Source organism: Pleuronectes platessa, chromosome 9 (genome assembly GCF_947347685.1).
Source record: "Pleuronectes platessa chromosome 9, fPlePla1.1, whole genome shotgun sequence".
In the NCBI taxonomy this organism is placed as follows: domain Eukaryota; kingdom Metazoa; phylum Chordata; class Actinopteri; order Pleuronectiformes; family Pleuronectidae; genus Pleuronectes; species Pleuronectes platessa.
In genome coordinates, this window is record NC_070634.1 from 26,311,523 (window position 1) to 26,383,611 (window position 72,089).

Genomic DNA, 72,089 nt, shown 5'->3' on the forward strand with positions numbered 1-72,089 from the left:
GAGGTGAAGTGACAGTCTGTGATGTTTTGGGTTTTGAAATATCAGAACTGACTTTTACTGTTTTCCTGTGGAGATTCACATCTTCCTGCTTTCTGCTAATTGTTTCCTGTTGTTTCCAATGTGTGTGTGCGTGTGTGTGCGTGTGTGTGTGTTTGCCACCTTTGCTCCTTTTGCAAATGGAGTTTACTCTTCTTAGAGTTTAGGCTGGCCTACACGTGTGTGTGTGTCTGTCTGTGTGAGAGTGTGCAGTGTGTGTGCAGTGTGTGTGTGTTGAGTGTACATACTCATCAGGGTGACAGGGCCACCCTTTAGAGGTCACTTAACACATTGTGTGCTGGCCAAGCTGCATGGGGAGTCAGGGAAGGAAACCTGAGCTATAACTCACACAGCACTCCCTCTCTCTTTCTCTAACACACACACACACACACACACACACACACGCACACACACTGCGCCTGGCCTTTGACCTCTGGTTGTAAATGGCAAATGACTGTCTTGGATTCCTACAGACACAGCAGCTCACAACTCACTGAAATGTACCTAAGTGATGCTCAATGAAAAAAGAGTGACACGAGGGCACGCACACAGTTGACCTTTGACCTCCATCATCGGCCCAAATTAGAATCAAACCCACACGAGTAAAGAAGCAGAAAATATCAGGTTTATTCCCAAATGGTGAAAAATACGTCAAACATTTTCCATAAAAGTTAGTTTCCTAACTTAAAAGTGGTTTAATGAGAAAAAATAATATTAACGTATTCCAGTAACATTCACATAAAAACTACAAATGTCCTTTATTATCAAGCTGAATAAATAAATTGCCAACGCATTGATTTAATAAATACAACTGAAACATGATGAGTAATAAATTGAATTTCACTCATTTTATTATTTAATCCAGATGAGTTGCCAAAAGAATAAGTGACGGGAAATTATAGATCCAAGGGAAAGAAATAATTAATAAAAGAGAAAAGTTACAAAAAGGCCGGAAAATGGAACAATAATAAAGGTAAAATAAAATAAAATCTTTTTTATAACATGAAGCTATTTGTCTTAGTGAAAACTCATCGGGTTTCTTGTGTGTGATTGGTCCAGAGCCGAGGTTTCGATCCTGTCCCTCAGTTTGAGAGACGCTGCGATGCCTCAAATTCAAAATCCCTTCATTGCCACGGTCATATTTATGTCTTATAATAACGCAGAGTATTTGTGATAACAGACAGACCAACGGAATGCACATTACACATAACCACAGAGCTCTGATTCCACCCCCACCTCCTCCGCACGTCCCTCCTGAAGCGGAGCTGTGTGCTCTGAAGGAAGTGATAAGTCGAGGCAGCGCCGGCGGAGGTGCGTTAGAAACTCACCAGTGACAGATCTGTGACTCCGGGGCGAGGAAGCTCTCTCTCTCTCTCTCTCTCCCTCTCTCTCTTTTCTGACTTTTCTTGTTTCTCTTCTTTCACCTCGACGCGCTCACACACCAGGTGTCAGGGACATTTTGTGAATTTGGCCATGAAAGCTTGACATAGTTTGTTTTTCAGAAGATATTAAACATTTTTTACTTCTTGTTGGTGAAAAGGCTTCGTGCTGCTTCCACTCGTTAAGTCTTTATCGTTCTAATTACACAATGTTTTCCTGTGTCAGAGAAAACAAGAGACCACAGTCTGCTGCTCACACATTCGAGCCTCAGCCTCTCCAGTCGTCCTCTGGCCTCTTTAAAGCCTCTAGCCCATAATACTGTAACAGTAATTAACCTTGATCTGTGTCTCAGACTGGAAAGTCCTTGAAAAGTCCTTGAAGTTGAGGTTTCAGACGTTGTGGGAACTCTGATGTTCCTGCTGACGGACAGCAGATCTTTTTTTCTGTCTCCTCCTCACGTCCCCATCGCTCTGGTGATAGTAATTCATCCTGGATATAAAAAGAGCAGGAACAGGGGCGGAGCTCCTCCATCCAAACTTCAGCGAGGTCAAAGGTGGGAACATCTGGGCCTGGTCGGAACATCTGGGTCTGCTGGGGACACAGAGGCCGTGGGCTCCAGGCTCTCGCTGCGTTCTCGGCCGCTTTATCAGATTTTCTTTGAAGTCTCTGCAGCCTCATGTCCACTACTGTACAAATACCAGAGACGCTACTGGACGTCCAAAACCACATCACAGTCTCCCAGCGTGCAGCCCTCAGAGACATGAGAGACAGGACAGGATTGTTTTTGCTTTGGCGAGCGCTTGATCTGTCTCCCGTACGAGGGTTCCCAGAAAGACGGGAAAAACAAATGTAATTAAGGGACATTGAGCTTTTTTATTTTTTGTATGTCCTTCTACGTGTCCTCACATACGACTTGTGCTGGTGTTTACATGCAGCTACATGTTTGTGTGTTTGCCCTTGTGTGTTCGGGGGGGGTCAGCCTCGGTGTGGCATGTGATTTATTGAAAGGCCTCGCAGTGATACCAGAATTCCTTTGCGTTAAATGCCTGCTCTGAGCCTCCTTTTTACTGGCTGTGTGCTCTATGGAGCATGATCGCACTCTATTTGTCTCTCACTCTTACATTTCCAAGGATTATTTTTTATGGCCTCTCGTCTTTATTAGAGTGGAGCGAGTGTCGGGAGAAGGGAGAGACGGGAGATGTGGGAAAGGATATCACACGTACTCGGAGGGCAGGTCTAGAAAACGCTTCTATTCTGTTTCTGTAGTCCTAGATTTTCAAATAGATTTTTTAAAGTGCTAAAAAAAATTGTCCAGCACAGAAATACAATCATAAAATTATTTAAAATACTTATTTCAGAACATTTTCATAAATAAATGTAGATAAACTAACTTTGTATAAACAGAATATTATCGTCAAAATCTCTGAGGTCACAAAAACTAAACTTAAGGTTGAAATACTGAAAGACTTTAATTTATTAAAAGAGAAATTATAAGGTTATTATAATAGAACCTTCAGTTCTTCATCAGACTCATTGCTGATCTGTTTTCTGCTGGATGAGTGATTCTCGTCCTGGTTCCTCTGAAAGACCCGAGACCTTCACCTCAGACCTGGTTTTCTTAGATTGGTTAAACAATGTTTTTGGAAATACCTTGATATCTGATGTCATCAACCCATTGATGCAGCCAGTGTCTTTATTGATGATGTGTTATAGAACCATCTCCGTGCTGTGGAGTGAGTCCTCCTCCTCAGCTGCTTCATTCTGTTTTCCAGCTCCAGTTTTCCATCCTGAAACTCTTCAGACTTTTCTCGTTGAGTTTCTGTTTTTCATTGCGTCCTCGTAGCGTCTCATCATTTTTTAAGGGAATGGAATTATGTTTTTTTTTGATAATACCTGAGATTAGAATACCATAAGAAAACGATAACACTTGTTGATGTGACTGTGGTCGACACCAGGAGCTGGACCCTTTCTTCATCCAGTGCTCCTCTGGATTAATCCAGCTGTTATGGACTGTTGTCTCTCGTTCATCCTGCAACACGCTGTCAGATGCTCACATTGTTCATATCTTCAGTTTGACTTGTTTAATGTTCAGAAGACGTTTTGTCACGGCCAGGTTTTCAGTTTTCCTTCCACCAGTTGTTATTGTCAGCGCTACATATTTTCAGACAGAGGCCGAGCGCTGCTTTAAACAGGATGTACCAAAACGTTCGGTTTGGTTCCAAATCGGATCCATATGAAGATTATATTGTGCCCCCATCTGTTAGTGGTTCACGTTGAATTATTCGCTACATGCTCTGTTTGGGGTGAGTTCACTTGGCCGCAGAACGCTCTTGTTAGCAGTTTGGAGGCGGATTTGATTCCAGCGCTGAGCCGCCCTGCAGACGGATCAGCGAGGGTGAGATTGTCTGTCACCTGCAGAAATCCTGCTGGAGAAAGACCAGGCGCAGGATTAACTTCCTGGAGGCCGGACCGTGTGGTTAGCAGGCGAGCGTCCCATTTCAACAGATGTTCTCCTGCCAGGTTCAGGTGGAGATGGCCAGGCACGACGACGAGGAGGAAGAGGAGGAAGAGGAGGAGGATGATGATGCTGCACGGTGCAGGTTAGAGCTCTGTGTCTGAAGCTGGTGCCAGTAAGATGCCAGTATAGATACCAGAGCTCCTCTGGTTTGGAATACCTTGATATTGGAACGTTCATGCGGTTAAACTTTGTTCCATAGTTCTCAACATTGATTTCTCTGTGTCTTGGCTCAGCTTCTGCTCGACTGGTGATTTCATGCCTTCATTTAAAAAAAGGATAAAGTCCAGTTCGGTTCCTCCGTGTGGCTTTGGCTTGAGGAGTTTGTCGCCCTCTGATTGGTCAGTTAAGAGTCTGGTCTGAGCCTCAGTGACATGTTGTCCTCACTCGTCCCCTCGTCCTTTTACGTCCAGAAGCTCAGAGTTTGTTTGACTTCATACACTTAAAATATGAAACCAGACAGAATCCAAACAAAGGCTCCTTCAGGGCAGCCAACTTTTCATGCATGTCCCCCCCCCCCCCCCCCCCTCCATTTTTGGCCTCTGCCTCCTTCAGGCTCATATCAGGTAAGACACTGAGCCTCTGATCAATACTAGATGTATAGAGAACATGTCACAGCTTCACACGAATCAGAATCAAGATTATTAACTTCAGATCAAACTCTGTGTTCGTGACCAGTTGTTGTTTTTATTCTCAAAACCTGAAACCAAATTGTTCCCAGTGGCTCCAGTGAATATGGTTCTAAAGCAAGTGGATTATTTGATATAATTGTGGGGTTAGTCGCTCCCGTTCATTACATTCAGTCAGATAATAAATTACGTCTCATTGCTGAAGGTAATTAGTCTGAAAATGTTTCCAGTTAGAGCTCCGGAGCCAAAAAGCATGAATATGATTAATGTACAGAGCGGCTCACATGAGAAGGAGCAGTTTGTCCTGCTGCTGCTTTCATCTGTCCGTCTGCAGGGGAGCCGTGTGAGCTTCACCCAGAATCCACCAGGGTTCCAGCTCTGACTCGGCCTCGCACACGGAACCGGCCTGTGCTTGTTTCTGATGTGTGTGTGTGTGCTCAGTGTCTCAGGCCTTTGTGTGTAAGTGTGTGATTAAGCGCCGTGGAGCCTCGGTGAGATGTGGGTCCCTGCTCTCTAACAGGCTGAACCCTGCCAGGGCTGCTGGGAGCGTTCCTCTGTAATAAGATCACCCACTACAGACATTTTCAAGAGGTCCAGCGTCAGATAAAACCACTGCTCCCAGCTCTTTATGGCCCCCAGTGTATTCTCTCCTGGGCTGTTTTTTATAGGTTGGGTCAGACGTCCTAGTTCCAGTTAATGGAAATCTGGTGTGTTTTTAACTTTGTGTCAGGAACCCGGGGAAGAACCTTTTCTCCATTTAACATGACACTGCCCCAGTGTACTGGGTCCATAAAGAAAACGGGACTGGTCTGCAGAGAACCCTGCTCAGCACCTATGGGATGAACTGGAACACAGACTGTGACCCAGTCCTCATCGTGGACCCTGCACAGCTCTTGTTGATGAGTTGGAGCTCGGAGGCTGTTATGGCAGCAGATCCACACAAAGCTCAAGATTCAAGCTTCTCGTTGATTTGGTAAAAACCTCAATCACGTCATCGCTGTATCACAAGTGGAAGTGACAAGTTTATCGAGATGTCTGACTTTCTGCGGGTTGTGTGGACCTGTAGTTGTTTGGACTTGTTTGGCAGGCGCTCACGTTACGAGCCGTGTGCACATGCACGGGATCCTCGTCCTCTGCCAAAGTCTGTCCAAGATGTGCGTGTGTTGTTTCCTGTGAATTCCTTGTGCATGTGCACACCAGTTACATTTCAGTCCAGTTCAGCCCAGTATGTGTTAGTGGGTAAGATCTACAGATACATTTCCTGGACAATAACTCTAAATATACTTTATATATCTTAAATTGTTTAACGATACACAAGTTGTGTGTAGTCGTGGGCAGGGACGGTGGACTCAGCCTCTGATGATGCATCTAGTGGCGTCAGCAGGAAACCTTGTGGACGAACGTGTGAGATATTAGATTTAATATCAGGAATATGCTGGTTCATATGTTCAAGTTTCCACAAACTGAGTGCTGTGTGTCCAGATACCTTTTGGTCACGTGAATGATCTGAGCCTCCGTGCAGAGAGAAGACGTGGCCGGCCCAGCAGGCCCAGTGTTAACGGAGCAGCAGAGAAGAGACATAAACATCAGCTGAAGTCTCTGTTTACCTTCCACAGGAGGATTTCCTCTGGAGGAGGAATTAGCTTCAGGATTAAGAAACACACAGTATCAGCTAATTGAAAAAAGAGGAGACTCTTCAGTATCGTGTTTCACCGCAGAGTTTTATTAGACCTCAGGAGGCCGACACATGTTTCTGACACAAACTGATGCATGAAAGATGAAATCCCCAGAAACACAGAGATGGAAATAGAAGCAGCAGAAGGAGCCGGTGGAGGAAAGATTTTCTCTTTCTCCTCCTCCTCCGGCTCTTTGGTGGTCCGAGGCCGGGTCTCATGGATCTTGAACCCGGTGCAAAACACAACAGGGGGGGAAATGAGTGAGGGGGTTGGAGGGGTGCGGGGGTGGGGTTTGGTGGGGGGTCCTGGGAGGGGGGGTAGGGGGGGGGTTACACCACCAGAGTCCCACAATTCATCATACTCTGGCACCGACGGGGGCCGTCTGGACAGATCGGTGGTGGGGAGCCGAGAGCGGGGATTGATGGCCAGTGAGACTCTGTGACCTCCCAGTTCCCCGAGAGGGGAGATACCGTGTGTGTTTTTATGTGTGTGTGTCTGTGTGTGTGTGTGACAGAGAGTTATCCCCCCCCCCCACCCCCCACCCTTGCCCTGCACCCTGTTGAAGACATCAAGTTCGGACATTGAGTCGAATCCAATGCTTGTTTACATCAGTAACAAATCAGCTGCTGCAGGTTTCTCCTCCAGATCAGACATGACAGATGATTTGTTTTTCTTTCTCCCACCTCTCTCTCGCTCTCTCTCTCTCTCTCTCCCTCCCTCTCTCTCTCTCTCTCTCTCTCTCCCTCCCTCTCTCCCTCCCCCCACCCCTCCTCCCTCCCTCTCTCTCTTTCCTTTCTCTCTAACAGGAATACCTGCAAGGTGACAGCACCAAAGCCTTCGAGAAGTTCGGTTGGAAGCCGAAAATCACTTTCAAGGTGAGCGATGAAAACACACCTGGTGGTTCTGCAGGAAGTTTGATCTCCGTGTTGAACAAGTGAAAAGTTTCACTCACGCGTAGAGAGACGTTGAAACATGAGGAGGACACACAGAGGAGAGAAGTGAAGGTTCACTCAGGAGGACGTGGAGGTGTCGGCTTGTTGTTATGAATTTACAGGACACGTTCAGAGAGCGGCTGTGATAATAACACAGATTTCTAATTATTAAATTCAACACAACAAATAGGGATCACGTTAAAAGAAGCATCAACCACAGAGGACAAATTTAATTCATAGAAAACAATAGAAAACCAACTTTCTACTGATAATAATTATATATTTTTTTTTTTATAAGTTACAGTGAAATTACTCTTTTTATTTAAAGCTCCACACTCGATTTTATTAAATCTAATTAAATAACACAGAATAAACAGATTAGTGTTATACTACATGTTATAATATTGTAAATGTTAAAAATCAAAACTGTTAATTGTGTTCCACTGATATTACAATAATTAATAATAATGTCAGAAACGTGTGTCACCAAATTTCTATCTGATGACTAAAGCTGAAATTTAGTTTCTGTCTCAGATATGAATATTTAATACTTTACTTAATATTCTTCAAACTGAAGCTGTAGTTATGAACATCCTGGATTCCGACACATTGATAAATTAGAGTAAAAGTAATCATGTGATCATTTTGAGAGAAAGATGCAAAACATAGGAAAGTTAAACACTTTTAATATGGTAAATAAAAGAGAAATAAAAAGCATTAAAAACATCAGATAGAGCCCAGAACTTTAAATGTGATGAAACAGGATCAATTGGGTTTGAAACCATTCACCACCCAGTCTCTAACTGACCTTGATGAACTGGTTTGACACCAGTAGACAGAGATAATAGAGAGTTTATGAGTCTGACAGTGAAAGTTTCTCTCATCAGTCGTCAACATAAACACACAAACTGCTGAATTCACCTCCGTGCTGCTGCTGGTTGTTTGTGGCTGAACTTTGACCTGTGACCCCCTCCCCCCCCCCCCCCCCCCCCTGCTGTGTCGCTGCAGGAGCTGGTGACGGAGATGATGGTGTCCGACATCGAGCTGATGAAGACAAACCCCACAGCCTGAGTGTGTGTGTGGGGGGGGGGGGGGGGGGGGGGTGGTGTGCTCCGTCCTGCAGCTGTAGCACTCCAGTGTCCTGAGGGTCACGCTGAGCTTTTACCTTTCCTGGCTTTTTCCAAATGAAATGATCATTTTTTTTTTCTCGTCTTCATGAAGAGGTTTGATTGAACCGCTCGTGGCCTTTGTCCCTGGTTGCTCCTGGTTGGTCCTGGTTGGTCCTGGTTGGTCCCTCGTCTGTCCCTCGTCTGTCCCTCGTCTGTCCCTCGGGATTATGATTGATTTGCTTTTATCGACACGCAGCGTAGAGGCCTTACATTCCACCGTATCATGTATATGTCAGTGTGTGTGGGGGGGGTGTGGGGTGGGGGGGGGATCTGTGGTTATTTATGCTTTTATGATTTATGTCTTTTTTTAAATTGTGGTCTGAGTTGATTTTAATATTCTGTCTTTTTAGAAGGTGAACGTGAAGAACATATTTTATCTTTGATCGGAGAACTTGAATCTGTGCTTTTTTATTACTGAGGCGGTGCAATAAAGAGATTTTTCACACATCTGTCTGTTGTGTGTTTTTTTTTTATTCCACACAAAGCGGTGATGAAGACGAGTTCACATGAGTACGAAGGTGTGTGTTTGTGTGTGTGTGTGTGTGTGTGTTGTTGTTGAGCTGGTGGCTCCTGCTTCTTTGTTTGTTTGTGTGTTTTAGTTTTTTCAGAGCTGCAGAAGAAGAAAGCTGCAAAAAAACATCCTGCAGGTGTGTGTCTTTGTGTGTGTGTGTGTGTGTGTGTCTGTCCAGGTTGTGTAGAGGTCGTCTGGCTTCTCTCTCTCTCTCTCTCTCTCTCTCTCTCTCTCTCTCTCTCTCTCTCTCTCCCTCTCTCTCCCTCCCTCCAGCTTTCCAGGTTTTTTATTTTTTCTCCCCTCGAGCACACTGGCCTCTTTTATTCGACAGGAAGTGCGTGTGTCTCGCGCTCGGGACTCGAACAGACCCGCTTTCAGCCGCGTCTTGTCTCCGCGGCTCCTGGAGCTCGAGGCCGTTAAACAGGGACGCGGCCGCGGACGCGAGCCGCCTCAGGTCCCGGGGACAGTTTCCGTCTCTTACACAAGTTAATTAAACGCGCTCACTTTTATTTCTCTTTAATATAATAACTCTGTCTGCAGTGAAACTTCCACAATAACATCTGTGATAATTAATCACCGAGTTAAATTAAAAACCCAGATAATTAATCTGTTTGCATCTCAATATTCCTCTATTAGATTTATTGAACCTGTTTCTGCAAAGTTATGTTTTTAAATAGTAGTTTAATTTATCTTTATGATGCATTTTTAATTCCCTGCATTCTGTTGGATTATTAAAAATATAATTTCCACCTATAACAAATGTGTAATTATGGGCTCTAGCCTACGAACCTTATTAGATCGAATAATATAATATGCATGATTTATTCTTTTAGCAGTATTCATAAGTATTTTGGTGAAGTTACAGCAGCTGAACGATAATTTAAAAGTAAAAGAACCACAAACTCAAATACTCTGATGTATGATGATTGTATTTGCTCTGCAGCAGAATGTTTCCTGTTCTGTATTTTATATTTGTTTTGATGAATTTTCAGTTTATTTTAATAAAATATGAAGCTTATTTGATCTTATTTAATAAATTGTTATATTTCAAACAATGCATCGTTTTTTCTTTCTGTGTATGAAGCTTCAAATCACAGCGTTTCCACCTGAACATGATGGAACTGGAAAATAAAGAAAAACTAATAAAACTAGAAGTAATCCGCAGTACTCCACAGTACTCCAGTAAATATACTTAGTTACTTACAGGTAGAACCGCGTGATGATATTTTTCTGTCTGAGATTTAGACACGAAACTTTTGGGACCTTTACAAAAAATAAGAAGTTTGTGTGATGGTGTTTGTGGAGATCAGCGTCTGGGCCGCAGAATGAGAACCAGATGTGGCTGGACACACAGACACAAACACACAATAACACACAGACACACACACACACACACACACAGGTGCAGCGTGAAGCCCTCAGCAACAATTACACTGTGATCGGGTTGAGCTGCTGGCGCGCGGAGGAAGAACCGAAACGAGGATCTGCTGCTTGAGGAGGAAAAGTTCGCTTCAGCTAAACAAACACGTTCAGAGGATTAAACTGAGAAACCAGGAGACACCAGAGAGCTCCTGTTCGTTCAGAGACAATGAGAAGGGAGGGGGTTCGAATCCCATCTGCACGAGACAGAAGAGAATCTGAGGATTTAACAGATTAACACGCTTCAGCATCAATACACATTATAATCTTAAATAACCTCATTTATATATTTATCTTTTAATTCCACTGGTGCTGTGGTTTGTTCTGGGAAAACGTGGACGCGGATTAAATCATTCAAAAATACGAAAATAGACAAATTCAGTTACAGATAGAAATAATATTAATAATAATAATTCAGGCTGTGGAGTTTTAGACTGAATTAAAATGAAATACGTACAGTTTAAAAGTGTATTTAAATATGACAATAAGATGATTTCCAGGTTTTAAACTGGTTTAAAAATTAATTGAGGAAGTTACAAAAGTCGGTTTTATTAATAATACAAATAATGATCCAAGCAGATCAAAGTTTACTGAGACGCATTAATCAAATCTGCTTCTGCAATATTTTACTCATCGTTAAATCTTTAATTGGTTTAATGTGGAAACAGGATCAAGGATTTAACGCATCATGGAAGTCGCACACAGACACACACAGACACACACACACAGACAGACACACAGACACACACACACACACACACACACACACACACACACACACACACAGGAGGCACGAAACCCAGACAACAACATGTCGGTGCCAGAATCCAGCGAAATTAAAGAGCAGGCGTTGGGATCTCAGTCATCGCTCCAGTCTGCGGGGATTAAACTCTCGAGACACACACACAGAGACACACACAACCCCACAACACAACACACACAACAAACAGACACACACAACACAGAGTGTGTGAGAAAGTGACAGTTTGTTCTGAAGGTGTTAATTTTAACGAGCCTCAGATTTATTGCTTCTAGCTCTTCAGGCCTTTCGTTTTTTAATTCAATATATTCTGTTTAAATTAGTCTAAAGTCACATATTAATATCTGATACACATTTATTACGAATTTAACTAAGTTTAACAGGATTTTAGAGCAGTTGTGTTATTTGTAAAAATCGCTAATTTGGGCAAATTTATTTCTTCGATTTGGTTCCAGCTCCAGAAATTGGCTAAAATTTAATATAACACAGAATCTGCTTCTGCTTTAATAAAATGTGAAATATCAAATAACAGGTGCTCTTCAACTGCTTCTGTTTTAATGAAGTTAAACTCAGCGGAATCTGTTTGTTGGATTATTTAAAAGAAATAAGAAGAAAATCACTCAGATCCTCTGTGAGGATTCAAAGTCTCTCCTGAAGCTCCCGGATGTTTCCAGGTGTTTCCAGGTGTTTCCAGGTGTTTCCCTGCAGAAGCTCGCTGCCTGTCAATCACTGCGAGCAGCCGCTGGGAGCTCGAGTTTCTTTACAACTCGGAACATCCTCCGGAGTCTGTTCAACATCATGCGGAGGATTCACCGAGTGCCCCGGTCCCTCCAGGCGGAAGCTGCTCTACCTCGGATCTCAATCACGACTGATCACGATTAACTCCTAAACTGTGCGTTGTGATGACGCTCTAGTGGAGTTTTACAGCTGATTGGCAGCAGGAGGAGGTTTGATGGACTCGTTCCGTCTCTTTACGCAGCGCCAGGGCTTCGGTCCCCCGGCTGCAGCTCTGCGCGGCCCCGGTGGTGGAGCTCCAGGCCCGGTGGAGGAGCTCTGGATGAGACAGGCCCGGTGGAGGAGCTCCAGGCCCGGTGGAGGAGCAGCTCTGGATGAGAAGGTGCCAGCCTCTGCTTCAGGCTTTTCCTAAAGTGCATTGTTGACATCCTCTCCTCTGACCTCCTCCTCCACCTCCTCCACCTCCACCACCTCCTCCTGTCTCGTCCTTATGATGAGAAATGATTCGCAGCAGTGAAACTTCCTTCCTGACTCCGAGTGGAGCATCAATCACGAGGACGTTTGTTTAGAAGCAACACTCTTCATTTCTATGATCATATATAATAATATATATATTAAGAAGAAGAAGGATTTAGTCTGACGCGTTGATCCTGTGTGTTTTAATGAGATGATTCCTCAGGAGAAGAGACGCACGCAGCGTTTACGTTGTTATGATTGTTTGCTTATTGAAATCTCAAACCCCTGAAACTGACAGACACACACACACACAGACATACACACACACACACACAGACAGACACACGCACACACAGAGACATACACACACACACAAAGCCCGTGTCAGTGCGCAGGTTGAAGCCAAGACGCTTCCAGAGCTCGAGCGTTAAATTAAGGAAATTTAAATAAATTAGTTTATTGTTAATAAAAACTCCAATTTAGGGGGAAACACAGACTCTTAATATTCTGATTGTTATTATTATTATTAGTTGTTGTTGTTGTATTTACTGTATTCAGGAGAGGTTCAGGTTTAATTCTGATAGTACACGTATTTTTTATGATTATTCACATAGTAAAATATTATATTCAGTGATATTTTAAATCGCAAATTATCATGAAAATCTATATTTTGCTGGCTGATTGTTTTATGTTAAATAATCATAAAAACGTTTGTGTTATAATCACGTTGCATCTGTAAAATGTATTTTCATTAATCAATAAATAATCTGAATATCTGGAACTGATAATCTGCACTTGAACAAAATACTTAAGAATAAAAAAAATACAAAAGCCTGACGATGAAGAGTTTAAAACTTAATAAAAATGTGGATTTTTATTTATTTAGTTTTAGTTTTTCAGTGGAGGGGTCTTACGTCACCAAGGAATAAACAAACATCAGCAGCCATGTTTCATCACACTGCTCCTCATCTTCATCATCTTCACCAGGACCGTCAGTGTCCTTCTGAACACATCCACAACCTCCTCCTGCTTCATCCCTCCATCCAAACCCTCCCTCACGCACACACTCACACACACACACACACACACACACACGCACAAACACACACACACACACACACACACACACACACACACACACACACACACACACACACAAACACACACGCGGTTGTAATGAGTGATTTGTTTTGCTGACTGGCTCCTTCAGTTCCTTCATTCCGCTGCTACACGTGTATTTATTTACTGAGCTGAAAATCAAGTCTCCAGCTTCTCAGTGAAAGTTTGAACCAGAAAAGAAGCATGAATCAGTTACCCCCCCCCCCCCCCTCCCCCTCCTCCTCCTCCTCCTCCTCACTGGGCAGGACGTAAATACCCTGACACCCCAAAATAAAACATCTCTTATTCAACCACATATTCACATGATCCTTTAATTCTTCAGTTATTTGGTTGTTTTTTTTGCTTTTACATTTTGAAAAATCCAAATTATGAGAATTAAAATACCTCATTGAAGAAGTAACGCTTCTCAAACTACACATCTCGTGCGTATTTCCCCCAAAATGTATTATTTTTTTCAGTGGCCATCATTTTAAAAGCAATTTATCAACTGAGAATAATTTCAAAATCAAACATATTTGATTATTCTTCATCATCCGCCTCGGTTTGTACTCACACGCTTCTTCAAAGATCCCCTGTGCTAATAAACCACTCCAATTAGAATCCAATAGACGGCACTTTATTAAAGAAACAGTTGTAATGCCTTCAAAATGGTTTTTTAAAAAACAAATAAGACAAGATGAATAAAATACAGGCTACAAGGTTCCCCTCTATTTTCTATACAAGGACAAACAAAGGCACATTCAGAAAACTGGAAAACGTTAAAGTGTTTGGTCCTCAACATCCAACCACTCCCCCTTTTCTCCTAAAAAATAAATTACTATATTAGATTTAATTTACAGTCACAACGAGCTGCTGCTGTTTGACACTTCTTGAAAAAACTAAATCTCAAAGTGAGAGGGAAGGAAACTTACGTGTCTGTGGAGAAACGACAACAGATCGATCTCTGTCCGCCGAGGCAAAGACCACAGGTACAAAAAATATAGAAAATATATATTAGAGTTATTTTCGTAGTGTTCAGAATTTGCTGCAGTCATAAACAAAAGCTCCCGAGGTGCGGTACAGGGACTGGCCGGACGGGAAGGCCATCTGACAGCTATTATTCCCGTTCACCGGGGAGCCGTTCAGCCCAATCCGCTGGGACTCGAACATCTCCCGCACGGAGTGAAAGTTCTGCTGCTGCGCCGGGTAGCCCGGGCTCAAGTGGCTCAGGTCCCCGTACCAGGACGCGATCCGGCCCTGGTGCGCGTGGTGGCCGTCCTGGCCCGCCTGGTTCACGTTGCTGTGCCCGAGCGGGGACGCGCTGCTCGCGGTGATGCAATAGTCGGGCAGCGCCTCCTCCACGGTGGTGGACGGGGCCAGGTGGCCGCCGCTGGATCGATCCCCCGCGTACAGGCTCATGGCTTGCATGTTGCAGTGATAGGTCGCGTTGGAGTTGGAGGAGAGGCCGTTCTGGTTGCAGGTCGTGGAGCCGTAGGTCTGGTTCGGGGAGTAGTTGAGCGACAGCGAGGGGGTGATACCTGTCCGGGGGGAGGCGATGAGGGGGGGCGACAGCTCGGCCTGCGGAGATCCCCGCAGGGAGGTCATGATGTTGTCCACGCTGAAGCCCTGCGCCGGGGCCTGGCCGTGGTGGTGGTGCTCGGCTCCGTCCATGCTGAGGGAGCGGGTGGAGGGCACGCTGTGCGGGCTGCCGGTGGACATGCTGCTGCTGCTGCTGTCCGGGCTCTCGGTCTTTGGCACGGTGCTCAGGGACGGGGACTCGGCCTGCGGCGGCGAGGAGCTCCCGTTCTCAGTCTTTATATCCTGGATGCGCACCGGCTGAGAGCCCTGCGCCGGCGGCTCCGTGTCGCGGCCCGGGCTGCGGGAGGACGGGTCCTTCCCCGGCCTCTCGTCCTTGTCCTTCTGCACGTCCTTCTTCTTGAATCTCCTCCGGCGCCGCAGGAAGCTGCCGTTCTCAAACATGTTGTAGGAGTCCGGGTCCAGGGTCCAGTAGCTGCCCTTCCCGGGCTTCTTGTCGTCCCGGGGCACTTTGACGAAGCACTCGTTGAGGGACAGGTTGTGCCGTATGCTGTTCTGCCAGCCCTGCTTGTTGTCCCGGTAGAACGGGAACCTCTCCATGATGAACTGATAAATCCCGTTCAGGGTGACCTTCTTCTCCGGTGAGTTCTGGATCGCCATGGTGATGAGGGCGATGTAGCTGTACGGAGGTTTGACCATGTCCTTCGGCTGGTGCTGCGGGGTGTACGGTCCGTACGCGCGGGCCATGCTGGCCGGGTACTGGTCGTGGGCCGCATGGGAGTACATGCTCATGGGCGCAGGCATCCCGGTGTATCCACCACCGGCCCGGTAGTAGCCCTGGTCGCTGCTGATGTACGGCACGACTCCCAAAGAGTTGGGGCTGGAGACGGAGTAGCGCGCCTGCATCCTGCGCGATGCGTAAAACCTCTCCAAACTGCGTCCCCGCGACGAAACTCACAGCCCGTGGCCGCGCGGCGACTCCGGCAAAGTTCTGGTTCGGTTCTTCAGGTCGCGGAGCTCCTTGTTCGAACCACAGCTCGCCACGGTGAACCGGAGAGAGCGCTCGCGGCCGCACGGAGCCTTTGGGAAACGGAGGAGGCTGAAAGTGAAGCTGGAGGAGCGCGAGGGACTCTACACCGCGAGACACTTTTCTTTTTTTTACCCTTCACATGTATTCCTCCCTTTTGGCTGCTGCGGCTGCTCCTCCCAGAAAGTGTGCGCCATCATCCAATTGGAGGACGAAGTGAACCTGTGGAAAAGCTGCGCGTCGATAAAAGTTACTACACCCCCCCCCCCTCCTCCTCCTCCTCCTCTTCTCCTCCTCTTCTCCTCCTCCTCCTCCTCATCAGTTTAAACATGAGTTATTAAGGCGCTGTGGAGGGTGTGCCCAAATGGCTGAAAAATACAGACCTCAACTTAATGACACCACCAAAGACTTTTAAGAAGTTTATCTTATCGAGAGAAACAATATAAGTTAATTTATTTATTGTCATGTGGTTGAAACATCTGATAATAAATAATCCTCTGCGTCTCTGAACCATTAGAGCTCGTGCGTAAAAGTGGAAATCATCCAAAAATGGCGCAAACTAAAAAAAAAAAAAAGATCCTCCTGTGATTTCTGTCACCTTCAGGCCTTCGTGGGAATTTGGGGGATTTTCCTAAATTAAAGTTTCACACCTGCGTGATTCAGACCTCGTCTCCGTCATTAGAGCCAAAGCTTCAACGATCAGGATCCACAGAGAGAGACGAGGCCGCGGGAGTGAGAGGAACCTCTGAATCAACAGATGGACATGAAAGAGCCCCCCCAACTGTGTGTGTGTGTGTCTGTGTCCGTGTGTGTGTGTGTGTGTGTGTCTGTGTGTGTGTCTGTGTGTGTGTCTGTGTGTGTGGACTCATTAAAGGTTAAATGGAGATCGTTTGGCTGCTGGGTGAGAAGAAGCCGGGACCTCGAGGTGACGCTTTTTAATTTGAACTCGTCCAAATGTCTCTCACACGGATCGCGCGGGTGCGAACGAGCATCAAAGCGTCACGTGTTGATTCCAGAGGAGAAAAAACCAACACGAGGAGAAATAACGGTTCTAAAAAAACACCACAGAGGTTTTTAATGTGTTTATTCAAACGGAGGAAAAACAAACTGTTGTTTTATATAATTATTTCTCTCGGGTAGATGATCAGTTTATTATCAATCTGAGAAATGTCCAGTTGAATAAAATCAAACCACAGGAAACATTAAAAACTACTTTGAAGTATTTTACTCTTATTTCGGGGGATTTGTTTTAAAGATAAAAAGGTTCAATGCTTCATTTCAGCTGCTTTTTATTAATTTAACTTGTCGCTCCACTTTAAATTAAATTATAATTGTGTCTAAAAAACGTTTGAACAGAATGTTTGAATAATTTAATTTAATTTAAGAATAATGAATAAGTGTTTTTCTTAAGGGAATTATATGTGTGTGTGTGTTTTTCATGCCACGGATTAAAGGACACATACATCTAATAAAGGTTTTTAAAATTTAAATAATGTGGAATTTAAATTAAGCGTTAAAACAGTTATTGTTTAACAGATTTAATAAAATACCTCAAGTTTTCATTTTCCTTCAAATCCACAAATCGAGTCAAAAACGAACAAACATGTTTGATGAAACTCTTTTTTGAACAAAAGTGAAAAACTTTCCAGTTAAAATCTTGAAAAGTTGTAAAGTGAAACAAACTGTGTTTTGACCGAGTCAATGTCTAAATGTTTATTTGTATTAAGTCGCTTTAATAAGAACTCATTGAATTGTTAGAAATAAATCAGGTTTAAATTAGTAAAATGTATAAATCCAGGCTTGTTGAAATAAAGTTAATATCACGAGAAGAGAGAAGATGAGAATTAAAGATCTGATAAGAAAGTGATGAACTGTGACGAGCTGATCTCTCACCTGAGTGTTTCCACTCCGCTCTTTGTTGTGTGATTTACATGTGTTACCACTGAGGAGGAGGAGGAGCAGGAGGAGCAGGGGGAGCAGGAGGAAGAGCAGGAGGCCGGGCCGAGTCACCTGTGAGGTCCGGGCTGTTCTGCTGCGGTCGTGACTGACCAGCGCCCCCTGCTGACTGGAGCAGCTGCAGCATCCCTGTCGTGACTGACCCGCAGGCTCAGAAAATAAATAAAACTTATTGAATATTTCAATAATATTTATTTTGTACTTTATACTGAAACTCTCAGAGAAAAGCTGGAATATTTTAAACTAAATTCAAAAAACTTCCTCCAAACTTCTTTATGTTTAAATGTTAAATAAATGTCCCGGTGACGTTTCATCGTTATAAATTAACTTGATCTAAAACAGAGACACGTGAACAACGCGCTGTTTCAACACACGACACGCTCCTGCCCCCTAGTGGCCTGTGCGTAAAAGCGCACGATGGATCCATGGATGGAGACTTTTAAATAAATAGATGAAAGATTGAATACATATAAAATGTAATGAATAATACTAAAGTAAGAATGAAATAAGGACATTGTGAAAATCACAGAATGATGTTTGGATTCACTTCTTCATGTTCGTGAGACTCCAGATGCAAAGTGCTTCTTCTTTATTTGATCTTTATACGTCATGAAAACTTAATTCAGTTTATATAAAAGTATGACAACTTTAATGTTAGGGTGCGGTTTGTCAAACAATTAGACAAAAGCTCCAAAAACCAGGAAACACGTTCAAACTAATAAGATATGAAGTGGTAATAGAATAAAGCAGTTCAAAGGGAATTCAGTGTGTGTTGTATTTTCTTTCAAATGATATTTTGATTGTATAAAAGAGCAATGACACAAAGAAACATTAAGAATATCCATAAATATTAAAGTAATAATCACAAACATATATTGAGTTGAGCAGATATGAATGCATGACATAACAACACATTAGAAGACATGACAACACACCAGAAAACACAGAAACACAACACAACAACTTTAAATGTTTTCTGATTGGTTGAGTTTGACCTTTCAGGCCACCGTAGAAAACTGTCCAGTCTTTGTTTTAAAGGATTTTACACAAACATGTTGAGAAGAATCAGAAGGAAATAATGTTTCAGTATCACAGCATCATCTTCATCATCTTCATCTTCATCATCTTCATTTTCATCATCATCATCTTTATCATCTTCATCATCATCTTCATCATCTTCATCATCAGCATCATCATCTTCATCATCTTCATCATCTTTATCATCTTCATCATCATCTTCATCATCATCATCATCTTCATCATCATCTTCATCTTCATCATCAGCATCATCATCTTCATCATCTTCATCATCTTTATCATCTTCATCTTCATCATCTTCATCATCATCTTCATCATCATCATCTTCATCATCTTCATCATCATCAGCATCATCTTCATCATCTTTATCATCTTCATCATCATCTTCATCATCTTCATCATCATCTTCATCATCATCATCATCAGCATCATCTTCATCATCTTTATCATCTTCATCATCATCTTCATCATCTTCATCATCTTCATCTTCATCATCTTCATTTTCATCATCATCTTCATCATCTTCATCATCATCTTCATCATCTTCATCATCAGCATCATCTTCATCATCTTCATCATCTTCATCATCATCTTCATCATCATCTTCATCATCTTCATCATCAGCATCATCTTCATCATCTTCATCATCAGCATCATCTTCATCATCATCATCTTCATCATCTTCATCATCTTCATCATCTTCATCCTCTTCATCACTGAACCTGAAGTTATCAATCCCTCGAGTCCTGTTTTCTACTCACTACCTGACAGTAAGTAGTGTTACAGCGCCCCCTGCTGTCACAAAGATGCACATGCACCAACAGGAGCGTAAAGGATGGAAACCATGAATTTATGAGCAACCATCACATCTTAATACTTATACTAATACTACTGCTACTACTACTGCTACTAGTACTACTGCTACTAGTACTACTACTACTTATACTTATAATACACCAATAAGCATAATATTGAATATTTCCCAGTGTTTAAACTGGTGACTCTCTACATTCTTCTCTTCTCCTGTGGGATCGTGTGTGAAGTTCTCCGGAGGCCCTTCACTGTGTCGTGGACGCTGTTTACATTAAGAACCTAATTAAACACAGACAGATTCCTAAAGTATCCCCGGACGTCAGCGGCCGTTCGACCAACGAGCACATTGCTGCTGCTCTTCAAATAAATAGCTGCCAATCATCCATGTGCAGCACATTAATATGTGTCTGCTTCCCGGGCTGCGGTGGGGGGGTGGGGGGGGACGAGGCTGAAGCGTCTCGAGGCCCCGGAGCTGCTTTTTAAAAACAGCACCATATTTAAAATGAGAGGAAAGATAAAGAGTCAGAACCTGGTCCTGGAGTCTGAGCTGGTTCTGGTTCAGTCGTCACCACTGGTCTTATCTCCTCTCGTCTGTCTGATGGTTCCAGTGGAATACAGATTAAAGACAAGCTCAGAGTTTTACATCGATTCCTCTTTGGAAACTTCAGGTCACGTTTGAAGGGTTAACATCTGTTTTATTTAACAGTTTAATATCCTCTACACGTTTAGTTTAAATTCATCATAGTGAGTAAGAAACGTTTTTGAGTCAAAATACAATAACATCATAAAAACAATTAAAACACTAGATATGAGTCTAAATAACAGACATCGTCTCTGAAGTATAACAACTCTGATATTGGATTTGTCTGTTTCTCATATAGAAGAAAAATTTACATGATTAAATAATGTGCAATGATCATAACTAATGACATTTAATGATAATAACGTATAATTGATTCTGTGCCTTATTTATTTTAGCTGTTTTAGATGGTTTATTATACATTAGTAATACATTCTTACTCAGTTTCTCTCCACATACATTGTAGTTTAACATACTTGTACATATACTCCATACGTTATATTATATATTTATATTTATCATAATATTCTGTGTGTATATTTTTATTCTTCGAGCTGCAGGGATCAGTTTAACATTTCACTCTGTTGGATTATAAATCCTGAATAAAGATAAAGTGACAAACATCATCATGTCTTCATCTCTTTTTATCTATCCTTCCTCTCTCTCTCTCTCTCTCTCTCTCTCTCTCTCTCTCTCTCTCTCTCTCTGTGTCCGGCAGGAGGTGATCAAGGATTCGGACTCGCTCCTCACAGACACCGAGACCATATCAGCAGTTTGATGCTCAACTCGTCCAGAGAGCTCAGACATGATGAAGAGTAAAAAAACAGTTTCATGTCCGGCTTTGGGAGGAGTCTTCATCAGCTCCACCTCTCAGGGAGGAGGAGGAAGAGGAGGAGGAGGAGGAGGAGGAGGAGGAGGAGGAGGAGGAGAGCATCATAACACATGAAGTGAAACAGAGGAGCAGCACAGAAATAAACAACCTCAGCATGAAAATATCCTGGAGACGTTTGGCGCCACCTGGTGGTGACATCATCCAGAGGCAGAATCTGTCTCTGCTGTCAATCATTGCTGCTCCGCCTCTTTTTCTTTTAGCATCAAACAGGAATCAGAAACGTCTCAAACATGAAAACAGAACGACGCAAACTATAATATATAAAATGATTTGTATGATGTGGACTTTGATTTTATTACTTTAGTCCATGTCCCATCTGTTAACATGGAGGAGGCGGAGTTAATGACCTATGCAGGGGGTGATCCAGATGTTTTGGCTTCACTCTCACTCTTTGTTTACGGTCACTGGCTCCGCTTCTTTAAAGCTAATGCTAATCATGCTACATTACTGTAAATCACTATGTGAACTTGCTGCTGTTGAATTTTAACATGATCAACATGTAAGTACAATTTGTTATACTAATATAATATTTTATTCATAAGATTTGATCAGACGTTTAATTCTGAACCATTAATGAAGAAGAAGAAAAGTCACTGATATGAGTTCACATCACCTGTGACTGTGAACCACAGATCAATAATCACGTCTGGACCAAACTAACCTGCTGAAAACAAAGGGGTGTTTCTTCTTGGTCTTCAAACACTAGTTTCTGATGATTTTATATTTTTCACTTTCTGTCCAAACATCTAAATATGTTGAAGGTTTGATTTTCTTCATCACCTTCACTCACACAAGTTCACGTTTTCATCTCTGTTTGTTAGGGAGAGGATGAGAAATGAGCCAAAATACAACTCTTTACATTTTGTGGTGGTTTGCACTTTCGCCTCAGAGCAAGAAGGTTCCTGGTTTGAATCCCGGTTTCGGTCTAAGTGGGGTTTCTCTCTCCTGGTGTTTGTTTCTCCAGGTTCTTCGGCCTCTTCAGTCAAACTCGAGCAGATCTGGGGTTTGGTTGATTGACGACTCTAGATTGTGATCGTGTGTGTGAGTGGGGTTTAACCCCCCCCCTCAACCCGTTAAGTGGTATAGATGATGGATGTAGTGGATTTAAATGTGGCTTCATAACAGAACTGTCACACGCTCGTTCTAGTCGTCTGTTATCTTTACAAAGCTTTGACTCTGCGTCTGCTTATAGGAAGTGTTTAAGTGAGTTTGAATCATGAAGTTCATGGGTTCTCTACTCAGGTCTATTTAAATGTTCAGAAACAGAAAACAGGTTCAATCAGGTTTTTATGGTTGAAACCAAAGGCACATGTGTTATTGACCTCAGCTTCTACACTACAAAATTAAAACTGTGAAGTTAAATTATTACTTCAATTTGTGACACACACGAGAATTAAGTTTTTACTTTTCAAGTTAAAGTTGTAAAATGTGTTGATTTAACCTGTGAACTTCTAAATGTTAGAAATTGTTTTGATTGTTTTGATTGTGTTCCTCAGATTTCAGTGATCAGTGGGGGTGTAGTCACCTCTTTATACTCTGCTCTGTGTAATCCGTCCGGCCACTAGATGGCGCCGTCCTCCACTATATAGTAAGGTCATTCAAATCCTGTCATGGAAATTCCAGTTGCTGCAGAATCCCTTTGACTTTTCATCAGGCTGGGATGCGTTCAGGAACAAACTGTGACTTCCTGTGACCTCACAGGAATCAAACTATGTGAGTGTCTGTCTTCTTCTTCTTGTTCTTCTTGTTCTTCTTGTTCTTTTTGTTCTTTTTGTTCTTCTTGTTCTTGTTCTTGTTCTTCTTCTTCTTCTTCTTCTTCTTCTTCTTCTTCTTGTTCTTCTTCTTCTTCTTCTTCTTCTTCTTCTTCTTCTTCTTCTTCTTCTTCTTCTTCTTCTTCTTCTTCTTCTTCTTCTTCTTCTTCTTCTTCTTCCTCTTCTACTTCCTCTTCTACTTCTACATCATCAGCCCATATAAACATGCAGCAGCACATCTGGCTCGGTCAGGGACAGATGTGACGTCTCACACAGGACATCAGGCCCTGGACCCCTCACTTCTTACATGAAATGCTGTGATAACAGATATGAAACATCTCAGCTAGAGGCCTCTTCTCCAGCTACAGAGGATTCACACACAGTCTTTCGAGGAGCTGTGTTGATGTCCTGATAAGAAGCTGCTCCTGCCTCAGCCCTGATTCTTGAGGGATGCTGCGTTTGACTCACAACCAGGAACCACGTAGACAAAAACCTGCAGCCGCCCAAAGTCTGCTGTGTGTTTGTGTGACGAGGCAGCTCTTCTGTTTACCGCTCTAAAAATATCTGTGTTGCTCTTCCAGGGACGCAGGCCTCTGTCGTCCCACTTGTTTACATGTGGCGTCCTCCAGTGTTTTGCAGCCTCAGACGTGCACATGTGCAGAGAGGAGCTTCTCCTGTGTCGCACTGAGGCTGAGGTCAGACGTGCACAGGGTGGAAAGATTCACAGTGAGTCAAATCATATGTATTTAAATTTAAAAAGCCTCTTTTAAAGGAGTTTTCAGAGATCAGCCTGTGGCTCTTACTTTCTAGGTTATTCTCACCCATCAACCCCCCAGCGGAAAGTAACTAACTACATTTGGATGAGTACTTGTTACTTGAGTATTTACCTGTTATTCTTTTATTCCACCAGGTTTCAAACGGTAATATTGTCTGTTTCAATCCATCACATTTATTTGACAGCATTTACTTTGCAGAGTAAAAAACAAAAGCAGCTGATAACTAACAAATCCTCGTCCTCAATTAAACTCATTTAGGTGCTATAATCAATAATGACAATCTATAAATATAATAAAAAATAGATCATAACATGTAAAACACACAGGACTCATTCAGCTGCGCAGAATTTATTTAACTTTTGATCCTTTAGGTTTCTACTAATTTAGATTTTAAAATTCAAGGGTTTGACTTCAGTTGCATATTCTATTCATTTCTAATTGACTTTGACTCAATTTAACTAGTCATAGTAATTAACTTAACAATTCTCTACAATAATAATAGTCGCCGCTGCATATTAAAACAAAAACTATACTCACATTATAAAAGGAAATTATGGATTTGATAATAAAATGTTTCTTCAAGTGAAAAGTAAGATTCAAGGAGGTTGTCATATTGTTTGTGTGTCTTTGCTAATGAAAAAGATTTATTATTATTATTACAATTAGAATTATAAACCTGACCACCAGAGGTTTTTTGCAGCAATGCCACTTTAACTTAAAAAATTGATCTATTCAGATCAATTATTTAAGTTAAAGTGGCATTGCTGCAAAAAACCATAGTAATAAGTAAAAGTCTTGTTTTTAAGTTCTTTTTGAGGCTTTAATTCTTAATACTTCATGAAAGTATTGACTCGTGCAACATTGTCAAAGTTACACTATTTTATATTATTTCATCTCTTTAAGCATTTTAAATTGCAGCTGTTTTACAGGAGAGATATTTAAAGTTGAGTTTAGTTGATAATCGTGTCAGAAAAATACAAACTGATCCTAAGTTTTGAACAGAATCTAAAATCATAATGTGCAAATGTTCTCAAAAAGATGAGTTTAAGTATAAATGAGGGGACTTAGTTGTTTTCCACCAATGTGTGAAGAGCCAGATGTGCAAAATAAATGTGTTTCTATGATATTTAATCTCAACATCACCTGTTTTCTTTAGATGCAAAATGAAATTTACGTTTCCCACATAACAGACACGTCTTTGTATGGAAGCACAAAAGTCTGAATTTAGCCTAAAATATATATCAGCTTTATTGAATCATTTTACAAGACAAAAAGAAACCAAGTTGGCAAAGGGGTTATACAATAAGTGCAGGTTTGTTGCAGTTCATGTTAGCCTCAAGCGTCGTGTGTGTCGTTATAGATCAGAGTTACATAGAATACAAAGTGTTTGCACGTGTTACAGGAGCAAACACACTTTTTTAAGAAGTCGTGTTTGTGAGACTTCCGTTGAAGGCACAGTGGTTTGTTTCTTCTTCTTCTTCTTCTTTTAAAGGCCTCGGCTGGTTTCTTCATTCGTTTCCTTACAAAATGCAAAAAAAAAGTTTTTCTCAAAAAAAGTGCGACCGAGAGAGAAACAGAGAGTTCGGCCGCGAGGAGGAGGAAACAAACACATCCTGCTGCGAATCCTCCGACATCACAAAATGTTCTGGTGACGACCTGCAGTTTGACTGGGGCCGTCGGCTCCTCGGAGAGACGCGCGCGCTCACATGACGCACGGCTTGATGTCCTGGCACACGCTCTGGGGGTGGTGGTGGTGGTGGTGGTGGTAGTAGGAGCCACCGGCCGAGGGGTGGAAGGACGAGATGCCGTTAAAGTTCAACACAAAGTCTTTCCTGTCGCACACCGACGAGTGGCTCTGGTAGCGAGGGATCCCCACTGCAGGAGAACAGAAGGGGGGGGGGGGGGGGGGGGTTAAATACATGGAATCACTCTGGAGACATTCACCCACACGAGATTTTGTGCATCTTGAATTAAATCATTCTGCAGAGAAACAGGGTTGAAGGTTTGTTTTTAGCCCCAAAAATTATGTTTTTACATGAAAAAACATCTTTAAAATCCAAACCAGCCTTTTCTATAAACTGTTTTTACCTTTTCCAACTGCTGCTAATTATATATTAAGATTTGTGACTAAGATATTAAACTAAATTTTTTAAGAAACTGCATCTCAAAGGCTTTAAAATAAACCAACTTGATTCCTGCTTGAGGCCTCGTTTTGCTCAGTTTATTATTATTTTATAAAAGATCAAGTAAATCCCTACTTATGGATTCATTTACAGTGGAAATGTTGTTTTTCTTAACATCAATATGAATTTTTAATAACATCTATTTCGATATTTGACTCCTGCAGCTTCCATTAGGTGACAGCTCAGTAAACCAGCAGTGAACCAGTATCTTAAAGGCCAGTGCAGCTTCCTTCTCCTGCTTCTCTGAACCTGAGTGTCATACTTTACAGTTTTACGGATTCACAGGCTCAGTGATCTGTGAGTAATTCCCCCCACAGTCTGAGGGAAGTGTGTTCGAACGGGATTCAGTGGCCGTGGCTCCGTGTGTCTGTAAATGAGCCTCTCTTTCCACAGACAGAAAAATAAATGGGAGGCTGCGGCTGCGTCAAGGTCATAAGGACTCCAGATGTGACGGTGTTTTTCAGGGGAAGACAGCGTGGCTTTATCCTGCGGGGCCAGGGGCTCGCTGCACCCCCCATCCACCCACCCACCAACCCTGCGTGCGCCCCCGACCCACAAGACAACGCTCCTGACACCGTGTCGCCACTGACCCTGCACTGCACCGTCCAACGCGCTTCACCCTCCGCGCACAGGCTCAATTAGGACGCTGCGTAAAGGCGCGCAGGCCTCTGGGCTCTGGGCTCTGGTCTGTGGCGGTTCCGCGCCGGTGCAGCTCCTCCGCCGGTGTGGTCCGACCTGCACAGTCTTTGTTTGGGTAACCTCTGGGACCCCGTCGGGCTCCAGCGGGGCTCCGCGCGCCTCGGTGAAATCCCCAGACTTCAGTAAAGCCTCCGTGTGTTGTGTTAAAGGAGACGAGCGTGAAGCAGGGAGGTGGATCCGTGTTTCCTCTTAATCTCATAATTCCTCCCCTGAATGGTGATTTACGACTTTCTGCAAACTGCGCATTAAATGAACGTATTTTACTTTCATCCAGTAAGAAAGTTATTTTTTATATTGGGCCTGAAAATCCTTTAGAAACCTGACGCGTTGCTTTATAATCCAATAAACACTCGATGCAACTTTATCATTCAATATAATTCACTAAAAAGTACTTCAGTGATTTTATATTACATATGGGAAATCAAATTAAACTGTATAATTTAAATGAATAAGGGTGGATGCAATTTAGAAATTTATTTTGCTAACTGCCACGTGAATAGAGCCTCTGAACTATAATTCAATATAATTCATATTATTATTATATTTAAATATTTACTTAACTCCGATTTATGAGTGATATTATATGTTATAAATAACATATATAACCCTGCTGTAGATAGACACCACTAAGTTGAATCTGTCTCGTTAAGACTGATAAACATTCATGTGTGTATAGATTTGTTTTTGCTGTCAGGATGCGGCAGATCCTGGATCAGTTACCTGATATGTCGCTGGAGTGGCTGTCCCTGCCGTTCTGGTGGAGGTAACTCTGCTCCAGGGAGTACGCAGACATGCCGGAGTGTAAGCCGGAGGACGCGGGGCTGCTGGAGGCCAGAGGCTGCTGCTTGATGTACGGGGACCCGCCGGAGGAAGCCCAGTGCGCGGATGAGCTGGCGTACGGGGAGTGGCCGTCCAGCGCGCTGGCCATGGCCGGAGAGGACGGTACGGGGCTGCTGCTGCTGTCCGGTCCATACTCCCCGTTGGACGGCACGGGACAGCTCGCCATGTACGTGGAGCCGGGGCTCGGGGACATGTGGGGGACGTGGTGGCCGCCGCTGAGCCCGTCGTACCCCCCGGCCATGGAGTTGCTCATCATGTCCAAGTTGTAGCTGTTGCCGTGGCAGGCGAGGGACGCAGAGGGCGCCTGGAAGTCGAAGCTCTGCGGGAGGATGGAGGTGCCGAAGCCGATGCCGTTCATCATCCGGTACATGGGCTTCAGAGCCTGACACTTCCTCCTGAAGCCTCTGGGTCTGCGCCGAAACGAGCCCTCCTCGAACATGAACTCGCTGCCCGGGTCGATGGTCCAGTAGTGGCCCTTCCCCGGCCGGCCCAGGCCTTTGGGCAGCTTGATGAAGCACTCGTTTAGGGAGAGATTGTGCCGGACGGAGTTCTTCCAGCCCTGATACGAGCCCCTGAAGAAGGGGAAGCGAGCCTGGAGGAACTGGTAGATCTCGCTGAGTGTCAGTCGCTTGGTGGGGGAGCTCTGGATCGCCATCACGATGAGAGCGATGTAGGAGTACGGCGGCTTCTCCGGTCGCCTTAAACCGGAGGTCGACTTTTTCCCTTTGGCGGCGGTGGACGAACTTTCTGTGGCGGCTTGTGAGCTCAGCATGGCGGGATGCAGGACGCCGGACACCGGGCTGGATCTCAGAGGAGGCGGAGGGTCCAGCTGTTGCTGCGGGGTCTCGGTCGTCATGTCTGACGTACGACCGGCGTGTAGAGGAGAGAGGGAGGGAGACGAGAGGAGCGGGGAGATGTTTCAGAGCAGAAATATGTCGATCCAGCGGATCCGTGTCCGTGCAAGTGAGCGTTACACCACCAGTGGTCCTCAGAATCCCAGAGCAAAATGGAGTGAAATCTGTCTCCAGTTACGCACGACTCTCCCGTTACGCACGGTGCTCCCCTGACGCATGAAGAACGCACGGCGGGTACGCACTGACAGGGAGAGAGGAAGAGGAAGAGAGAGTGGGGGGAGCTGGATATTCACTGGAGACTCAGTGTCCGGGTCTTGGGCTCGTCACAGCGGCCCCACTGGGCATCACAGGGGCGCTAAGTGGTGCTGTGTGGCGCGCCGGGTGGCCGTCACCCGCCCACCAATCGCTCAAGTGCAGGGGACACGAAAACCCCTCGACTTATTGCGTCCAGCCAAACAAAGCTCCACCGCCTATCATTTCATAAATCTCTCTTCCCCCTGCGTGGGACCCCCCACCCCTTCTCCCCGTCCGCACTCTCCCTGAAGTCAGTGACGAATACAGCCCCCCCCCCCCCCCCCCTACTCACCCTCACCCTCCTGCCAAATCTGGCCCGAGTCCACTTACCGTCCTCAGCAGCGTCGGAGCCCCACAGTTCTCTCCTCTCCTTGTCGTCTTTCCTCCCCTCCCACTCCCTCGCTCCAAGTTCGGGCTACACGCAATTAAGCCATCTATCAAACCTCCCCCAGACATCCCAATCAACAGCGCCACACGCCACCCCCCCCCCCCCCCCTCCACCCTGCACCCTCCTCTCTTTGATTCTACACGTATGAAGCTGGAGTTTCTGCTCCATGTGCGTAAAAGACGCAGCTCTTGCACATGGAGACCCTCGCTCGCTGGTTCCTGCTGCGGACACACGGAAAAGGCCTCGTCTTGTATTATTTGTATTGTTTCTGCTCATGATTTCCTCCTGAACGGGTCCAGAGGATAACAAAAACAAACTGTCGCGGAGCCGGGCCGGCGCAGAGGAGTGAGAGCGATGGAGAGGTGGTGGTGGTCTTTACCGTGCGTGTATGGAGCGAGGGGGGTCGGGGCTGGGGGGGCGCGCTGAGTAAATGACTTTGACATGAGTGGAAGCAGGCTTTTTCCATCAAGCCCGGCCCTGGATACCACACACAGCGCGCCAGTGTCAGCTTACCGCCCCGGGCCAGAGCCGGTCCCATGGGCCCCACGTTCATTAGAGAGAGAAAAGCGAAATTAGGCGAGCGGGCGTCGACAGTTTCCTCCCCTATGGAGACATCACACACAGATTTGTCCGACATGATGGAGTTATATATCCCATAAAGATAATATCAACATCCGTGCTGCGACGGAGCGCAGATCTCTGGGATTTGAAGGACATAGAAAACACGTTTCCTGGCTGTAAACTTTAAACCGTAAACCGCGCGCTCTTCTGTTTATTATTTCCCCTTTTTATTAATTTGTATTCATGCATATTTTTTATATAAGGTAATTTTTTAAAGATCATATTTATATGCTTTCCTTTCCACCATCTGAGTGGATTCTGTGTGATGAAATAAAAAACACAATAAAATTCAAACTTTGCAGGTAAAGTTTTTAATCCATATTTTTAATATTCCATTTCTTCTCCTCCTCGAATGTGTGTGTGTGTTTATTTGTGTTAGTCAGTGTGTGTTAGTGTGTGTGTGTGTGTGTGTGTGTGTGTGTGTGTGTGTGTGTGTGTGTGTGAATGTGTGTATGTGCGCACGTGTTGGCCGTCACTGCCTTTTATGAAATTGCGCCACAGCCCAGGAGGATTTTTCCAAACAATAACCAGCAACAATAACCTTTGCACTTTTGCACAACAAAGGATGTGCGGATAAAATCATTTTTCCACCGCGACACACTGAGCCGCGCGGAGGAGCCGAGCGGACCCAGAAATTTCCTGCGACATCAGAAAGCTGCGCCCCCCCGCTGGGACCAGGATGCCTCGGCGCGCAGGGAATCTTTGTTCTGGAGCCGCTTTGAAGACGCGGCGCTCCGGCGGCGTTTTACGCATCGAGATTATACGAGCTCCCAATTTAGCCTTTTGGAAAATAATATATCAAGAGCTCCGCCGCCACCACGGAGGCTTCAGAGGTGTCTGTGATCGAGTCCCGGCTGGAGGCCCATCATCAGGCCTTCTGTTTGTTTTCATGCTTGGCCTCAGATTATTGTTTATCCGCATTAAATATTAGATGGATTAGATTTGTGGGAAAATGCTCGTCGGCCTGCTTGACCTCAGGTAGCCTGCTCCAGGCCTTTCAGAAATAAAACTGTCTTCACCTTCATTAAATCACACGTTAATATAATAAAATCTGTAAATAATATACACTTCACTATAATTGATTCTTATTGATATTTAAAAAAAAGTAGCTGTTCCTCAAATGATCCAACAACATTATCATCAAGACATTTAAGCCTATAACGAGATTGTTTTTATATATTTTAATCTCCCTAATTTATTAAATGAACCAAGAATAAACCAAATACATTAACTACCACAATAACAAACTGTGTGTTCACATCAGTTTAACGCTAATCTAATATTATTTTGGCCGCCGGGCTGTTCTCCCTGCTCCGCCTGTGCTTCCTGTGGCGGTGCCGGCAGCTTTGGAGCTGGCTCCCCGGGCTCCGGGAGGTCAGGCGCGGTTCAGTCTGCAGGAGTGACGGACTGTTTGGACTTCCTAACATTGTGCCTGCCCGAAAACGTTTGCTCTCATAACAAGCGTGGGTCTCGCTCCGCCTGGGGACGGGCCCGAGCTGCTCCTCGGAGGCGGCACGACCCGCACAGGCCTCTGGGAAACACGCAGAGGGGAACGTGGGGTTTACAGATGTGAAAGATGCGCGTGCTGACAGTGAAGATGATGCAGGCACGACCGGAAACACGTGACAGACCCACACATACACACACAGGTGTGTTGTTCTGCTGTTTCACCTGCAGGTCGCAGCATTGTCCCTGCAAACAGGAGCGAGTCTCACCTGTCACCTGTTGTCTCAGACACACACACACACACACACACACACACACACACACACACACACACACACACACACACACACACACACACACACACACACACACACGCCAGTGTTTGTCTGCTGCTGGTCTCATCCACACAGATTCAGTCTGCACATGGACGATGCTCGAGCACGTGATCTATGACGTTCAACCGAGTGAATTATTCTATTAATTATTAGACATTAAGTCATTAGTCATTAAATCAGAGGTTCACAGTTTACACGGAGCAGCTCCAACATCACAACAGGTTTATTTCTGACTGAGTTTGTCCACAGAACTGTGAGAAATTAATTCAAAATATATCTTAAATCAAAAATAACTGATAGTTTCAAACCAGACCTCAGATACACACCAGTCAGACAAAGCATTAAAACCAGTGAGGCCTTTACCTCTTATAACGTTGGGTCTGTTTCTATCCTACATTAGAATATATTTAAAATAATACAAATATATATAGTTCAGTGTTACACGTCCTTCTTTATCTGTACAGTCAAAATAACTTGACTTCAAACTCCAACCTTCTCTTTTAAATTAGTTATTTAATTTAATCCTCAGTAAATCATTGACATCAGTCAAACCGGTTTACAGCTTATATTATTTATTTATTTTGTAATCTCATTTTGATGGGGAATTCGCATCTTCTCTTAAAATCCCATAAACATGACTTTATTATTTAATTGGTCTATTTTTGAAGAAACATTTCTTGGTTATGTCACATTAAAAATATAAAATAAATACATATACAAACAAATCATTGTAGATTATTAAGAGAATAAGGTATTCTACATTTTCAGATGTAGTTTGTTCATAATTAATATAAATGCGGGTGCAGATCAGAAGATGGTTGTATTAATAGTTTTCTCGTGTGCGTGAGGAACGTCCGGTCACGCGCCTGCTGAGGCTGGGGTCTGTTTCAGGACCGTGGAGAGCAGCTGGACCCTCCGGACACGAGCCTGCAGGGCGGTGTGCGCGCACTCAGACAATATACAGGGTGTGCGCGTGCATGTGAAGATGTGGCCACAGTGGGGCTGTGTGTTTTTGTTGAAGGGACAAATGACTGAATTCATCACTTAATCATTTAAATTGTGTTCTTTAAACTATAACAGTATTAATATCAAGGAGTCATCCATGTTGAATAAAATTAAAATAACACAAATATGATTTTGTAAAGTCTCCATTTCTCTGAGCTCCTCTGGATTGATAGTTATTATTTAATAAAACATTGGGTTTTTCTTTTTTCTGTCAGATTTTATTTGTAGTGTCAAACATGACATTTGAAAAGCAGTCACATTTAATGTTGTAAGATATTAAGCTGAATATTTCCCCCACCGAATCTGTGCTCTTATTAATCCACCGGCATGTTTATTAATTCATTTCTTTCATTTATCAAAAACCGCACAGCCCGAATACAAATATCACAATTTGATGCACCGGATTATAATATAGTTTATTGTACTTTAGCAGATTAGAACGAAGAAACAACACGATAACAATTATCATTAACATTACATCATAGCAATTTATGATTTATTCTGTTATTTTATTGTGCCTTCTTTTATTTAAACCATTTTTCTTAAGCAACACATTTTAAATATAAGAAATGAGGTGATTTCTAATACATACGTTTAAATGTATTATTTCGATGATGATGATGATAATGATTTTTGCTTTTTAATAGATTATGAGACAAGAATATATTTTCCTGTTTTTTCTTTCAGATGGTAAAATCCATATTTGGAGTGTCAGCTGTGCAGCAGGTGTTTAAAGACCTGCTCACACATCTGTACATCTCCACATCTGCTTTTATCAAACACATTCTCTTCACGTCTGCAATGAAACACTCAGTCAACATCAGGGTCCCATCGTTTTGTTTTTTATTCATAGAAAATACCAGGCATGCATGAATCAATCTCAGTAAAGAGCAGGACATCGTTCCATGCGGGTCTAGTGCAGCCACGTGACTCTCAGCGCAGCTCAGTCAATATTTTGTATATTTATATTTATATGTACAACAGTATTTTTACACAGCAGGTCATACAAAACACGGAAATATAAATAGATGAATAGTTTTAGGTTTGAACTCGGCACAGGGCTGCCGCGTCATACAGTAGAAATGACCAATGAACCATGGAGAGGACGCACACACACACACACACAGACACACACACACAGACACACACAAACAAACACACGCACACACACACAGAGGAATGTCCTGTGATGTCATCAGTCACCACACACTTAGATCGATATTAACATGTTTTTTGCTCCTCTCCAGAAAGACACACATGACGGGGACAGACACACACTGACACAGCTGAAGCACTGGAAGTTAAGACCCAGAGAAGTGCACGTCACGGTTCAACACACAGGTCTGACGTCAGTCCGGGGCTCTCATGACAGCAGGGAGTCTATATGGAAACATCGCGCCCGGTTGGGCACCCTGAACGCGGCCTCGGCTCCGCTCAGGCCCGGTGCCGGGTGCCGGAGGTATGAGAGCGCGTCCCTGCCGGGCTCCGTGCCGCCGGACGCCGCGTCGGACAGGTACATGTGCTGGGCCGGGTAGTTCAGAGGATACGGCAGCACATGGGCCCCTGGGGGCCAGTAGAGCCGGGGGCCGTGGGGGTCCGCCTCAACGTGGCAGTCCTCCCTGCGTTTGAAAGGTGTGCTGAGGATGCTGTCGATGGCGAAGGAGCTGGAGAACTTGGCCCCCACCCTCTCCTCCGGGCCGGGGAGGCGGGTGTCCTCGCTCAGGATGTCCGGGCTCTCCTGCTCCTGCTTGGGGCCCCTCTTGGCGATGCGCTTCCTCCTGCGGCGGAACACCCCGTCCGCGAAGGTGTACTCGCTGTGCGGGTTGAGCATCCAGTAGTTGTCCTTGCCCCAGGGCCGGGAGGGGTCCCGCAGCACCTTGAGGAAGCAGTCGTTGAGTGACAGGTTGTGGCGCACGGAGTTCCTCCAGCCGGTGTAGCTGCCGCGGAAGAACGGGAACTTCTTCATCAGGTAGTCGTTGATCTCCGCCAGGGTGAGGCGGCCGCTGCCGGCCTCCCGGATGGCCATGGCGATGAGGGCGATGTAGGAGTACGGGGGCTTGGGTCTGCGGGTGTACGGCTTCCCCTTGGCGCCGTCCCCTCCCTGGATGACAGGTGCCGGGCTGTTGGCCACGAAGTCCCCGTCCGAGCCGAGCTCGTCCCCGGACAGGGGAGACGGGATCCCCCCCTCTGCGTCCATACACAACTCCAGCGGCTTGTGCACGAAGTGGTGCGCGGAGAAAACCTCAAGTTTCATGTTTCCCCAGTGGAGAAGGCGGCTCTGCTCCCCGGAGTGTCTCCTCTGGTGGAGCGCAGCAGCAGGTGTAGCGGTCCTTGGATCAGTGGAGGCTGGTGTGCAGCGCGGCGGGCACCCTGAGCCTCTGTGGAGCAGCAGAGCGCAGATCTGTCTCCGGAGACACGCTCCTCTATAATATAATGCCTCGGAAGGGGGCGGCCCACAGGCGGGGTTAGCAGCTCGAATCCATTCAAGCGATTGAGTGATGTCGTCTATATGTTTACTGTTGGATGGTGAAAGAAGAGAGGGGGCGGCTATTAGAGTAATTAACCTGTCAGACTGTCTGAGGGATGGATAGATGAATAGATAGATAGATAGATGAATAGATAGATAGATAGATGGATAGATAGATAGATAGATAGATAGATAGATAGATAGATAGATAGATAGATGAATATATATATAGATTGACAGAAAAATAGATAGATAGAAAGATAGATAGATTAATAGATATATATAGATATATAGATAGATCGATAGATAGATAGATAGATAGATAGATAGATAGATAGATAGATAGATAGATAGATAGATAGATAGTTTAATAAATAGATAGATAGATAGATAGATAGATAGATAGATAGATAGATAGATAGATAGATTAATAGATAGAAAGATCAAAAACAGTGTAAAACATTCTTCTCTTTACTCGCTTATAGAAACAGAAAAGTTAGATTTGACACTTTTACGCACAGCAGCAAACTTTTACTGAAGCGTCTCCCGAGTCTCAGTCGTCCGGTCAGACCGGTCAGACACAGACATAGTAGAAAACACAGAGAAGTAAACGAGGATGTGAAGTTTTCAGCCGGTTTCTTCCTTCCTCCGGTGGAACGGAGCAGTAACGCGGGCGCAAAGCTGAAGTGAGAAAGACGCACAAAGGCAGGTGACAGCTCCGGAGTTAAGGGAGAGGACTCAGGTGAAGAATAAAGGAAAACGTTGCCTAAGAGGTCACGTGAAGTTCAGACACTGGGACCATTGCATCTGCACGCAAAGAGCAGCCGGAGTGACGTAGAGAAAACAGGTCTTTCACTGTGTTAGAGGCAGTGATGCAAGTGAGAAGAGAGGGAGGCTGCCTCTCAGGATATTTGCGGATTAGACGCAAAGCAGGTTCAGTAATAATAATCATAATTTTCTGTATTTCTTCTTGGTTGGAATATAGGTTATACTTTGGATTCAGCAAGCATTTCTCTGTTATTATTGTCGAGTCTTTTTAGTCCAAATCTTTCCAATGAGGAAACTGGCATTGAATCAGTGCACCAGGGTCCGGCCACAGCATTTCCATTAGATCCAGTCCAAACCTCACACTGGTTAGAGGGAGCCAGGGCCGGAACAAGAGATTTCATGGTCCTGAGCTGCAGTCCCTCTACTTTGAAATGTAGTGGGGGGTGTTTTCCTGGTGAGGCACTGGGAGGGATTCAGATGCTTATTAATTATTATTTTGTGAACCGAAAGTCAACAAATATTCATGTTTTAATTAAATGTCCAAATGCTATTTAGTGCCACGTGTCACTCAGTGAAGTCATGCTGAAATTCTTCATGGCCCGAAAAACTGATTTAGTAAAATTACTTTCTAGTTTGTAAACAACCCACAAAAAGTTTCACAACAAAAGTGTATCAGTAATGAAGTAATTTGAAAGTTTTCTTCTTTAAATCGACGAGTAAAATGAATTCACAAAAGTCAGAATAAGACTTCCCACCGGAGCGCACCCTGCTGGCCGCTCAGTGCAGCTACACACGCAGTGAGTCAGCGTCAGCTCCACCAACGGGTTTTTACGTAAACTCAGGAGCCCGACACCTGTAAACCAAATCTCTGTTTGTTCCACTGACTCGGCTCCTGTCAACACCTTTCAGCTCCTTGAAGACACAGAGAGAGAACACAGTGTTACCGTGAGTTATGAGCCTGGCTTCAGGCCAGAAATAATCATTTAACTGTCTTCTGCGGCACCACTCCTCCTCCTCCTCCTCCTCCTCCTCCTCCTCCTCCTCCTTCTCTTCCTCCTCCTCCTCTTCCTCGGACCTCACTGGGACCCGAGTGCTCTGTGCTCACATTCATGTACTGTACACGGCGCTAATGTAAAGATTTATTACGATCCTGTAACACATTCTGAGATGGATGCTAAACCAAAACCCACATGAAAGAACCGTGTGGGAGTAAATTTATGAGGATTTCATTCCGATGCCATTTGACATTAGATAACGACGCTGTAAACCAACCGCTGCCAGTCTGAGCTGGAATCTGTGTTTGGCATCCCGAGGGCTTTGTGTAGCTACAGTACGTTTCAATTTTATCACCTAATTATCACCTTGGGTTTATGCATGACAGGCACGATTAAAGCTGTCACAGTAGCCTGAGCTGTTTGTGTGTCTGTGTGAGTGTGTGAAAGCGACGGAATTAGGATGCTAAGTTGGCTAATTACAAACACATGGACTTAATCAGCGACACAACAGTTTAATGAAAGGCCTGATGATGACTCGTCTCTCTCGAGTTTAGTTGAATGAATCTATTGATGATGTGGGATCTGTTGAAAGCTGGATTTTGGTTGTTATAAAGAAATTAAAGATTAATCTCCACTGAACAGGTTCTGCTGAGGTTCCACTGGGCAGATGTGAAAACTCTGGGAAGAGCTCTCACAGTCGGACCTTGAATTAAAACTGTTCCCAGCTGGAGAACGGCCCTGGAACATGTTTGGATTTTCATCGTACATATTTGATGAGTGTGAGATTTTTACTGTTCTTTATTCAAGGGGCCCAGACTGTCTTCCATCAGGTTTCCACCGAACTGGTGTTTCATTGATCGAGTGAAGGACCAAACCCTGAACTCAACCCAAACCACGAGAGGAGTCAATGAAAAATCGGCTGCGGATGAGGGGGTAGAGCGGTCGTCCTCCAAACACAAGGTCGGTGGTTTGAGTCAGTTGCCCCTTCTCATGGAGAAAGTGCTGCATGTGAAAAAAACAACCCTGAACTGTAAAGAGTCGATGAAAGTACAGATCATTTACCATTCAGACTTTTAAAGGGAGTTTGTTTTTAAGGAAATTCTTCTGGAAATCAATAACTGCTGATTAAGTGGAGAAACTTAAACCTCAGGAATTATCCCAAGACTGTAGTTTCCCTTTAATTCGTTTCACATCCTAAACCCAGTTTTTTACATTAGGAAATGTTTTAAAAACACAAATAAATATATAAATGGTGTATTTAAGATAAATGGTCACGAATCAAATGAAGTCGGAAAATTTGTGAATAGTTAAGAGTCATGAAATAGTCATATTATTCTGTGTTTCAAGAAATATTGGGTATTGCTTTTAACTGTCGAATGTAAACTTGCTCACAGTAGCTGAAAAACCCCAAATTCAAACTTTCCCTCTTTCAGGACGAGAGAGAACATGAACCTCAGTCTGGTCCACAACCTCCAGGCCTCTGGGTCTCTGGACCTCTTGGCCTCTGGGCCTCTGTTCCTCTGTTCCTCTGTTCCTCTGGGCCAGACTCAGTCCTGATGGGAGAAGAGATGTCAGAGAAACCAGAGGTCGTCTCATCCCGTTTAGATTCAGCGTCTCACTGGGACGACTCCGCAGCAGCTGGAGAATTTAAACCCAAAAATGTTTTTGTTGAAACTCGGGAAGCCGACTGCTGTGAGCCTAAAACTGGAGCTGGGGAAAGAAGCAGCTTGTGCGCTGTCATTATCGCCGCCAGTGAACAATACACCAGAGAATTCCACTGTGTGTGTGTTCTCCTCCTTCACAGGCTGATGAGGTTGTATTTGATTTCAGGTACGCTGCCAACACGGCTACACACACCTGTGCTGGAGTGATTTTGTGTGAAAGGCAGCACACCTGTGTTTTCCTTTCTTTATCTCCCACATGGCAATTTGAAATCAGAAGTGGAAAGACCATTTCCCCACAGGCGTTCCATGAAGTCTGCCATTATCATCCCTCCCCCAGATCTTTGGATCAAGGCTCATTTCAGATCATTCGAGAAGGTCAGGATCGGATTTTTACCTCCGGGTTCTGGTGGAAGATGATATTCTGTGGTGTAACGTGATGAAACTGCTTTAATTGTGAGTTCACCGGGGTCAGAGGAGTCTTCTGCTGCTTCACAGTGACAGCAGAGAAACACGCGGCGCTTATAAAACCTGTTAACGTGTCTAAAATTGGCACTCGGTTGTTTTAGCTCGCCCGCTGGGATTTAAAGTGTCTCCTTTGAGCTGCAGGAGAAATCTCTTTTAAGTGCTGACATGAATGGAATTCCAGAAATGTAAATTCATCGTGGGTGAATCCTCCGCAGCTCCAGAAATAGCCCCAACCTCTGCGGCGGTCTGCGCTCACACGCTAACCTTTGTCTGCGTGTCTCTGGATGACTTCTTACCTGTATCTCATCTCTGCTTTCTTTCTTCTCTGTGAGTGAAGGGTGTCCGGCCCCCATGTCTTTGTGTAAACAAAGTGCCGGCTGTGTGTGACAGGGAGGAATAGCAACAAGAGGCGCTGCGTGGCTGAGATTCCCAAGATTCCCTGCAGCAGACCCGGCCTGTGACAGAGGCCGCTGATGGCAGACACGCTTCATTTGGGCATCGGAGCGTTCTGCAGTGCGTCCAGACCGAGAGTCCGACATTCCACTTCAATTCCTCTCATTCCGCAGGCGGCACCATTATAGGGGTTTGTGTCTCCTGCAGATGTGCGGGTGTGAAAGTGTGAGACTGTGCACATGTGCGTCGGCCGAATGGAAGACGCCCGCATTCCATCTAGTTTATTCTTCGTGACTGTGATTACTGTAATTACCCAACAATGCGTTGCCTCAAAAACGTTTGCTGCCGGCTTTGTTGAGCGTCGGTGGAATCATACCTTTGTGTTTTGCAAGATAAATAGTGTGTGTGTGTGTGTGTGTGTGGGGGGGGGGGGGGGGGGGGGTGGCCCATATAATCAGAGACACACCTGAACACTTTACGGCGACAAACAAAAAGTTCCCACGATGCAGCTTTCGAAACGCGACGCTAGAGAAGTTTCCATGAGGGGAGAGCTCATGGGCAACGGGGGGGAGGGGAAGGGGGGGGGGGGGGGGGTTGAATAAGAAGTATGTTGAGATCCCTGCTACAGGCAGAGACACACATACAGTACATGCAGTGACTCACACACGTCTCATAACTGTTTTTTCTAGGCGTAAATCTTCCCTCTGCTTCTTGTCAGTGATTAATAAGTGAAATCTGATAAAAACCGAAGCAGCACATGTCCTGCAGTCGTTTGGCAGACGCTCGTTGCTATTTTGGGTTCAAGCTGCATTCTTACCTGAGGTGTTCACACCCTGCCAGACCAACGGGAGAGAAAAATAGATACGTATAAATAAATGGAGCCAACAGGGGTATAATTAAAGTAATTAAGGGGAGAGGTGAAGTGCAGGTGAAGTGCAGGTGAGAAGCAGCCTGGTACTGCCGGCTCCTAAAGCACAGGCAGAGGCAGTGATGTAACCCCGGGTCCCCCTGGATCTGCTTCCCTCCCTACATGTGTCACTGCTCTGAGCAGGACTGACTTTTAAAGCTGATTCCACAATATATCTGTGCACCAGTTAGATTGTAGTTTTGTTAGTGCTCATCTGTTCTGGCCCCTCCCATCAGCCATGGACTCCAGGCCCGACCAGGACGTGCAGAACTGGTCCATGGAACTTTCAGCCTCCTTTTCAAAGGTGCAGCTTCTCTCCCAAACCCCCCTTTTTGATTGACACTGATCGATCTGAGTGAGCCTCTGGTCAGGTTCCAGTGTGGTCAGCGTGCGTCTCATCATCCGGAGGCGACATTTGAAGACTGATGGTGTTAACACGGTGTGACTATATCGAAAGGCTCCTTCAAATGAGGCCAACAAGTGCTTCCTTCCATTCCTGAGCAACGGAGGATCCAACGGGTTGATCCTTCCTTGGGGAAACCAATCCCTGGATTCATGGCCCGTTGGTGATGAAGCCAACAAGCTCCAACTGCAGCCGACACGTAATGAGTGCAGCAGCTCAAAGAAGAAGAGGAGCATCTCATTTCAGTTCGTCCAGGTCAACTCATTCTAAGAAGAACTTCCCCCTTCACACTTATCCTTGTAGTCCTTCGGTCTTCAAGTGTCACCTCTGGACCCCAAGTACTCTGACCCCAAAGTGACCTCAGAGGTCTATGGAGGCCTTGGGTCAGACACCTCGATTGACCTGTATTTTGACCCTACCTATAGATTCCCCCCCCCCCCCCCCCACACACACACACACCACGTCCTTAAAGTTCCCGGCTGTGTATGAGCAGAAGCCTTTTCAGTCATCTGACACCTCTAGTGTCTTTTGTTGGACTTTTCCAACCCTCAGATCAGATGGTGGTCTGCAGGATCTTAAAACACAACCTCAATGAGCAGGTCTTTAGTGCCCCCCCCCCCTTAAAGTGAAATGCTACTGTAGGTGCACGTCTGTCAATGAGGCTCCGCCATGCAGGCAGCCCGGGCCCGACCTCAGCCCTATCTGCTGTTATCGTCCATTTCAACTCTTCACACGCTAGGGTTCCCTCACATGCCGAGCTGGGAGGCATCGAGGGAGCTTGGGTGGGGAGGAGGAGGAGGAGGAGGAGGGGGTGGGGTAGGAGAAGAAAGAGGAGCAATGATTGATCTCAGCCAGAGACACCTCGCTTTATCGCTGCAGCTGATAGGACCCACCTCCATTCAGCCGCGCTGGAGGCTGTTTTTGTGTAAGCGTAAACACGGAGCCAAATCAGTACCTGGGCCGCGCTGCTGTTTACCTGGCAGCCGCTCAGCCCTGTTCTGTCTAAACTTGAAATAGGATCCAAACACTCTACTCACGCATAGTGGTTTGCACGAGATGCTGCGCCCGCCCCCCCCCCCCCCCCCCCTCCACCTCCACCTACCTACCGCGGGGCTCCGCAGCGCTATTTTTGCCCCGTCTGAACCTTAACTGCCCCTCTTGTGTCTCTGATCGGGAGGTGGAACATCTCGCTCGGGGGCCTCTCACTGCAAACATAGCACCGAACCTGAGCCGTCACCAGGGCCTCATCCCACTGACGCTCCCAGCACACACCTGACTGATTGATAACAGTTATATTTAGACTCTTTACTTCTCCACCGGTGTGTGAACGGTGCATACCACATTTAAAAGAACTGTCCCGGGCCTATACTTAAAATCTTTTTATACGTGAGCACTTTATAGAGAACATTACTTTGGATGTAATATGAGGTCATGTTTTCAAGTTTTCTGCCTCAGGCCCAGGAGCTGGCAGGAGAAGTTGAATTGAGTTTAATGCATCAAAGGGGTTTATAGCAACTTTAGTTTAATGTCTCCTGAGCTGATTATTAAACTACAACTACAAGAATATTTCATGTTTTCAACCTGCTTTGGACTTTTGTTAATATTTCCGGGTCCATTTCATCCTGATGAGCCGACGCCCACATTGGCCTCCTGATTGGCTCTTATCAGTTCAACTCAATTACAGTTGTTGATTGTCACATGGATAATGAATAACAACACTTACTGTCAGTCGCTGTTCCACTTCATCATCTGTCCAGGGGGACAAATACCAGCTCTTACTGGTGTTCTCTGCAGCTTTGTGTAGTTTAAACCAACACACACATGCACAGTGTGAGTGTTCATCAATGTTGTGATGTGTGTTTTTCTCAGGTTGTCGTGTGAAGGTTGTTTCTCACGCGGAGCTGAAACGATTGTTTTCCAGTGTCGATGCAGTTGTGTTGAGTTTATTCCTCACAATGATCCCTCATCTCAACACAGGGTCTTTGCCTTTGTGTGGATACTCTGCATGTGAGTGTGTGTGTCTCTACAGCAAAGTGTCGGTCTGTCATGTGTAGTCCAGACTTGTCTTGAACTGCAAAGAAACCTCTGAATGGACTATTAAGAAATGATGGAGTACAAACATCTAGAAGTGTCGGGCCCTGACGCCAAGGTGGAGAATCTGGAACAACCCTTGATTCCCTCTCGAGTCTCACAGGCGGCGCTCGATGTTTAATTTGTGCGATTGGTTTTCTTCTAATCTCTGTAGACTTTACATGGCTCACTGAAAAGCACAATTAGGAAACCTGAGCTCCCGCACAGGGCAGATGTTACTGTTTGTTGTAAGAGCTATTAGATATTGATTTGGTAATAATTCCTAAATGAATATCATTAAGGATCGGAAGTTTGATTGGGGGGGATACGATCCTAATCTCCTCCAGCTGGCCGTGGGGTTGTAATGTGTCCTGCCTCCGCTCCGGCATCGATCCACCGGAGCAAACAGCAGCTGCCTGGCTGCACCACAAAACCACAGCAACAATCTGGAGTTAAACGTGTCCGATGGTGTGAAACCTCCAAGAGGAGGACGCGTCTCACAGAATCACATCACGCAGACACTTCAGGAACTTATGATAAGAAACGTAAAGTGCATTACGGGCTGAGAGCAGAAGTTTAGATCTTTCTATTACTATTATAACAAAAACCACAAAAATGTAGTTTTAACATAAACATAAAGAGCAATTACAACCATTTTGGGACGTATTTCTCGAGGCTTATTCCTCTGAGCTGGTTTTAATATTGAAACATGAGGTCAAGCTCCAGAGAAGTCTCAGATGTGTCTCAGGTAGACGTGTGTTGACCTTGTTGGTTCTCAACCCATCTCCTCTGTGTTTTTAAACCTGGATGTCACCACCCTGGAGGATCAGGCTGTGAATTAACAGGCCGTGTTTGTCCTGAGGGTAAATTCTTTGTTGGTTCTATTCTCTTTTAAGGGATTTGCTCATGAGATTAAACCGTTGAAAGATCTCCAGCTGGTTTGATGCCACCTCGTATGCGTGTGGTTGATGTTTAGCTGTTTAAACTGTTTAGACAAACGTCAGAAGGATTTTTTTTTTTTTTGGCACCTCTTCTGCAGGAGCTGGAAATAGATCCGGCCATGGATTGTCCGCACTTTAAGGTTTGTTAACTCCCCCCTGCGTGCCACAGGAACAGGTTTGGCCATCGGGGCGTCCGGCTGGAAACTGGGATTGGCGGTCATGCGTATATGTGGCGCGGTGGCACAGTGGAAACACACGATTGGCTCATGCAGCCGTTTGATTCCCTGTGAAACGGCCTTGACAGTCAGAGACACAGAGCTGAGAGTGTTGGAGGAACAAACAGAATCTCGTGTCACTGAATCGTGTGCCTCGGCTCCATTGGACTCCGACCAATCTCCAATTATGCCACAAAGATGAAAAACCATAATTGCTTTGTTCGTGTCAGGAGACGTGTTCGCTGCTCTGATTTAACGTTGTGAGAAAAACAGGCGGTGACTATTTATACAGCTACACACCTGATCAGGCAGCCATCCAAAACAAAAGGTCCTGAACCCAGCCCTGTGCGTGCCTATCCAGCCCAGACATCTGATTAATTATAGTGTGGCCGTTAGAGGCAAAGAAAAACTAGCTGATGAGAAGTCAGCGAGTCTGCAGGCTCAACCTGCCCCGACAGCATCATGCGTGTTAGCTTGTAAAAACCCTCCGTCCTGCACCCCCACCCCCCCTCTCCTCCTCCACTCCCTCCTCCCTTCCCTCCACACACATGCCTCCCCCCCTTGACTCCCCCCCCTCTCCGCCTCCCACCTCTGCTCCGGGCCCGTTCGTGCAGACAAGGTAAAACATCTCCCTCGCTGTGTCAGAGCCCCGCAGGTGGGCCCCGCGTGCCCAGGTAGATAATATCACTGTTACTATAGACCGTGTTTGGGTTAGACTCCAAAACACTTTTCACGGCAGCAGCAAAACAAAGTGCCGGTCGGTGCGTGATAACAGCCGGGGCTGCTCCCTGCAAATTAACCTGTGGAAACACTTTGCTCTCGCACGAAGACCTGCTCCACCTCCCTTCTCTACTCTGCTTGTTGTTTTTTTTTTTTACCAAATCAAAGTTTACACGATGTTCCCCTGGGAGTCGTCTCATGAGATCTCTGAAGATTTGGGACATTTGTGTTTTGTGTGTAATCCACCAAAGGAGTCCACGTTAATGCAAAGCAGTGGAATAAGCCTTTAATGTCCCGCTGCTTGTAGCGTGGAGCCGAGCGGCCTCAGGTCCATGTTGAAAGCATTGGGCTGATTGGACAAGTGACTCTGTTTCTAATCTGCATACTGCCCGGGCACTAGACTTCACAAATGGACTTTCTTTAAACAAAGGAGGCATGAATAGCTCGAATGTGCTCAGGGCCAGAAGCAGGGATGGCTTCCATAAACAGATCACCCAGGTGGTCCATGTGTGAGGGGGGGGGTGGGGGTGGGGGTGGGGGGGGTGGGGGGCAGCCCCACGTCTTCTCGTCTCTGCAGCTCCGCTTCCAAACTCCGGCCGAGGCCACGAGGATCCCAGTTTCACTCAGAGCCGCCGGGAACATCGTGTTTCATGCACACAAGGAAAATTAAAGAATGATGACTTTATTTTTTCTGAGGACCAGCACATGATTTTTCTCGGCACACAGAACTCATCAGAATCTCAACTCGGCCTTGAGGATTTTTTATCAAAGTCAGAAGACTCGTAACGAGCAAACACGGAGGCTTTGGATCATGTGAACTGGATTTGCAGTGAGATTGTTATTATCACAGCTTGATTGAGGAGCGATGACTTTATTGCCTCTGTAGCTCGACAACATGAGTCATGTGACGCATGAAGAACCTGTTCGGGGTTAGAACCACCTCCTCTTCTAGAGTCTTTGTTCACGGGCTCTGTTCTATTGATTTCTTCACAGGTCCAGTGTCCACTCTCTGTCCTCTTCTCCTCCGTCCGTCACTCTTTTCTACATGTCTTTATCAGAATCATTATGTTTCCCGTTGTTCGTCTGTCCTCATTCGAAATCTCAAGAACAACGTGAGGGAATTTATTCAAATTTGGTACAAACATTAATTTGCTTTCAGGTCGAGGTCACTGTGACCTCACAAAACAATTTTTTTACTTTGTGAGCGTGTTAGTTTAAGAAAAGCTCGAGAGAATACTTTCAAATTTGGTACAGAAGTTTCCTGAGACTCACAGATGAACTGATTAGATTTGGGAGGTCAAAGGTCAAATGTCATGTCCACTGACACCTTAAGAAACATAGGTTTGGCCTCTTGAACATGTAATGTCAAGTCTTTCTTTCAGGAAGTTGTTAGGACAAGTTAGACTTCAGTGGTCAAAGTTCAAAGTGACCTCACATGAATCGGAAATGGTTTTAGACCGAATGAAAATTCTATTTTCTACAATTGAATAATGTTATATCTACTGTACCACCAACATAATCCATTAACTAGGGCTCTATAATAATTACACCTCCTCTTGGGTCATGTTCTACTTGTCCACAAACTTTCATGGAAATCTGTCCAGAAGTTTTCCAGTTATCCTTCAAACATCAAGCAAATAAACGAAGAGAATCAATGAAATCAGCAGAGAAGCTAAATGGGTTTAAATTCTTCTTCTCGAATTGAAACAAAACTGAGGAAAAAGGATTAAAAAATCCCACTTTAAATCAGGCTGGTCAGTGAACGTTTGATTTGATATTTGCTCTCGGACCCACATGTCTGCACATTGTTGTCAAATGAAAAACATAATTCAATTTCTTCATTGAGGGATTTGGCAGAAGAGTCGACGCTCTTATCTCGAACATCGAGTCTTTGTCGACATTAATGTGATTGTGAGTAAAAAGCTTCTCACGGAGATTCCACAGAAACAAACATTCTGTTGTGTGATTGTCATTTTAAGATACTTCACTGGAGTGTTTCCTGTATTTTATGACACTTGTAATCACTTTTCAGAGGGAAACGTTGTACTTTTCATTCCTCTAATATAGTTTAAGAGATGAGGTTTCACATTAGAGGAAGTTTCAGATTGAAGTTGGACAGGACATGTAGGGAAGCAGATCAGGGAGAGTGTTCTGACCTCGTCAGAGACAGACATCCAGAATAGTTTATAGAAAAAAAATTGTTCTCCTAGATTGTCTCATTTGCTGTTTTAGGTCATAAAGTAAAAAAACTGCATGCAGGGGCTTTAATTACAGGGTTGTTGGTTCCATCCCCAGCTCATCCTGTCCATATGGGGATGTTTCCTTGAGACACAAGACATAACACATTCATTACACTGCAGGGATCACATGGTTTTATTTATAGCACATCTTCATTCTCAGTTGAGCTTTAGAGTCGTCGACTGTCCAAAACCAGTGAACCAGTCCTTTCCTGAGGCTTTGTACTGGTTCCAGTTTGATGTTTTATAAGACGGGGAGCCTGGGTTGGGTGTTGTGTTTTTTGTTTGTATTTTGCTTTCTCTATTTCCTTAGTAATTTCTTATTATTACGATTGGTACATTTTTAAGTAAATAATTAAATTTTTGGGTTTTAAAATGAAACCTTTTATAACAAAAAAGTTCCTCTAACTTTTACGCATGAAGACGATAACAGGTCAAAAGTGTGGAGCCTGAGTTTCTCTCTCGTGGAACTGCAGGACTGTACCTGTTTCCACTTCATAGTAAAAGTACAATAGAGCTGCAGCAGAGACACAGAGCCACACCACAACAGCTCAGGTGGAAAAACACATTCCTCACACCTACACACACGTCACATGACGAACGTCTCCCTCGTCCTCGGGACAGGTGAGCCGCCCCCCCCCAACAACACCAGACGCCTCTGTGCTTCATGCAATGTTTAGATAGCATGTTACATAACCAGCTTGAGTCTCCGTGGCCTCTCTTATCGCAGGTCGAGCGTGTTCCCGCTGTGATGAGGCCCCTGAGTCTATTATCTTATCACCCTGACCCCAGGCGTTATGATGGGGCAGGGGGGGGGGGGGGCTCGCCAATGTTTTATGTACAGTGAGCGTGACTGATCACCTGTCACACGCGGCCGGGTCGCTCGCTCGACGTGTCCAGACACACTCGGGCCATTAGCCGCTCGCCCTTGTTTTCCAGAAACAGGGATTAGCAGAATGAAGAATGAGGAAACAGAGCGGCTGGCAGTTTGTGACTCTGAGGGGTAACCCAGCCAGTGTTTTTCACAACGCTCAGCAGTGTCAGGTAATAGCTGTGAGTCATCGGTGCCATCGCGTGTGTGTGCGAGCGCTGTAGGTGTGTGTGAGTGTGTGTGTGTGTGTGTGTGTGTGTCTGTGTGCTATTAGAAAACTGGTTCTTCTGAAATGTTTTGTTTTGACAGATATCAGTGGCGCAGGGATCACCAGATACTGGGGGTTCCCTCCTCGCTCCAGGACAAAGGCTCGTTTCTGATTTCCCGGCTCTTTGGTTCGGTCGTGGGTTTGGTGCCAGGGCTCGGTGAATCAGCTCTGACGCTGCTCATGGGTTAGGTCAGAGGCTCAGGAGGACATGTCGGTCCGCGGTCCCACAGACGTTTCTGTTATTGTTTTGGTTCTACTCTCTGACTTCTGACTGCAGCTCTAAAAATAACACAAAGCCCATAATTATAGTTTTAACCTTAATCCCCCCTCCCCCCCCCCCTTCTCCACTCACTCCTATTCCTCTCTTAGGCACCTGTGCTGATTTATGACATGTGTGTGTGTGTGTGTGTGAGAGTTGATTTACAGCGTGGCTCCTGTCACTCTCTCACATTTTGTGGAGGAATGCCGCCGGTGATGTCAGAAATATTGGATTTGACAGCGCTGCGTGGAAACTTCGCCCGTTGGCTCCGAGCGCTGCCCCTCCGACACAATGAGGAGTTTATTTATAGAGCTAATGCCGCTCTGGCATGCGAGGTGCGGCGCTGAGGACGAATTGTCACCTCTGATGAATCCTCTCCCCAAACCGCCTCGGGCCACGCTGACAGTAAATGAAAACAACCGAACCTTCAGCGTCAGATTGAAACCGCTCTGCAGCCAGGGTGTCGTCAGGTTAACAGGTTCACGGACTGAGTTCAACATGTTGGCATGAGGTGATTCACTAATTTACACTTTACACAGACAACAGACACTGATTGGTTGGGTGATTTATTTTTGAAAGGCATGGGGGTCAGGACATAAAAGATGTTTAATGTCCTCAGACGCCAAGAATCTGTTTCTTTCACATGTGAAGAACGCAACAGGAACTTCTCTGAGACAGACACCTTCACGTTTGGATCTTTGAATCTTGAATCTCTGTAGCAGATGTGACAGAACTTTTCAAGTCTTAACTCAAAACTTCATAGTTTGGTGAAAGTCACCTGGTTTATTTAACTTGTTTAAGTAGAAGTTATGACGTTCTGGTTACGCTCAATCAAAAGTCCGTCAGCAACTTAAGTTATTAGAGCTGAGATCCGAATCATAAAAACCATGAGAGCACATTATATTAGATCAAGTGGAGAAACCTTGTGGTTCTGGACTTCATGCTCCTCAGTGACAGCAGCGGAATCAGTCATGTGACTTCAGTGGGTGTCTGATTATCCAATCTGGCCTCCTGATACAGATCTGTGAGCAGATAATATAATATCAATAAACTTCAGTTATAAATCACTTTTCTCTTAACCATGTTACCAGGCGCTTAACAGGACGTGACAAAAACAAAAACAAAAAGATTAAAACCCAGACGAGGGAAGTTGACTCAGTGGAAATTATCAAAGCACAAGAGTAAAAGTAGTTTTCAGAAAAGGTCCTTTCGCTCACTTCCTGTGTTGTGGAGCTTCAGCTGTGTTTCCTGGTTGGGAAAACAAGTCAATAACACCAATATACAAATGTTGAAAATCTGTTGCATGTTATGATATTATTTACTTTAACATTCTGGTGATTATCAGCTCTTAACGCTCCACCTCTTTAAAGCTACTATCTAAAATAGTTGTGTAGCTATAATGAAGTTTACAGGAGACAAACGCACAAATTCAAAAGGACAAACATGCTGAAAAATTCCAGGTTCGTGAAGTAGTTTCCCCCGAAGGAGGAAGTTTCAGTCTCAGGACTCAACTTTAACATGTATGGAAGCCTAAGAAGTCCAAACATGAATGATTGGTGACGTGCCTGTGTTATCCCAGACTCCCCTGTGGTTTACACTATGTCTGTTGATCAGTGATACCGAGTTCCACTGGATCTGGAAAGTTGGAAAAATGTAAATGTCCCTGTTGGTCAAATACGTCCCTGAGAGCTTCGTGCTCCAGCGTCAGCTCCAGAGATGTAACAAGAGTCTTATCTCGGTTCCTCCTCCGCACTCTCAGCAGAGCAGCTCCGCCAGCGGCCGGCTGCCGCTCTATCAGCTCCCCCATCGCCGCTCTGTAGCTGCTGCAGCCAGACTATCACGCATGCGACAATAACGTGCCAGTGAATGCGGGCGTTCAGAGCCCTGGCACGCTTAGAGAGGCGTGTGACGTCACGGGGGGGGACCAATCAACCAATCAACAGACACAGTGTTGTGACTGGGATGGGAACGTTCGACTCCCAAACACAAATATTCATTCTTTTGACTCTCAGATAAAGTTTTGAGGAAGGCAAATGTGAAGTTAAGTTTCAGCTTTGTTCTCTTTTCTTGTTTTGACTCTTCGGCCAAACTTCTATTTATTAGCTGTAGATTTTGTATGGGTTTTAATAATGAAGACACAGGATCATGCACATGTTCACATATCTGAACATCTCATTTCTTATCCTGTCGGTCAGGATGGACCCACAGACCCCAGCAGCTCAATGACAACTGAAAATACATATGGATCCCCAGTGTGGTTTTTCTAGATGTGATTTTCCGAGACAGTCATATTGTCCAAAACCTCCCGGGTTCTCCTCCCCAGCAGATCCTGAACCAGCTCCACTGGATCGACTCCGAGCTCACGTCTCTTCAGCTGCTTTCAGACTGAACTCCAGAGAACCTCCTGATATTCTCCTCAGGGTCTCAACGTGTTGGATGCAAATGTCCCAGTGAGCAGAATCTCCCGAGGAGCCGAGGTGTCAATGAGCTGTAAACAAAAACATCTGATATCCGCAGCAGAATTCAAAACAACGTGTCCGGCCTCTGTCTGCTGCTCGGCCCCTCGTGTTGTTCATGTGAGGAAGGAAGAACTCAGCAGGACCCAGTTCTCCAGACGCTCCCACTTGTAACCGCCATCTTGTTCTTTCAGTCACTAACCACAGCTCGTACCCGTGGAGCCAAGTTCTGTTACACTGCTGATAATTGACGTTGATGATAACGAGTCATAAGTAAAATATAATTTTACAGCTCAGCGTTCAGGGCTCATTACAACAGGTTAGGTTATTTATTATGTCGGCCATAAATAACACGAGGTGATGATTTGAGAACGAAGCCAAGAACCAATCAGCTTTGAGCGACAGATTCACTTCAGTGCATCGGTGGAACCAGCTCCTGGACGTCTTCAGGTGTTCTGGTGCTCCAGGATGAACTGGGTCTTCAGAGCTGGTCCCGCCTCTTTTCACCGCACGACACAAACACACTTTATTTTTGTAAATGCAACAAAACGTCCACGTGATCTGTTGCTGTTTGTTTTAGTTTCCTCGTCACGGACAAACATGTGAGAGCCACCGGAATCAGGAGGAAACACAGGTGAAGGAATGTTCCGGATAAAATGACAGACGTCATCTGAGAAACAACAGAAAGATGAAAATGTAGTTTTAATAAAAAATAAAAACACTGAATAAGAAAAACAACAAACATTCTTCTCGCAGTAAAACAGCTGCGTGAGAATCTTTTACACTTCATTTAATGAGCTGTGCTCTCGGATCAGATAAGACTTATCAGATCTGTGCTCGAGTCATTCTGTATAAACATCCAAGATAATCTGTGTGTGTGTGTGTGTGTGTGTGTGTGTGTGTGTGTGTGTGTGTGTACAGAAACTCCTAAGTGTGTAGAATATGTGGTTGCATGTTTACACAGTACAGATTTCAGAGCAGGAGCTCGGGTTAGAACCCGATCGGGGCCGTGGAGTCAGACTGGCAGATGGCCTCGGGGGGGCCGGGGCTGTGATTGACAGGTTCTCCTCTCTCACCTGAGTCTCCCGGCTGATCCACGCGGTTCAGACCAGGTGCCGTGTGCCCCCCCCCCCCCCGCGTCAGGGCGCACCGAGCATGTGATAATCCTGCAGGTATTTGCACTAAATTCTACCTGAAGGGCAAATATCATGGAGCGGAACAGTCTGGCTGCTTGTGTCAAGTCGGGCAAGACAGCAAATTGTAAATCTTTCAATTCCTAAAATTAGATTTTCATTTGACTAAACTTAATTTCTGGAACATCTCTGAAACATCTGTCAAACTGGATTTATGTCCCGTGAATGAAAATGTCTCTATGGAGGTAGTTATGAAGCCAAACTGCTTCATGTTCAAGTTTGAAACATTTTTTACTCAAAATATCTTCAAGTAAAAAACACCACACGAATGAGATTGATTCACAGAAACACTTCATGTTTCTGTGAATCAATCTCATTCATGTGGAGTTTTTTAACTTGGAGATATTTTGATGGTTGTGTGGCATGAGGAAAGAACCAGTTTAACTCTGGTACAGATCCAGGATCTGTCCTTCACTTCAATAAACAATGTGAGATGGAGGTTTTCTGTGTTTTTGGGAAAGAAATAACACAGATGAAAACAAAAATCTAAATCGTGTGTGTAGTTTGGTGCAAGTTGATTGAATTTAAAGGGAGAGTTAGGCCTTGGTGGAGGAATGGCTCCACCGAGTGACGCTCTAGTTTTGCCAAATATACTCCACAAAGCCAATATCACAGTATTTTTATATCTTTCCTGTAAAACAGTTTAAAAAAGTGACTCATCCCAGAATCATCACTCCACGGGTCCATGTTGTTGTTTTCTTTGAGGGCAGAGTGTGTGTCTCACAGCCGGGTTCAGAGAGAGAGGGACACACCTCAGCCAGCACCTGTCACTCCAGGTGTCACGAGCAAGAGCACCACTGAAGTCCCGCCTCTTGTTTAATCACTGTTTAATTAATGAAGCGTTTACATAGATGGTGTTAAATATGAAATCTATAATCACTCTGTGTAAAGAGCTGGACACAGCACTTAAATTGAAGTGTGTGTGTGTGTGTGTGTGTGTGTGTGTGTGTGTGTGTGTGTGTGTGTGTGTGTGTGTGTATGTGTGTGTGTGTGTTCTCAAAGGAAGATTATCGGATCCTGATAAAAGGAAACTGGGGAGCACCTGCCAAAATACTGCTTACTTCGGTACACGCCAAAATTAGTGTGTGTGTGTGTGTCTGTGTGTGTGTGTGTGTTTTGTTGTCTGATAAGCAGATAAGATAAGTAGCATGTAAGCAGAGCGGCGGCGGTAGCAGGCGAGTCACACGCCACCAGCTCCTCTTACGTCAAACGTCGGCTTCACCTTCAGATGCATCCTTCACATCAGTGTGTGTATGTGTGTGTGTGTGTGTGTGTGTGTGTGTGAAGGCATGTGGTGTGTAGCATGAGAAACGCAGCAGGGGTTTAGCCCTGTCGCTCTGCGGAGAGGGGGCGGGGGGGCCAAGCTGTGATAACAAAACTCCATTCACTTCAGAAATAACAACACGGCACTTAGAGTGAACCGCTGCTCGCTCCCTGTGGATCTGAGCCGAGAGCTCATCTACTGTCATTAACTGTTACAGCACAGGATGGAGCCCAGAGCTGCTAGGAACTGGAATCGCTTATCTCCCCTTTTGACCTTTGCACACACACACACACACACACACACACACACACACACACACACACACCTGCCGTGCACACACACAAGACACAAAACTCTAGGAAGTCTGCGAATTAAATATGCAGAAAAGTAAAAGTATAAATCAACTTTCTTTCTGTCCCAGTGACTCGTACCTTCATCATTAAATCCTCCGGGTGACCAAATCATATCATGAGACGTTTCATACGCCCAATAATCAGAAAAATATGTTTCTAAATAAACTTTTCAAGTTTGTTAAATTTTAAATTTGACCTCATGTAGTTTGTATAGCTATTTGTGAAACCCAAACATTTTTAATTACATTTGTGAGCCGGAGGCAACGTGATCTGTAATTTACAAATGGTTTGAATGACAATAACCAGAATCTTGAAACTTGATATTTGAGTCTCTGTGTAGTGCTGTCTCTCCATATTCAAAATATAAACTTTTAAAAATTGGAAACTCGTCAATATTTGATCCACCGTCCAGGGTGAACTCCGCCCCCCCCGCCCAATCTCAGCTTTGTCCAAACGCTGCTCAGGTTGTGCGTCAGACGCTGGACGACGCACACGACCAGAGATTTAAGTTGGTTTTCTAACGGACTGAATGGAAACACAATTGTGTTAACTTGTAAACATAAATAGTTCAGATCCTGAGGCTCTGTTTCTATTTGAGTAAATCGATTTATCATCCTTACAGAAATTCTTACGTTCCTACACTGTGACAAACTGAGGCACCATCTTGTGTCCATGGGAGATCACGTGAAACATCTGGATCACGTGGAACATCTGGATCACGTGGATCATCTGGATCACGTGGATCATCTGGATCACGTGGAACATCTGGATCACGTGGAACATCTGGATCACGTGGATCATCTGGATCACGTGGAACATCTGGATCACGTGGAACATCTGGATCACGTGGAACATCTGGATCACGTGGAACATCTGGATCACGTGGAACATCTGGATCACGTGGATCATCTGGATCACGTGGAACATCTGGATCACGTGGAACATCTGGATCACGTGGAACATCTGGATCACGTGGAACATCTGGATCACGTGGAACATCTGGATCACGTGGATCATCTGGATCACGTGGAACATCTGGATCATCTTGAGTAGCTATAAATACGACTTTAAAAGGAAAAATAACAACAATGAAGACATGACTTTTTGTTGGCTCGCTTGTTGCCGCCAAACATCCGCTCTGATTCTTTTTGTTGTTTCCCACGTTGACAACTACAAAGCAGATGTGGACATGTTGCGGGCGGGGGGGGGGGGGGGGGGGGGGGGATTAAAACATTCTATTCATTCACAGACCTGCAGAGCAAAACTTCTGTTGTTTCTCTCTCCTGTAATTTGTCTGTCAGTGTTTTTCTTCTTTCTTGCTCCGAGCAGGTCAAAGGTCGTCCATCAGTCGGAGGCCGTCTGACAGAAGAGCGATGACACTGTCACCGTGATGATGAAGGAAGATTAGCATCAGCCTGACCTCTGATTGGTCGCTGCTGGAGGTCGGACTGTGACTGCTGTCAACATGGGGATAAATCAAATTATCAATAAATTCAATATCAGGCTATTTGATGCAAATTAATCCATCATTACACAAATTGAGGTAATTTTGTGATTTCATAGAGACGTCATGATAACGTCCTTACAGCCACATATTGTGTTTCTTTGTAAATAAGCTTTAGGTTGTTTCTATTGTCTTACAGGATGCAGACATATAGAACACATAGAATAATGTTCTGATCAATGTGAGTTTTATGTTTGTGTCTCTTTTATTTGTGGAGAAGTCTTGTTGTATTTTCACGTGGACTCACTCTCCAGACTGGTCAGACACGATCCCAGCAACAGGAACGTTTCCAGTAACATTCAGTCAAAGGGCCAGTTTGTCCATAAACTGAGTTCATGAGCGCAAACTTTGCATTTTTGACTGACACTAATATAACGTTTATGATTCTTTAAAGAGCAAATTCTGCAAACCTGGTGCAGGCAACATCAAATCATTGTGGTGCATGTTCCTATGATGCAGCTGGTTTCACTGGTTTTATGGTCACGCATGTTCAGAGAGTGTCAGACCCGTTACATCACATGATGTGTAGGTGGCAGAATATCCCTAAATGGTAAAAACAGAAGAAGAAGAAGGAGAAAATGTCTTATTTTTAGATTTAGTTGCAAGTTACTGAGGAGCTGTTGGTGTAAAGTTGATGATTTGGGTTAAAAAGCTAAATGATTGAAGCTTGAATACACAACACCAGTCAAACATCTGGATCCAGAAGTTAGCATCAATCAAGCAACAGCTTATAATCGATTTCCCAGCTTCCCCACAGCTCCTTCCAGGCTGAGCTCCACAGTCGAGCTTTAATCTGTCGTTATGAAGACGTGGATCTGAACCCTCAAAGCTGCCGGTTGTATTTACCCAGTGTGTCAGGTCCTGGGAGACAAGACGCTGGTGAGACGTCGCTCTGCGCTTCACATTCCTTCCAAAGAGCCTCTGACAGGGGGGGGGGGGGGGGGGGGTTGAAGACACAGGTGAGTATGTAAGTGTGTGTCTGTCCAACGCAAACATACCCACACACGCACACACACAGCTGCTCAGGTGGATTCACACACAGACAAATTGTGACCTCATCACCTGCGTCTGCTCTCGTAATGATTTTCAAACCCGGCGGAGGCCTCGTGCTTCAGGGAGCCGGAGAGACGCTTTGTGTGTCTGTGAGAATGTGTGTTTACATCACAGGAATCAAACCTTTAAAACCCTGAATATCACTCACACTCGGAAACTAGAATACGTCCACATGCGAGAGCCAGCCCCCCCCACCCCTCCACAAAACTTCAAGGAAATAGGTTGAGTACCTTTTCTGTAGTTGTGTCAACAAACTGGATTAAAACACGACCTCCTTGCTGTGAGTCAATAAGTGATTATTAACACGTTTAATAAACCCGACTTTTGATTCTCCTCCATGTTGTTTGTGGTTGCTGTCAGTTGTTAATGTGTCTGTAGCTAAATGGGTTTCTCTCCTGACGTCTTCAGAACAAAATGGAATCATCTTTTACTTCCTTGCAAACAGTCCCAGGTTCTTCTGGTAGAACCAAAGCTTTAGAGCCTTAATGATTAAATCTTCAGTGTGTAACTTTCAGCACATTGTCGCTGATTGACACAGTCGCGCCTCTGACAGTTTATTATTTGCTTAATTGCTGAAAATTACTCACTGATGTTTCACTGAATTACGTGAATTTTGTAATGACCGCTCTTTGTGTCTGACGGCTCCGGCTGAGCAGACGTCTTCATGAGTGACTCTGGGGGTTTAGCGGCTTACAGAGGAGTTAGTGGAGGGATCGGCTCGGCTTCTTAACTCTGTTGTTTTAAAGTAAAATAGTTGAGTAATGTCGCCCCGAGGTTAAACAGCTCAAACACTCACACCAGGGGTTGGCACAGGCAGAGATCATGGAATAACACATTTAATGTGTCTCAGACTGTCCTCCCATCCATCCTTTGTTCCAGGGTGTAGAAGACATCTTCTTCTTCATGGACACGACCCAGAGATACTTCACCTTCAGTCCGAGGGCAGCAGCTCCCCCCCCAACCTCAGTGGATCTACGTCATCATCTGGCAGAATCCTCCATTTGGGTATATTCTTTTAGGTCTGTTGACGTGACCGAAGCTCGCAGGTGCCTGAGGGAGGCTGCGCTCAACATCTGGCCGGGTCAGTCATGTGACAAGGTCAAAGGTCAAAGGTCGGTAGCGTTCCTCGGCCTCGTCAGTGTCCTCAGGGAAACGCAGCAACTCAGATGAACCCTGACCGTTCACTGGACAGAGCAGCCGAAGGCAATGTTCAAAACGTGCACATCACCAGAAAGAAGCTCTCAGATACATGCGCTTAAAAAGTAAACACAACGTCTGCAGACACACAAACACACAAACACACACACACACACACACAAAAGCCTCTTGGAGGGTGTTTAGGCTTTAACCTCAGCAGGTCTCAGTAAACAGTGTTCTGAACTCGGGGAATGAAAGAAGAAGTTTATGCTCCTGTCGCTTGTTCTTTTTAAGCCCAACACTCCCAATACATATTTATCTAACAGCAGAAGACACTGAGAAATACACAAAAACAGCCACATGCACACACACACAGCCTCTAAACACACACCAGCAGAGCCATGAAATGACTCCAGTGTGCACAGATTACCTCTCTGTCAAAGGAGGGAAGGTGGAATGGAAGGTTTCCCCCCTCTGATTTCGGGACCTTTTTTAGGGGCTTTTAAGTAAACTAATCTTTGAGCAAATACCACAGGCTGTTTCTGAAGTCGGCACATAATGGAAAGTCTTAATATATCTGAAGAAGAGCAAACAGACCCAACAAGAGGCTCACTGGAAGTTTGGGATCAAAGCCCCGGGGCACAAAGGCAGCGATTTAGCATGTTGGAGTGATCGTCACTCTTTCACAGCCAAGTATTGTCTCTGTGTTGCTCTCCTCAAGTTCTTTGAATTCCTGCTCAGTGTAAGAACGCGTATTGTTATCCGTGGCTTTTACTGCCGCAAACCCATGTTCTTAAAAAATCTCGACTCTGCCTTTCAGCCTCCGGTTTCTATTGAGGGGAAGATTAAAAAAAAAAAAAAGAGAGAAAGGAGCCGGGGGAACATCAAACAGAGGAACAGAGCAGGTTCATGTCTTCCTGCTCGGGTGTATTGTCGACAGGCCTGACCGGGGTGTTGTGATTCCCAACGGCTTGAAAACACCTCTTTTCTGTGGTTGTGTTTTAAGTGGTTGTCGGGGCCCAGTTGCTGTGTGTACTGGGCGTGTTCCAGGTGTATTTGTACAAGATGCAGAGTTTCTGTGTGCACAGGTTCTCTCTCCTCGTCCCGGCTCCGTTTCTACCCCGTAAAAAAAACAAAAAAACTGTTTGATGATTTTGGCAGCGGCGATCCCTCGGGTTTGTCATCGCGGATCCCGATGCAGGAGTTACACAACACAGCTACACAACACGGCTTTTAAAATGTATTTTGTTTCCAAGGCAGCAGCCCTGGAGTTATCACACTCAAACAAACAGGTTTCACCGATCGGGGGTGCGAGCCCTGCGGCCGGTTTGATTTGGTTTGATTCATCAGAGACTGTTCCACTTTGCCTCCGTCTGATTGGATCTGATAAGCAGCCGATCTCTGCCTCCATCTCCCCGGTGCAGGGAGCATTTAACCACGCTGCTGTTTGAACAGCACACCTGTGCAAAGAGGCTTTCGTGTTACAAGCACAACTTTGCATTGCACGTGAACTTTACTAATTGTTTTCATGTTCTTTGATGATCAAAAAACCCGTTGAGGGTCATTTTACTCTGAAAGTTACGACTTCATCAATTTCAAATTGCTTCAGTTTTTGGGACCAATCCTTCTGGTAATAGGATGTTTTCATTGTTTTCACTATTAGGGTTTTTTCCATAGACTGTATAGAAAGATGGACGTGGACTCCAGGTGTGGAAAGTGAAGCCACACGGTGAAGCCACTGGTTTTAAAAGTTTAATAGAAGTCAACGAGAAAATGACTCAACTTCTCTCTTGACTCACTTTATAACGTCGGTAAACAGTTTTCTTAGGAGTTTATGTTTCAATCTCTAGTTTCAAGTCTTCTTCAATACAGCGTGATGTTAATTTTATAAGTTAAGGTCCCATTTAGAGACAAACAGACCATAAAGCACCATAAAGGCGGGGCCTCGTGATTGACAGCTCGTAGCGTCTCATGCAAATATGGTTACTACTGGTTTCAAAGAAATTATATTCCAAACTTCAAACTTTAAAACCAGGTCAACAACACACTAAACTCAACTCAAAACTTGTTGTTTTACTTTCTCTTCAGCTGTTTTTATATATATTTATATATATATATATACTTTATTTTCTATTTAAAATTTTGATATTCTATTTTATTCTATTTTATACTATTTCTATTTTATTTTTTGGGTTGTAATTACTTGAGCATTGCTAGAGGAGAGCCTGTGACTCAAGCATTTCACTGCCAGCGACTGCTTAATGTTATTGTTGTGCATTTGATATTAATCTATTGAAATAGATATCAATATCGAATCTTGAATCAACTCATTGTGCAGATTGACATGATCCTTCACTGCAGGTTTGGCTGCAAAACCATTGAAAATATCATATTTTGGTCCAAAAAGTCCCTTTTAGAGATGCTTATGTTCAACATGTGAAAACAGTTAGAACATCTTACCGTGCAGGTTTTATTTTAATTCATAGTTTTATGTATTACCTCGTTTTGCTTTGATACTTTTTGTTAAAATGGAAAACGAGCTCTGAATCCGTCTGAGCGGCTTCGACAGGCGTTCAATAACTTCTGCTTTCTGTCAACTGTCAGTTACTAGGCGGATATTTCACTGAATACATTTGTCAATATTTGTCTCGTTGTCAACAAATCTCACGAGAAGTAAAAAAAAAAGACGGATTCCAACAATGAATTGATCTGCTGACAAGTATCGCGTGTTTCCAAAGCTTGATCTGCTGTGTGATAGATATGAAACTATTAAAAACCCATCAATGAGCCACACCTGTGTACTGTACCACACACACACACACACACACACACACACACACACACACACACACACACACACACACACACACACACTGTAGTTTATTTTGACTTTATGCCACATATGATTTCCAGGGGCTGTAAATCCTCAGAAGTGATTTAATGTGTATTTATCTGCCAGTGAAAGTAGTTTTGCTCCTGTTTAAGTAATTTCTGCAAAATCAATCACTGCTGTTTCAGAAAGTTTTTGAAGTTTTTATTTAATGTCACGCAAAATATATTGGTGATCTGGTTTTACAGATGAACACAACAGACCGGCAGCTGAAGGCCACAGACGGGGAAGGAGAGTCAGTCTTGATTCGTGAGAGAACAAATAAACACATTGTTTACTAATGTAGAGACAGAAAAGCTATTTAGGGAACATTTAAAAAATAACTGAAAAGTTAACAAACTCTTCCTGCTCCCTTCTCTGGAATGTGTCTCTGTCTTAATGATCCTTTATTCTCAATTTCTTTTGGCACGATTTCCCAGATGAATTAGTTTCTTTTGGTAACAAGCCAGGACCCCAGCCTTCTGTATATTTAAAGATTAATCCCGAGGCTCGTTAAGTCTTTTGTTGGTATAAGTGGAGGAGAGAGTTTAACTTTCCAGGTCCTGTCACACCTGCACCACCTTCATCTTTTTATCTCCACATGCTCCTTCGGCTACTCGGCAGAGTCGAGGCTTCGTCCCGGTGTAACATGACCACGTGTCAGCTTCCCGAGGTCGAGCTCCAGGACGCCCGGTGAAGTGTGATGAGGTCGTGACCTGCACTGGGAAGAAGAATTCAGATTGTTTCACAGGTCGGTTGTTGTGTCAGTGTTAGTGTGTCTGTTGAACTTGTCAAAACAACAGTCACAGAATCCAGAAGAACTTTTGAACTTTCTCAAAGTTGAAAAGTTCCTCACCTGCATTCTGACTGGAGGAATGACCCGGGTACTGGTGGAGCTCAGCAGCCAGGGAGGTTATGTTTCCACCTCAGTCTGTTTAATGGTTGGTTTTCTGAGTTTGGCAAGAAGGGACAGATTAGCACAAAGCCTGGTGGAAGGATGTGGAATGGGTCATGGAATTGTTTGTTTGTTGGATTGGTTGGTTAGTTGGTTGTTTGGTTAGTTGGTTGTTTGGTTAGTTGGTTGTTTGGTTAGTTGGTTGTTTGGTTAATTGGTTGTTTGGTTAATTGGTTGTTTGTTGGATTGGTTGGTTAATTGGTTGTTTGTTGGATTGGTTGGTTAGTTGGTTGTTTGGTTAGTTGGTTGTTTGGTTAGTTGGTTGTTTGGTTAATTGGTTGTTTGGTTAATTAGTTGTTTGGTTAATTGGTTGTTTGGTTAATTGGTTGTTTGTTGGATTGGTTGGTTAATTGGTTGTTTGGTTAATTAGTTGTTTGGTTAATTGGTTGTTTGGTTAATTGGTTGTTTGTTGGATTGGTTGGCTGGTTGGCTGACTGGTTGTTTCATTGGTCGGCTTGATTAGCTGGTTACTCAAAAACCACTGAAGAGATTTACATGAAACTTGGTGAAAGGACGAGACCCAAGGGGAACAACACTGACTTTTCCTTTCTGCCCCAACTCACTGTAAATGTCCTTAATGCCACTTTCACACTTTAAGGTTAATAGACGAGACCTCAGAGACGGAAATTACCTTCTCCCTGTTTCTGTAACAAATGTTTTTGTTTGTATTTTGCCTCATTGACCGAGCTGCTGATTAATTTCCCTGAGCAGTAATTTCCTGACTTCCTGGTAGCTGCAGGTTGCCACCACATGCCCTCGGTTTGCACCTGAACTGCCAGGTTACATCAGAGCGGCAGACAAACACATAAACAAACACACACACACACACACACACACACACACACACACACACTCATGCTTGCAAGACTGCAGCGTCCGCGAGTTGAAGCACGTCTGTGTGTTAAAGATGCATTTATTTAACCACGGAGAACCGGAGAGTTTCCCCCCCGATGCAGACTGAGAACTCTCCCAGGGGTTCACAAAGGGTTCGTCCTCCTGTGTGTGCAAGCATGCATGTGTGTGATTGTGTTGAGCACCCTCTGCGTGTGTGTGTGTGTCATGAACACATATAAACATGTGAGCCACGGGATGATTATGCTGTCAACCGCTGCTGAGTCACACATCACATCTCTGCTGAGTTAATTAGAGGTGGCAGAGCATACCTGACTCTTCACACACGCACACACAACCACACTGTGCAGAGAGAGATTACAGAGGGACAAATGATTTATACATAAATAAACTTGCGTGCCATCCCTCAGTGTGCACTCGGCACCTTGACAGGGTTCAGACGCCGTCGTCCGTTGTGCGTGTGTACACACCTGCAGCGCTGCAGCTTCCTGTGAAGCCCCACGGCTGCTTATTGTGCTGCCATGCGACGCTGTGTATTAAATAGAAACGCCTGTAAAGTCAAGTCCAGACAACCTATGGTTTATTTAGCAAACACTGCACGGTCCCCATGTTGGTTTTGTGTTAACGTCCCTTTAGTGTTTTTCAAGCAGGAAGAAGTCGTTTGCAGTTGCAAGCAGGAAGTGGCTTCAAAATATCTGAGTGTTTTTTCGAAATGAGGCTGAGGATTTAATATTTATCTAATTATCTATTTATCTATTTATCTAATTATCTCATTATCGTATTATCTGATGACAGATAATTGATGATGTTTTCCTGCACGTGGCATCTATTGCACTTCTGTCCGTCCTGGGAGAGGGATCCCTCACATGTGGCTCTCTCTGAGGTTTCTACATATTTTTACCCTGTTAAAAGGGTTTTTAGTAGTTTTTCCTTACTCTTGCTGAGGGTTAAGGACAGAGGATGCCACACCCTGTTAAAGCCCTATGAGATGAATTGTAATTTGTGAATATGGGCTATACAAATAAAATTTGATTGATGATGATTGATTGACAGCAGGCTTCTACAGCCGATGTCTTCCTAATTGAAATGTGTCTGCAGACACTGACCCGTCTTTATTTACACCAAGATAGATTGACTGCATGTTGAGTGCCCCCCCCCCCCCCCCCCAACCCCCTCATGTTTCTCCTGACCCAGTTCCCCCCCCCCCCGCCATACACTGACATGTATAGAATATGTATCAACAGCAGATTACATGAGTCTACTCACTTCTCTTTGTTCCACTGCTGGAGATCAGATGACAGGGTTTACAGTTTCCATGCGGGGGAGTTTTGCCCCGCCCTCCCCCCCTAATTGGGCCAATGTGTCATTGCATAATACCCCCCCCCCCTTGAGAGCCCACGACGCCCCGCAGTCATTGTCACAGACACGGAGTCATCACACCTACGAGGAATCTTTCACGACAAAGGACATTTCTGTCTGTGCTTCATGTGTCTGTGGATCCAAAGCGTCTGTACCTGAGTGAGGAGTTCAGTTTTAATGATCACCCTCTGAGCAAGGTGATCATTAAAACTGAGACGGATCCCAAAAATAAACCCTGAGTCATGAAAACTCTCTCGTCACTTCCCAGGAAACACAAACAGTTTGTTTTAGGGACTTTTCACATTTCATTGTGTTACAACACAAACATTTTTCATCAGGTTTAAACTTGATCTACAAATCACCACAGCAGTGATACAAGGATTTAGACTTTCGTGCTGGTGAGCACTTTTCACCTCGAGCAGGAAGGTTGCTAGTTCGAGTCCCAGCCTCGCCCGGATTTTTGTGTGTTGGAGTTTGTATGTTGTCCCTGTGTCTACGTGGGTTTTCTCCAGTAGGTCCTCCACTAACCAGAGGGTTGACCAGTTGATCCCAGTCTCCCCTGTGCCGGCTGCCGAAGTGTCCTTTGGCAAGACACCGAGCCCCAAACTGTGTGATCGGTGTGTGAGAGAGAAAGTGTTGCACAGAAATGCACTGAAGGAATGTGTGTGTGTGTGTCTGCGTGAAGTGGTCATCGAGCATTGTGCTATATAAAATCTGAAATTAAGCATTTAAAACAACTAGTATTTACGGCAATAATAATTCAAAATAAATACCTGGATTATTATTAATTAACAAAATCTTCAATTTAATAAAAGCGATTCATAGAAATTGTATTATTTCACAATGATATTATTATTAAGTAGATATTTTATTCTTCGTGCTTTCACATTTCGAACAAAACCTCCTTTTCAAATTGTTTCCATCAGAAATGGCTGTAATGTTATTTTGATAACAATAGAAGTATGTTTCAATACTGTATTTACTGTATATATACATATATGTATATAGACATATACATGTTACGAAGCAGAGAACCGTTCCCAGTGTCCACACGTGCCAGCGACTGGACGCCATGATAACCCTGAGCTGGAGTGGAGGCTCTGTTTCACATTTCACATGTTCACTCGCAAGATGCATTTTTCATAACTGCTCGACTCCAGTGTTCCCCGGGTGTGGATGGAAATATACAGAGAACAGTCCACCTAGAATGTAAACAGCAGTTTCTCATTTCTCTGCCCTAATTTCAATGTAAACCAAACCAATCGCTCGCCCAGCTCGCACTCAAACCACCAGACTTGATGGTTTCTTGGTGTTCCTTGCCCCAGGCCTCCCATTTGGCACGTCGTCCCACACTGTGTGGCTCGTTACCGGAGGTCCCAGAGGAAAAGACCAGACACTGTAATGGGCTCTCTCGTCTGCTGGTCAGGTTCCTGCTCTGGAAGCACAAAGCCGCTCTGTGATCTCTGGGTTCCTGAAGGTGTGGAGCGAGCTCTGCTCCCACGTGGTCAGCGACAGACGCTCAGGTTCAGAACTGAAGTGTTTATGGAACCACAACAAAGAGCAGGAGTTCAGATCCCAACATCCACTCAGGGGGCGAGACTTTAATCCACTTTGTCTTAGAAACAGTCTTTTTTTGACAAATTACACGAATTCTTCTTTCAATATCACATTTATTACCCTTGCAAAATCTACTTGTATGTGTTGAACGTGGCTCATAACGCCCCCTAGTGTTTCAAACCGTCTTGCACCCTGCAGGGACAATTTGTACGTAGAGTCGACAGATAGGGACGTCCTTACATCACGACATTTTATGAAGAAGTAAACACCCTCTAATCAAAGGTGGGACTTCACCAGCGACATGTTGTGGGTGAGAAACTGGAGACCAGTGCTTGTTTTTTAAATTTTATACTGAAGCTAAACCTCTAAACCACCAGATCGTCCTCCATTCAGAGACGTCTCCCGTTCAGAGACGTCTCCCGTTCAGAGACGTCTCCCGTCCTCTCCAGACTCTCCAACGTCTCAATCACACAATGTTCAAACCCACTGGACGAGACAGTCACCTGAGTGGGGCTCCTCCCACTTTGGGACGACCATGGTCTTTGCCCTCAGAAAACTACTTTTATCAAGTTAATTGGGATGTTGTATGTGTATCTGTGTGTGTGTGTGTGTGTGTGTGTGTGTGTGTGTGTGTGTGTGTGTGTGTGTGTGTGTGTGTGTGTGTGTACGAGAGGTTCTTAAGGCATTTTTTTTAATTTCCAGGAAAAAAAACATCAGCCAAAAACTGAATACACTTTAATATCATGCTTTTAAAACCCAAACAACCCAGTTCACTGTAAATCACTTTAAAGAACTTGGGTCTAAAGTCAAATCTAAACCTTCTGGTGGATCTCCATGCACCTGGTGAAACTCGACCCTGCAGAGAGGGATTAACTGAACTTCTCACTCTGCTTCCTCCACTCAGCTCCGGACAATAGGACTTCACGTGTCTCTGGGGACAGTGTTTAATGTGACACTCTCACAGACACAACCCACTTCACACGACAACGCCACAAAGACCAGGATGTGGGGACGATTCCAGAAGACACCGATGTGAGTCCAGGGCTTTTCTCCCGTGGACCAGTTTGTCTGATTCAGGTCATTTCTGAGGTGAAGTCACGCTCCTGTGCAGAAAGTGTCTAAGCTCTAAAACAAACTGATCCTGGATTACACAGCTATAAAACAATAAGCTGGTGATAGCAGGAGCTGCATCGACAGCCGATTGAGCAATTCCTCCTCCTCGCCATGTGTGTGTCTGTGTGTGTGTGTGTGTGTGTGTGTGTAGGTGCTGTGTCGGTCTGCAGGTCATCTGTGTCTTTGTCACAGCTGATAGGAGCTTTCACAAGGCCACAAGCTGCCCTCTGCTTATTAGCCAATCCATAATGACAACCAGGTGCTGGAGGTTTGACACCGTACAGCCAAGAAACACACACAGGCACAAACACACACATGCACGCACGCACACACGTGCATACACACACAGCTACTGGCTCTGATAAGCTTACAATGAATCTTGTATTGATTTACTGGCAGTGTTGTAAGTGTGTGCAAGTGAGTGTTAAATACAGATTACAAATACAACTGATTTAAAAAGTTCAAATATATTACATTTTTAAATAAAACCACATTCTTAATACACAAAAACGTTGTTTATAGATTAAAGATAAAAAAAAAACTGTTTTACAGTGAAACCATCAGATTTATCATGTGGTTACAATATGTGTCAGCTTTATCGATAATGGATGATAAATGGTTTTAGTGTCTGTAAACAAACGAGCTTGTCACACATGACAAAGTTCAGAGTTTTTCAGCCTTTGCAGCCAAAAGTTCAAATACAACAAAAAAAAAAAAGAAAGAGCTCAGGTTGAATTGTTTGAAATGAAACATGAGTTAAGATAGTAAATGTAAATAATGTTTTTTTTAATCGTATCTTTATTTACTTTATTTACTTTTCCTTCCTGCTCTGATCCTGAGACACACCCACACAGTACACAGTGGGGCAGAGCCAGCAGATTTATTACGACCATTCACTGTTTAATAATTTAATATAATAAACAGTTCTGCATTTACATGGAAACACGCTCAGGTAGAAAAAACATCCACGTTACAAACGTTCAGCGAATCACAATCATCAGCTCGTTCATCCTGAAACCAGAGACGTGACCATAACTGGTGAAAATATGACATATTCAGCTGTTCTGTAACTTTAGCTAATGATTAAGATGGAGCAACTTAAACCACCTTAGTTTATCAGGGTGGGAATACTGGTTGTGTGTTCACTCATGCTGCTGGTTAGTGCTGGGATAAGCTGGAGTTCAGGTTCAGGTGAAGTGAGACGTAAAAACATGGATCTGGACTTCAACACGTCACCGGAAATGTGATTTAAAGTTGGAAAGAAGAGAATAAAGTGGAACTAAATCTATTCATCCATTATCTATAAGGCTTATCCTTTATAGAGCCAAACCCAGCAGACTGGGCCAGAGGTGGAGAACACGCTGGACAGGTCACATGACCATCACAGGGCCAATGACCATCCACGCTCAGTTCCAACCCCTGATCTGCATGATGCATGTTGGTGGAAACCAGTATACCTGAAGGGAAACCCACAGGGGAGAACATGCTAACTCCACATGCTAACGGATGAGATCAGATGATACAAGATCAGATCAGATCAGATAAAACTTTATTGATCCCACGACGGAGAAATTGACTTTTCACTTTTCATCTAAATCCATTTCTGCTGCAGCTCTGACGCCCGAACACCTTTGCTGTGTCTCCAGGTTGTTGGTTCAAAAACTTTTATTATTCCCAAGAAAACAATATGAATGTTTAAAAAAATTGTAAACCATCCATGTTATGATAAACTTATAATTTAAACTTAATGATCGAGAGCATTTCAAGGGGCAGTGGGCCCCTGACAAAAGAGACCTAGAAGAGAAAAGTAAAAATTGTCTTTGCTATGAACTCCAACATAATCATCTGTAATATGAGATGATAAATAGTGAGTTGGTTTGTTTAACATAAGAATCTCAGATTTCTTTAATGGCCCTAAAGTCACGTTTGTTGTTTACTGTAAAATGTTGTAAAACTGGTATAAACTTTGTGGCTGTTTACATTAACAGGCTCCACAGATGTCATAATAATACACAAATCAAAATGTTGAGCTGCTGAGCTACTTTCAACGGGACGGTATAATAAAGACTTTCAGTTTTATGTAGAGAACATACTGGTTAATAGTATTTGATAATGTAAAATATGTCTGTGTGAAAATAACTAATTTGAATCCAACTTGAAATCATCTGGATTCAGATTCTCTCTGTGTTTCTCCTCAGGTTTCTCCGGGCTGATGTTCTCTCTGTGTTGTGTTGACTCACGTGGGGTCGAGAGCTTTTCTCCAACCTCCTGTCAGGCTGTTATGATTCTGCTCAAAACACTGAGTCACTCAGGTGGCCTCCTCCACCAGCGCTCCCACCATCCGTCTCCCCGCTGGTGTCTGGGAGCTGGATTAATGGCGCTGGGACACTCCCAGGTTTCACAACGCCCGGCCAGATAGTGAGAAGAAAACACATTGTTACCCTCGAGCCGCGGCCGGAGCTCATGAGTCACCGAACCCTGGAACTCCTCCGAGCCGCCGGGGCTCCGAACACTAACGTGGGCAGCTGATTAATTGGCGAGCGGCTGCACATGCCATCTGTCGGCCTGGCGCTGACCGTGACAGGCTTCGGTTTGACCGAGCTGAGGCTACTGGGGGGGGGGGGGGGGGGGGGGGGGGTGTAAAGGTCGTGGGGAAAGGACTCGGGGTGAAACAGCATCCGAACCTGGAGGTTAAACATTATGAGTGTTGCCTCTGGAGCAGTGATGAGGTTCCGTGTGTCGGAGGGAGCACGGATCCAGAAAAACATCCCCACTTACCTCAAGTGGTCTCTGGGGTGGGGGGGGGGGGGGGGTTCAAACCAGATTCAAACCCGGTCGCTACAGAAAGTCATTACTCACATCAGGCTGTCTCCAGATTCACTTTAACAGGTTTATAATCTATATCTTTCTAATGGGTCCAGATTTCTGGACATTTGACAAAGTTTGTCTTTCACATATGAAGAAGAAGGGGTGGGGTGGGGGGGGTGGGGGGGGTTGGGTAGAGCAGCAGGAGACAGAATTCCTCATCCTTCCAAGTTGACATTTTTATCAGCTCCTTATTTCATCCTGAGATATTCTTCCAGATTCATTTGTGTGTGTGTGTGGGGGGGGGGGGGGGGGGGGGGGGGGGTGTGCAGCTGACTCAGCCATTTTAGATTCTTAGATACAGCCCCTCTGGAAATTTCCTGTAATTTTTTCTTTTGACGCATTTCTTCTTCTCGTCACCTCGGTTTCTCTCCGTCAGTAAACAGCGTGACACAGGACGAGTTGTTGCTTCACTCTGAGACTGTGAGTTCATAACACAACATAACACAACAACAAAAACACAAATACTCTCATGGGAAAAGATGCAGAAAGTCTCTCATTGAAAAACTCTGAGATTAACTTTCAGAGTCTTGAGAATTGGCTTTTTTTTAAACTTTTTTTTTAGATTTGATTGATTTGCCAGTTTCCAACAAGGACTGGAGCAGAAGCAGCTTTTGACAGACGACACAGAGAAGCTTCTAATGTCCTGTAAGTTCAGAGTGTACACAACTGCAAACAGCTGTTTTTGTTGTCGGGGCGTAACAAAGCGCTGGATGAGAGATGAATGATCCCCGTGGGGAAACTGGGAGATTGGTTGTGTTAATATGAAATACATGAAAGGATGTTTTCCAGAGTTTATGAGGGTGCACGACGGCAACAACGACAAAGAGCAAGTTTCCCGTCTTTGTCATTTTAATGATGCTCTGCGGCTCGACGGGCTTTTTGGAGTTTGAGAAACAAATTTCCTTCACCGCTGACTTCTGTTTACGCAGACGCTCCGGCTCGGCTCCGTCTGCCCCGTCACAAAGGGGGAGCAGCTCGTGTCGCTCTCTATGTTAATGTTGCTCTCTTTGTGCGTGTGCTGCACATGTCGATAACTCCCAGCCCTTAATCCCAGTCTGTGTCTTGGGAGTGGAACATTCCCCCGTGGCGTGCGTGCAAGGATTAGCTGCAAGGGTCGCGGTAACAGAGTCTAATCTGCAGCAGGCCTGTTCTCCAGCGACTCCCTGGGCTCTGAATGCATCTGAATGTGAACACAATGGGGGGGTGCGACACATCCCTGCTCTGCATATGAGAGACATTATTGAGCTCTGACAATAGGAGGCAGCTTTTTGAGTGGCGTGTGGCTTGTCGTGCTGCTGCTGAGTGTTTGTGTGTCTGTGGTTCAGGGAGCTGCGTGTGTTCAGGTGCTCTCTGGACCACGGAGTGAGATATCAAACCAGAAGGATGTTTATCTGTGCACACACAATCCTCTGGGGACCGGATCAATGGATAGAAAGACACGAGCACGTTCTCCTGCTGAGGTCATGTGATGAGACACCTCATGTCTCTGCGCTGCGGGGGGGGGTCCCTCAGGCCTTTGTTTGCCCAGTCACTCAAACGCTCACAGGTTAAGTGGAGGTGCATGTTGTTTTTACGGCGCCCTGGTGTCCTGCCGGTGAACCACGCGGGCTGCTGCTCTCGTACGTGGGTGTTTTTGACAATGCAGGGATATGAGGTGTGTCTGACGGCATGTGGAGTGTGAACACCTCAGACTGACAGACGCACAACAACGCACAACGACGCACAATGAGAGAACACGTCATCCCGACCCCGACTCCGGGTTCAGCAGGTTCACCCGATGCCCTCGGGCCCCGTGAGGAGGACACGGAGGTCCAGGGACCCGGGTGGGAGGGTTTGGGGAACAGAAGGAAAACACAGGAATCCTCTGTGTATATGTTTCTGCTAATATGTGTTGAAATAAGCAATTAAATAATTTTTTGTCTTATAAAAGTAACAAAACTACATTAATGCATTGAAGTACCATTCTGAGGGATATTACTCAAATAATTCAGATGTTAATAAAGTACTTTGTTCAAATACATACAACTGTTCAAATTTGCAGCAAAACATTTTAGATAGAAATATTAATTATAATAGTTTATGAAATATGATGCATAGAGTATTTACAGATTAAATTACCTGATAATAAATAGAATTGTCCAGTAAACATCAAATATGATTCTATAAAAATTGCAAAATATCAGACGTACTACAAAGCAATGCAGTTTGTATGTTACTGAATATGCTATAAAACTAATGCTGCATATTATGTGATTGTTTTAATATATTTGTATATATATATATAATATTGATAATTCTCATGTAATTTTACTTAAGGAACATTTTAAATATCGATCTACTATATATGTTTTGAGTATTTACACATTTAATCTTTAGTTCTCTAAAGTGTAAATGTCAGTAATATTAAGCTTATCATGTACTTAATGTGAAATCTGAGGCCTCCTGTACTGAAGGGAACAGGTGAAAAAGTACCAGAGGTAAAAGTACCTTCTGCTCTGTGGGTGTATGTAGTTCTTGTTCTGTGGTGACGAGGTGTTTCTCCTTTTGTCTGAGCTGCAGATTGAAAGTTGAAGCGAGGAGGTGAACAGAGGAGCGGGGGGGGGGGGGGGGGGTGGACGGAGGAGAAACCAGCAGAGAGAGCTTTTCGACACCTCCACAGCAGCTGCCTCTGCCAGTCACGCCATTCTGCGTGGGTTCACTGACACGCATCACTCCGCCTGCCCTGCAGCTACACAACCAGCCATCACACACACACACACACACACACACACAGACACACACACACCATCTTTACAATGCAGTATCGTCACAGGTACAGTAAACTTTTAGGGATCCCTGAAAGTCGCTGCAGACTCTGACAGAACTTCACAGATTTGTCCCTCGACTCTGTGGTTTCAATCTTTCTCTGTTTACAACTTCCAGACAGATTTACCGGCGTATTGAAAAGCCCTCCAGGTATAAATCAGATTTATTACCAGTATCATTTACAGAGGCTGGAAGAAAAAGATTCTTAATAAGCTTAATTTTCTTTTTTTGTTTGACTGTTCATACATTCTATGGGATTTCATTTGAGAACATGTTTTTGTGTTTTTCACCCAATTTGAGTATTTATATTAAAAAGCATGTATAACTAGTTTTATTTGGATTTCTATTCCTGTCATGATAACAAGTTTAAAAAATAAAGCAATAATAACAGAAATACACACAATGTACAAAGGTTAAAAATAGAGAGAACGCCCTGATAAATACAAGCTTGATCTTCACAATTAAGATTCCAAATCAATTATTGATAAAAATAACCACTAATCTTGTAAATCAAACTCAGGATTGTAGATTCTCTCTGAGTTTGTCTCTCCCCCCCCCCCCTGAAGGAAAGTAAAACACTCAGAAGTCGACGGTGGAGTCACGGCAGCAAGTAGCAGCAGGTTCCTGGTTCCACGGCTCTGGATTCTTGCTTGTTAGAATAATTACAAATGTCAGTGGGGTTTTGAATGATGAAGCGGTTTCACTTCCTTGATGAACTCTTTGTGTTCTGATGTTTCTAATCCTTTTCAAATACTCGC

At 44.5% G+C, this 72,089-nt stretch overlaps 4 protein-coding genes across 4 annotated transcripts in view; 1 reads left to right on the plus strand and 3 right to left on the minus strand.

Moving 5' to 3' along the window:
* The window catches only part of gmds (GDP-mannose 4,6-dehydratase), a 140,910-nt gene extending 132,128 nt beyond the window's left edge, over positions 1-8,782 (plus strand). The window contains exons 10-11 of the mRNA XM_053431249.1: positions 7,043-7,111; positions 8,177-8,782. Of these exons, the coding sequence (XP_053287224.1) occupies positions 7,043-7,111; positions 8,177-8,239 (132 nt within the window). The 3' untranslated portion in view covers positions 8,240-8,782. The remainder of the gene's footprint in view (positions 1-7,042; positions 7,112-8,176) is intronic.
* Positions 8,783-13,630: 4,848 nt separating this feature from the next.
* On the minus strand, positions 13,631-16,079 carry foxc1b (forkhead box C1b). Its single transcript, XM_053430851.1, has one exon. The coding sequence runs from the start codon at positions 15,756-15,758 to the stop codon at positions 14,352-14,354; it is 1,407 nt and encodes a 468-aa protein (XP_053286826.1). The 5' UTR covers positions 15,759-16,079; the 3' UTR covers positions 13,631-14,351.
* An 8,829-nt stretch (positions 16,080-24,908) lies between these two features.
* Positions 24,909-28,551, minus strand: foxf2b (forkhead box F2b). Its single transcript, XM_053430646.1, has 2 exons — positions 27,288-28,551; positions 24,909-25,560 (listed from the first exon to the last, which is right to left on the minus strand). Exons 1-2 carry the CDS (start codon positions 28,261-28,263, stop codon positions 25,388-25,390), a joined length of 1,149 nt encoding a protein of 382 aa, XP_053286621.1. The 5' UTR covers positions 28,264-28,551; the 3' UTR covers positions 24,909-25,387.
* Positions 28,552-33,176: 4,625 nt separating this feature from the next.
* Positions 33,177-34,736, minus strand: LOC128448096 (forkhead box protein Q1). The gene has a single exon (XM_053430647.1). It carries the CDS (start codon positions 34,602-34,604, stop codon positions 33,714-33,716), a length of 891 nt encoding a protein of 296 aa, XP_053286622.1. The 5' UTR covers positions 34,605-34,736; the 3' UTR covers positions 33,177-33,713.
* Positions 34,737-72,089: the final 37,353 nt, after the last annotated feature.

Bases quoted from the DNA above. Each gene is read 5' to 3' on its own strand.
- foxc1b (XM_053430851.1), bottom strand. From the start codon at position 15,758: ATGCAGGCGCGCTACTCCGTCTCCAGCCCCAACTCTTTGGGAGTCGTG.
- foxf2b (XM_053430646.1), bottom strand. From the start codon at position 28,263: ATGACGACCGAGACCCCGCAGCAACAGCTGGACCCTCCGCCTCCTCTG. The intron at 25,561-27,287 runs GTAACTGATCCA...GTTCTCCTGCAG, and splicing joins CCACTCCAGCGACATATCAG to TGGGGATCCCTCGCTACCAG.
- LOC128448096 (XM_053430647.1), bottom strand. From the start codon at position 34,604: ATGAAACTTGAGGTTTTCTCCGCGCACCACTTCGTGCACAAGCCGCTG.